We start from the raw sequence: 60,948 nt of genomic DNA on the forward strand, positions 1-60,948 counted from the left end.
AAGAAAAGCTGGAGAGAAAATGTAAAGGAGAAAACAAATTTAGATTCTTTAGACTTTAATAAATTATTAAAGCATGAAATGTCTGGCTATGAAAGTAACGGAGTAAGAGGCAAGTTTCTAGATATAGCGCATAACTACTTGATGACCATACCACCAACAAGTGTAGAAGCCGAGCTAGCTTTTTCAATTGCTGGTTATATATGGAGTCCTTTGAGGAGTAGATTAAGTATGATACTTTAAGTAGGGCCTATTTCTTAAGAGCGCATTTCTTACAGTGATTTTCTCATATTTGATAATTTAAAATATAAATAAGCCTAGACGTTTTACGTAAAGCTAAAAGATGTTCTACGTATTTTGGCTTAACTTTTTGTTCATTGAATGTTAAGAATAACATTGATTTACAAATGAATTGTGTTTTTTGGCTTTATTTACCTCATCTTATCAATTTAATAAGTTGAGTATATTTTTTCTGAAATACTTGAAAGAAAAATAAAATTGTCATTTTGCCTTTTATAATGTGCATAAGAAATCTACCAATCCCGCGCGGGATCCGCATAAAAATTTCCGCGCGGATGCCGCGGGATCGAAAAGTGTGCAGGATCGCAATCCCTTGCTGCTGGTAATCGTCTTGTTCATACATTATTTTTAAATCAAAAAAACGTCTTTATAGGTGCTTAAGTGGTCCAGACGATGCCATATCTCCATCTGGATGGATGGAAGATAAGCAGTTCGTGAAGTGGTTCACTGGCGTGTATTTTTCCGCCATTAAAAAAATTCCAGGTAATTAGTTAAATCTTTACTTTAACCAATTAATTATTTGATTAAATAAATCTAATTATAGGTATCCAGTTATAGGCATTCATATTTTAGTCATAGATAGACATGTGACAAATTGTACCTATCCGGTCGTACTTATTTGCATCGAAAACAATATTTTTTCAATTTATTTACCAGCTCATTCATCACACATTCTGCAGCCATTACATTTCGTTGTAAATTGTCATGTCAAAAGAGTTTGGCGTAAATTACTTCAACAGTTTTATGCAGAGACAAAGTTCAGTAACTTATCAAAAGAATGTTATATATAGGGAAAAGGCGGTTCCAGGACATTGACCCCTTTCCATACTTAAGGAATCCAAGATGGCGTCGTGTTTTGATGCAAAGTGTTGATTCCAGGACATTGACCCCTTCCCATACTTAAGGATGCATAAAAAATGGTGAACACTTCATATCATGTTCTTGGACAAAACCAATACTTAAGAGTCGTCTTTAAAAATCAAGAAGAAGTATAAAAATAATCATGTTATTTCTATACCAGTTCTTCAAGATGCCTGTTCTTCTTTATTGCCTTGTTTTGTAATGTCCGATAGCCAAGGTGTGAATTCCGTCTTCTAAGATGAATCTTTTGTCGTCGTTAGCGCTGAGTGCGACTTTGTTGATTTCTTCGGTGTAGACATCGTGATGACGTGATCGGAAGACGTTCATGGTGGTGAGTTTTTCTTGTTTATCCTTCAAGCAGTCGTAGTAGTCTTGATGAGTGAGGTGATTTTTAACAATACACTTCTTAACACCTTTGCATTTTTTATGTTCTTGATCATCTATTTCTTCAGGGATGTAGTAAGAGTAGAGTTTGGGTCGAAGACCGACAAACTGCGTGATTTGCTTTCCACCGGTTTCATCTTTGAACTTGCCAATGATCTTTTTATTCAAGCCCACTTTGAATCCAGCGTTTTGAATGGCAGGATGGTCTTTAGGAAAGTCGCTCGTGTCAAATTTTTCAAGTACGTCATCAGCAATGTCTTGATAAAAATCATCTGTTTTGATTTCGTAAATGAGCGAGTCAGTGTCGGTCATGAGTAGTTTTGCACGATCGTCGTATTTAGGCTTGATGTAGTCGTAATGATGCTCAAACACGAGTGTTTTGCTGATGTCAAGGATGCTCATTCCCAAGTAAACGGGTTTGTCGTAAGTGACTTGTGTTTTCTTCATATGAATTGCGATGAGTTTTTCATCAAAAATGGTGTACCGATTATATCGAGGGCTTTTGGATAATTTTAAGGCTTCTTTTTTAGTGGTGAGCAGTTTAATATCGACATGCTTTAGAATATTTTCCATGGTTTTTCCAAACACGGAGTTGTTCATGAGTTTAAAGAATTCTTTTTCAAAGTCGTTTTTAGCGACTTTTCTTTTATTGGTGTTGAGGTCAATGTATTTTTTCATGAAGGGTTCTTCTTCAAAGGTGATTCCTAGATGAATTTTGGTGATGACTAAACCCAATCGTTCATAGAGTTTTAGGTTTTCGTGATGAACGACGTATTTTTCTTTGTTGTTTAAATTGGGAACGAGCTTGGCTACTTTTCCAATAATCATTTTTTCAGGAGCCAAAAGATAGTCATTGTGTTCATCGTGAAGGTGTGTAGGGTAGTCTAAATCAACTTCGAGAATACAAGGCATGGATTTCCAATTGGAGAGTTCATCCTCAGCCATCCATCTGAATCCTCTAACGGGAAGAGGTTTGCTCATGGCCCACCCATAAAGGTTATTAGCGTCTAAGTACTGAATGAATTTGGATGGTTGTGAAGGATCATAGTTTTTCATGTATTTGTTATTGGCAGTTCCATATCGGTTTGAGATCATGCATATTCCACCGCGTATTCCTTTTTGGATCATGTTGATCATGTCATTATCGGTTAACAAATCCAATTTAATTTTAGTTTCCTTTAACATGGCGTCCCAAGCCAAACCAGGAGAGGTGTAATACCAAAGAGGGTCTAGACCGTAATTTTCTATGCAAGTGTCTCTGAAATTTTCAAAGACATCAGCTAAAATGAGCACGTCTGAGATGTTGTACAGCTCGTGATAATCTTTTAAACGTTTTGCATCCAAATACGTTCCAAACGTTTTGCGCATGCGCGTAGTCTTCATCGCTGATGTGTTTATCGTCTAGTTTAGAGTAAAAGGCTTCTTTGGGTGGCAATTGTGTTTCAGAGAATTTTTTAATGGAGTCCACCCATTCGTAAGGGTAAACACCTTTTCTTAATAGCAAATCTCGTTTTGCTCCGCTGTGGAATGAATTTAAGTTTTTGCACATGATGTCTCCTTTTTTAGATTTTCTATGAGCGCAATCTTCACAATTGTCTTTACATTTGCATTTTTTACCTTTCTTAACCATACAGTCCTTTTTACATGTTTTTGGATCTAATTTTGAGCACTCCTCACACAAATCTTTAACAAGGTTGTCAGTTAAATCTTTTAAAGGGCTTGACATGAACCTGTAGCTGTCAACGAACCGTAAATCTCTATACACTATTTCTGGTTTACCTTTCTTATCAATAGAATCTCTCACTTTGATTTTTTTCGAGAAGCTGATGTATTTTTCTTCGTTATTAGGTATACAAGTGATCTTTCCACCTAATCTCTTGATGAACAAATGGCTGTCATAGCCAGACAAGTTATGAAAGACAACGGGAATAAATTTTGGAATTTTATAATCCAAGTTGCATTTGTTATGAGCAGCACCACGGTACTTTCCAGTCAAATGGCAGTGATCCCATACTTTATCACCGTTAAGATTTTTTCTGCAAATGTGACATTGGGTAGCAGCCTCAAAATTCTTTTTATCCTCATCAGTCTTGAGTTTCTTTTCCTTCCATTGTTTTTGTCGTGAATAACTATCGTCACAAATCTTTATAAAGTTAGCTTCAAGCATGGTAACAAATTTTTGAGCCACGTCATCATCATCACTTTCTGCTGTATACGTTTCAAGCTTTCCCTTGTAAATGGTTTCGTCATAGCATTTGATATAATAGACGATGGAGCTTGGAACGTGCTTTTGATATTGTTTGGTGTACGACTCTTTCGAATTCGGTGTGCAAGTGTTAACAGGTTTGATGAAACTTTCAAAGTCGGCATAGACGCATTACGGAACTCTCATACTATTGTTGTAGTTTTTAAACTCAAGGGTCGACCCTTCTTTTGGAAGATCGATTCTCATAGGCGCGTTATCATAGCAGTATTTTCGATGAATTTGAAGCTTTTCTTCTTGGTCATAGCCATACATGCACCTTCTGCAAAAATATTGTTTGTGTTGATTCTTTGATGATGAAGAACGAGCAAACCGACTGAAATTTTTAATGAGGCAATAATGGCTGTTTTCTTCGTTTGAAATATACAACAAATCAACACAGTGCTTTCGATCATGAAATTCAGATATTTGCATAGGTTGAGGTTTATTCATTTCGTAGTGAAAGACGTTCACGCTGATGTCAGGATTATTTTTCTCAAACTTTTCGACTTGAGTCACCTTTAAAGGAAACTCCATTCCTTCCCAATGGAGCTCTTCTGATTTTAGAATCAAGTCATCATCAATTCGTTCGTTATGAGTATTTTTCATGTTAAGCGCTCTGGTGACGCACCACTTGAAACATTGATCGTCATCGTTTTTCATGTTGATGATAGCATTTTTGCCTTTTAGCTTTTTAGACAGCTCCATGTAGGAAGAACCTTTGAAAGGTTCATAATCGATAAATCTGATATCCATTCTTAAAATCTTAGACAAGACACAATTGGATCCCATCTTGTAGTAATTAGCGCTTCGCTCCAAGATTTTTTCTTCCATTTGACTCACAACCGTTCTTACATCTGTACCCTCCAATATAATTTTCAAGTTGGATGAAAAGTGAGCCATCTGAGTAGTCTCTTCAACTGTTAAGATGCTTACGCGAGTCATTTCACAGATTAAAACAATTCTTACTTTTGTATTCCTTTCTCCTTCCATGGTTTGAATAGCAGACTCTCTTACCAAATTAAAAAAAGGAACAATGTCTTGGTATCGAGAAGAAGGCTCGTAAGAAAATAGTCTAGCAGCACGTTCTGCAGAATGTTCAGTTAACTTGAATTTTATTTTATAAGGTTTTGACGTGATAGGTTTATACACTGTTTTTAATACAAGTGATTTGATAGACTTTATCTTTTCATCGATTTGTTCCACTGATTCGCTTACTTGATTCTTGACTACTTCAGGAACGTAGGGTTCTATCCAATCTTTAACATCATTAAACTTAGTTGCAACATATGACGCCACACTTTTTGCAACTGCCGTCAGACTTGAAAAAAATGAAGGTCTAGGTGGAATGACTGGTTTTGGTGTCATGACAGGTGATGAATCTGAAACAAGCTCATCAAGGATGTGTTTTTGCAAATGAATTGGTTTCGGAGCAATAGGAGGTTTTACAACAGCAGGTCTTGGTGGAATGATCGCTGGTTTTGGAGCAATGACTGGTTTTATCACTGTGGAAGGAACAAACCTTACTTTTGTCGGCTTTATTGAAACTTTTGTCGGCTTTACAGAAACTTATACAGCTGGTTGAACAAACCTAACCACGCTTTCATTAACAGGCAACGGTCTTGCCTCAGTCGTTCGTCTACGAGCTACAGGTTGTGGAGCAGGGCCATACCCAATGACAGGTCTTATGACCTCAATGAGCTCGGCTTTTTTCATTTTATAGATACCTTTGATATCACCACGACCTTTAGCCATCTCTCTTAATTCTTTCACAGTCATTTTTGAATAGTTTCGATCTTTTCGATCATTAACAGTTTTACTTTCCATTTTTATTACGGAAAGATTTTTGTTTAAGCCGCTTTCAATTATTCGCTCTTTGGCAACAGTTTTATCACCCATTTTATTAAGGGAAATAAAATTTTTTTCGATGCTTTTAAGTTTTCGCTCTTTGGCAATTAATTTTTTTGAAGAATGGAGACTCATTTTATCTCTGCCGTGATTTTCTTTAAGTCAATTCAATTTTTTTAAATCTTGGCACACTTTCAGCATATTTTCTTCTTCGAAAAGTTTTTACCGTTTTTTAATTCTTTTCGCGGGAGAATTAAAAACTTATGAAACAAGATAATTGGCAAAAATTTCGCTTATTGAGTCGTATACATGTGCTTGACCCATTTCATCAAATCTAATCGTATACTTTCTTCCCCACTCGTCATGTGCAGTAAATTCGCATCCAGCCGCATGAATTTCTTTTTCTTCATCAAACAGATGCGCACGACCCATGGTATCAAATTCAATCACATACTTCCTCTCCATCTTTTTATTTATGCCAAGAATTTTATTTAAGTCAATTTTTTAACATGTTAAAAGTTAAAAAATCAATTTTGCTGCTTTTTACGTTTTTCAAGCTTTTCAGAATTTAAAAATTCAATCTTGATTCCATTATCCACCTTTCCATCTCGACGCTCTAAATATCTCCATCCACGTCCAGTTCCTGCCATCGCTTTGTAAAGAGACTTGTATTCAGTCACCTCACCCGTTTCAATGTTGGTTATTCTCACAGTGATGGGCTTTTTCTTAACAAAACGAAGCCATTCCATTTTGGATCGGTTGGTTTCTTTTCCTTTATTTCACGTATTTTCTTTTCTTTTGCTCATTCTAAAATCTCATCTTTACTGATTAAATTATTTTCAACCGCAAGCATCATCAACGTTATTAAATCGTTTGCTGTTTTACTAACACCGTTTTCATTCAGCAAATTTTTCAAATACGATGTTGTATATCTCATTTTATTATACCAAGATTTTTTTTAAGTCAATTCAATTTTTCCTGAAAAGACATCTTAATAAACTTAATAAACAGCAGTCATGTTGGTTCCATCTGGAACAAATTTAAGCAGTTTGTCAGAAATAACCACTGCAAAAATAACGGTATTTGCAATAGTTGAAGTTCGAAATTTAAGGTTTACCACTAATTCAGCTGTTTCCGACGTCATTCTTCCTTTTTGCTTGCTGATATCCACAAAGAACAACGGATATAATTTTATATATTCAAGCAAGCTTAACCCAGATTGACAAACAAGTTCATTTGTGCCGTAATATTTTTCATCAAAAGAGAACGCATCTGAATGAGCCATAACCACTCTCTTTTCTCCAAAATTCAAGTCGTAATTGTAATTTGGATACTTTATTCCATTAACAGTCACGTAAAAATTGCTAACATCACAATGGTCGAATAGTGACGGATTAACTGTTTGACTGGAATTTCTGTTTGTCTGAAGTCCGAACAAGATAAATCCTGGAATGCTTTTGTCAGTGACTCTTCCAAGCGACCAGGTAAATTCTGTTTGACCGGCTGGAATAAGCTGTCTTTCACATTTGTTTGATTTATAAGCCACTTGAATGGGAATTTTTTGAGCCATTAAATTCATGAATTCAGTCTTTTTCGAAATATCTAATTCAACGCGAGGCATATAAAGTCTGAATTTTTTAAGGTTAATCATTCCTGCACTAACGCTCTCCGCTCTATAAATCGCATCATCACATTCTTTCTTTGTAAAGGTGATGGTATGCCTAAACCCATAAACAACTTTGTCATAGGTTTCGCAAAATCCAAAAATGTGCTTCAACGGAATTTTAAACGAAAAGCTCCAACGGATGTAGTGTCTGCAAACAAGTGGTCTCGTCTAACATTGAATCCTGAATTTCCAACAAGATTTGACGTATCCATATACCACATCTGTTTTAATCCATCAGCAAACTGAAATCCATAAGGATATTTCATCAATCCAAGTATGGTGGTGGCTGGACCTGGATACATCACTCGTTCCACTTGCTCTCCCGACAAGTCATAAGTCACATCATTAAACAAATACAACAAAGCGTTGTTCACCAGTGCAATGTTGTCTTTAGCATCGTAAAAGGTTCCATCGCTCTTTTTCAACACTCCTTCAATAAGAATGTAAGCCTCTGATGGTACTGTTTGAATCGATTGACAGTCAATCTCAAAAGTAATCGTGCCTGAAGAATTTAAATTGAGATTGGTTGGAAGATACTCAAAAAAATCAACTTTTTCAATACCAATATCATACTCTGGGTTCTCAGTAACTCTTAATCGCTCAGTATTTATCATTTTTTATATAATAAAAAATTATTTAATTCATTTAAATGTCTCTAATTGCAAGACATTGCATGTTTATAACAAGTCATCGCAACAGAATGCTATCTTCATACTATTTTCATGCCCTGCCCTATTTTCACCAGGTCTTGAATTCGAATCGCGTTCTTTTTAGACATTTTCTTAATTTGAATAGATGAACCAGTCTTTAATTTCTCAATGGTCTTTTTACCTTTGTCAATAGCCACATCTCTAGCAGTGGAACTGGCTGAAAGGACTAACTCTGTCCCAGCAGATTTTGCAGCTGCAATCGCTTCTTGTCCAATTTTGCTTGTTGCAGCATTTTTAAGCAAATTCACTGTTGCTTTTGTAACACTTGACGCAGCTGCTCTTTTTATGAAATTTTTAATCATGTCTACAATACCACCTCCACCAACAACGTTCTTTTTCACATATCTTCTTTTGTTCACAATGAGCATTTTTTTTAAAATAAAACAATCTTTTTAAATAATTTTATCAATAGTCCTCATTAACGATTTATATTCCTCTTTATTAATCTCCCCTTGTCTCAACAGCTCATCGCAAATAGCAACAGCCATATTTCTTGACTCTTTATTCCCAGCATGCCATGCAGCAATACTCAATTCAAGCTTTTCCACCAACGCATTAGGATCACCTGGAAGAATAATAACACCACGACCTTTTATACCCTTTTCAATACGCATCATTTTTTCCCAAATAGGAGCAATAAGTTGTTAATACTTTGGTCTTCTTGATGATTTCGGTTTATGCGGTTGCGAATCAGATCTTATAGCACCACTGTCCATTAAAATTTTTTTATAATTTTGCAAATCTTCATCGGTATAGCTCTTTGGTATTGTTAATTCAGTCATCAGTTCCCAAAGACCTTTTGTTCCATTATACTTTTCTTCACCGACAATGATATCATTTCCATCTATTTCAACCTCCATTTTTCCAATGTACATTTTATCTCCAACTTTGTTCACTTCGAAAGGTCTTTTCTTTTTTTGATCGACTGACAGGCTTTTAATCATCTTTTCATTGCTTTCAATCAGAGGCTTGTAAAGCTTTCTCAAATCAGTCTGAAGATTAGCATCTGAAATGTTGCCGTTTCTTCTGTCATTAATTTCTTTCACAATTTCATCCCTTTTATTCATGTCTTGTATTTTAAAGAAAAACATCTTTTTAAAATACGTGGAAAAAAACATAAATTGGTTTTACGACTACGTTGATCCTTTCTTAAAAAGGTTATTGAACGTTTGAATCGCATCTTCTCTTCCTTTTTGAATCAAGTTTTCTTTAGTAACTTCATCTATTCCCTTTTTTGTTTTAGTTCTTGTTTCCTCTGTTAAGGATTTAAACTTTTGAAGCTCGTTTAAAATCAATTCATACTCTGAATCGCTTATTTTTCCGTCTATCAACGTTTTGGAAATGTGTTCGCTGATCGTGTTTAATTTAGACTCGGCCAACACTTTGATCTTTTTATGTTTTTCCGCTTTCAATGTCAGTTTTTTGTTAACCTGTCCTCCTACAATGGATAAAAACCCCATTCCAATAGCTACACCTTCACACGCAATTGCTGCAGGACTAGCAATAATGGTTGACAAAAGCCCAATTCCAGTCACACCTAAAGCAATGCATAAGGCTTGCATCGTATTATCCACATTAGAAATGATTCTGAAAGCGCGATGGTACTTTTTGCTTAGATGAACTCGCTTTGCTTTTTCACTCTCTATCTCTTTCTGAATCTCGCTTATTTTCTGAAGCCTATAAACATGCCCTCCTTCATCTGCAGGAGCTGATGGAAGAACTGGATAAAGTTTATCATTCAATATTTCCATTTTTTATTAATAAAAAATTATTTTAAATCAATGTAATTAATCTTACAAAGTTTTTCTCCTTTTTTAACAATCACGTCCTGTTTGCTGTTACTATTCACGTCCATAATAACATCATCTACAGACTCTGAAATAATAACTTCGTTTTTTCTATAATTCAATTGATCAGTAATTTTATTCATTAATGTTATCACTGCAATACCTTTCTCCAAATTCAGCCCAATGGATAAAGCTATCATTGTATGTGAGAGAGCAGCAAATTTAATGTCTTTCTGGGCAAAAATCTCATATTGTTCGTTAACGTTGAAATAAGGTGGATGATCTAACGTTTTCGTAGACACAATAATGTTGTTCGGTCTTCTTTCCTCCAACTCTCTAACCCTCTCTTCCAAAATTTTTAATTGCAAATCCAAACTGTGGACTTCTGCTGAGGTAACATTTCTAAAAAACTTGTGAGGAGCATGCATTTTACATATTAAAAATAAATTTTTAGATCATTTTTGCAAACTTAACAATTCATTATTATCTACCCATGAATTAAACGAGTCTGGATATCCCAACCATTTGACTAACGACTTGCTCTTGGTTTTGCGAATGATTTTTTCAATTCTGAATATGTCTTGATGCGTCTTTTGCATCTCCTGCTCGTAAAAGGTGCCTTGAATTTCTTCACCGTTAGCGTCAGAGATTTTATACGTGGGCGGATTCGTATACTGAACTTTTGACACTGTAAAAACCTCCTCAGTCCATCTCGGCGTATAGCCCTTTTCAAAATGAGACTTCTTTTTTACGATCCGCACTTTGTCACCCATTAAGAATTTTGGATCTTTTCTTTCTTTCTGTTTACCATTCAGACTCCACCAGACCTTATATTTATTCTTTTCATCGCTGGCTTCAACTGGTGTCATTTTGATAGAAGAGTGCTTTGTGTTGTTGTAATTTTTCACCATCTCATCCAATACGTCAATGTATTTATTGGTGTTGTTAGCTGAAAAATATTTAAACATTTTCTCTTTCATTGTTCTATTCCATCGCTCGACAACAGAACTTTTTTCCTCGTTTTCAGTAGAATACAATTGAACACCCAACGCTCTCACATGTCTGTTGTAAAACTCTTTTCCTTTGTCTACCCACAATTTAATGCATTTTCTTTCACCAAAAATCTTTTTCAACGCTTCAGCCACTTCAAGACCTGTTTTGCTTTTTAACGGAACAATCCATCCATACTTTGAAAACACGTCGATCACCATGAGCAAATATTTTACACCGTTGTTGAATTTTGAAAACGATTGCATGTCAACCAAATCAGCAGCCCGTATATCATCAATGTCATTCACAAACACTTTTCTTCTTTTAAAATGATGAATCACCGGTTTATGAAGCTCCTCTGCAAGCTGATCCGTCCATTTCAAATCACTCACACCAAATCCTTTTGTTTCTGAAGATGATCCTTTGAGCGTATGTGATGAAACAAACTTGCATTTGGTTATCCCACAAGAGTCGCATATTCCTTTCAACATATGTCTGTTGTTTTTTGTGATCTCGTTTTTCAAGTGAATGGTTTCAGTCTCTCTTCTACACTTAACGCAGTACATTTTAACATATATAAAACTTTTTTTATATAAAAATGGAAGTGATGAATTTGTCGTGTAAAATTGGGAAAACCAAAAGAAACAACAGCGCGCTTTTACGTAGAAGTATACGAGGAATCATCGTTGGAAAGTCCGGTTGCGGAAAACCAACGTTACTCTTAAATTTACTTTTAAGACCTGGGTGGCTAGATTACAACCGCTTACAAGTCTTTGGCAAATCTCTTTTTCAACCAGAATATAAAATATTAAAAAACTCATTCGAAAATAAACTTCCTAAAAAGGATATTGTTGATTTGTTAACAGATGATGTACAAGACGAAATGGAAAAATTGAATTTAAACCCTGAAGATGTTATTGAGGAAATTTCAAAAAAATATTCCGACAATGATGATATGGAGTGTCAATTCTTTGAAACGGCTGATGATGTGCCTGAACCTGAATCCTTAGACTCGACCAAAAACAATTTGATGATCTTTGACGATTTGCAATTGACCAATCAAAACAAGTGCGAAAAATATTACATCCGAGGAAGACACTCCAACGTTGACTGCTTTTACCTCGCTCAAAACTATTTCGAGATTCCAAGACATACCATCAGAGAAAATGCTAACTTTATTTGTCTCTTTAAACAAGACTAAAAAAGCGTTAATCACATTTATCAAGATCACGTTTCCTGCGATATGAAAATAGAAGAATTTAAAGCCTTTTGCAATCATTGCTGGAATGAACCTCACGGATTTGCCGTCATTGATCTCTCTTCTAAAAAGAACGAGGGAAAGTACCGAAGTGGGTTTGACAATTTTTTATTTTTCTAAAACAATTTAAAAAATAATTCTTATTTAAAAAAATGACAGGTATAATAATCGATGTAGATGGAAAATCAAGTGTTATCACCACTGATTTTTTGGATAAAATCGTTTTTGACGAAGGAAAAAGTTATGAAATGGCTTTTCTCGGTCTTGAGACTTACAACAGCATTCCAAATGTAAGCAGTAAAAACAATTCTTTCAAATACAGCATGAACTATGGAGCTCATTGGGAAAACATTATCATTCCATCAGGAAGCTATGACATTAAAGACATCAATGAGTATTTGCAAAAGTCTATTTTAAACACAATAAAAACAGCTCAACGTGGAAGTTATATTATTGCAAATAAAATTAATTACTCTCCAAACAACCTTCAAATTGGAATCAATCTTAATACTTTAAAATCAACCATTAAACTTGGTTTGAATTATTTGATTGACTTTAACGTGGAGAATAGCATCTCTTCAGTTTTAGGGTTTACTAAAAGAAAATTAAATTCCAATTCCGAATACCAGTCGGATCATATCGTTAGAATTTCAAGCATTAACACCATCAGAATCGTTAACAACGTTATCGGATCATCCTATATTAATGGAACCCAATTAAATTGCATTTACTCCTTTTATCCAAATGTTAGTCCTGGCTATAAAATCATCGAGAGACCAATGCATTTGATTTATCTTCCTGTTAAACTGTTTGAAATTTCAACAATGGTTACTCGCATGATTGATCAGAATGGAGATTTGGTTGATTTTCGTGGAGAGGATATTACAATACGATATCATATTCGAGAAGTGAAACAAATAATTTTTTAATACATAAAAAATGAGCAATTATCAAAACATCAAAATTAACATCTCGCAGAGCCAATCTGATAAAGTTAAAAAAGCCATGCATGATAAAACCGATACTAGCATTAAGCTTTCTCATCAAGACTTGAACGGTAAACATGTTCTCGCTATCACTAATGTGCAATTGAACAAAATTAAAAAAGCGTATGAAGCTAGAAAAGGGGTCACTCTTAAATTGAGTAAAAGACAACTTGCACACAACTCTAAAGTTGAAGGAGGTTTCATCGGAGCTCTTTTACCGTTATTAGGTATGATAGGTAGCACTCTTGCCACAAAGGTAGTTCCTGCTCTTGCCACTGGTTTGCTTTCAGGTGTTGGAGCCTCTGCCGGCTCTGCTATGGTTGACGAAATCGCTGGGCGAGGTCTTTTTTACATGAGCAAAAATGGAAAAGGAATGAAGATAAAAACTTTAGGTGGAGAAGGATTGTTTATCACCCTATGGACTAAAAATGTTCGCGGTGATGGACTCTTCATTAAAACTGGAAAAGGTTATCAATCTGTTGGAGCTGGATTATTACTCGGACCTAACTCACCCTTTAATAGCATACCCTTTTTAGGTGCTATTCTATGAAAATCGCTTGTTAAAAAATTCGGATAAACTTTTTAAGAAATTAAAAAAATGATCGACTTTCAATGGATTGACGTAGAAGGAATTGTTTTACCTAATGAAGCTTTAACTAACTTTCAATTGATAAAGGCTGCTAAACAGTTAAAATTGAAAAACTTTCGAGGTGTTTTTGTGAGGGATGATTTATCAAAAAAGACAATGAAAAAAAGAATGTGGAATTGTCAACACAGGAGATTCAAGCACTGGTGGGTTTCATTGGGTGTGCTGGTATAAAGACGCTGACAAAAAATACAGCTTCGACTCTTATGCTCAGCCTCCTCTTGTTGAGCTGGTCGACTACTTGAAAAGCCCGGTTTATTATAACAGTGAAAGAGTGCAATTTGGTAACACTTCTTATTGAGGCCATTTGTGTCTTTACGTCTTGAAAAAATTGAATGAAGGTCTTGACTTTCAAGAAGTTATCAATACCTTGTGGTGACTGCTTAATGACTAAACAAGAAAAACTCACCACCATGAACGTCTTCCGATCACGTCATCACGATGTCTACACCGAAGAAATCAACAAAGTCGCACTCAGCGCTAACGACGACAAAAGATTCATCTTAGAAGACGGAATTCACACCTTGGCTATCGGACATTACAAAACAAAGCAATAAAGAAGAACAGGCATCTTGAAGAACTGGTATAGAAATAACATGATTATTTTTATACTTCTTCTTGATTTTTAAAGACGACTCTTAAGTATTGGTTTTGTCCAAGAACATGATATGAAGTGTTCACCATTTTTATGCATCCTTAACTATGGGAAGGGTCAATGCGCCAGAACCGCCTTGTCACTGTTTACGTCATTTATTTCCATCACCATCAGCATTATTTATCACAAATTATGTCTATAATCAAAAGATTTATTTAGTAAATACTGATATAAAGAGCAAAAAGTACAGGTTTTAATTTATTTGTTCTGATTTACATCTGTTTTTTATTAAAATAGATTGAAATCAAAGAAAACTTTAATGGCAAAAATGTCTTCTGCTGCAGTAACAACAAGAAAAAAGTCTTCTTGTCCTATCTTCGGTTCACCAGCAGAATTACGTGAAAATGTCTTGCCAACATACAAACATGTCATGCTAAGTTATCTTTTCTCAATGCAGAAAATGAGAGTGGAAAGTGGTGGAAAACAACCTTCTTTGAAAGAAATATCGGAAAATTTGGCGCACAAAATAGAAAATTTGTGGAGAAAAGCATCGATACCTACTGTGTCTCATAAACGCATTGTAAAAATCTTTCTTGATTACAATCAAAATTATAGAAATATTATGAAGTCCGTTAACAAAACAAAACAAACAGACAAGTTGAAGTCCAAAATAATAAAATTTCAAAGCATGCAGAAAATACTTCATTTGACGTTGTAGCATGCAAATGCCTTGATCTTTCTAAATGCATCAGTGAAAAAGTAAAGATGGTACCAAAGAAAGAACATGATTTTCTCAGTGATCAGAGATTTATGAGAATTATGTATATGGAAAGACTCGATATTCAAAGTACTTTAAGATTACGGGGAAAAGAAGCAAGAAAAAACAGAGTAAACAGCCCCTTACTGTCTAACCCATTAACACTGTATTTAGCTATTGCAGGTATTAAAACTCAAGCAATATCATCAAGCCGCATTCAGAATTCAAGTTTTTAATCTATATCTCAAGATTCTGACTCTGATGACACTATGATTTGGAATACTGACTCAGAATCAGATGCTGATTATTTAGACAGCTGAAAACCGCAAGCGAAAATTGAACGGAAAAGATAAAACTGAACAAATGAGATCACCATTACTATCCTTAGCACAAGCCTGCGATAGAGTAGGTGTTTCAAGCAGAGGTGCTGCGTTTACAGCGTGGACTGCGTTGGAAGATATAAACATAATTTCAAAAGGAGACAAATCTAAAGTAAATGATAAAAACAAGACTCAAAGAGAACGAAAGAAAAACAGACTTAAAATGCAACATTTAGACCATGAAAATATTCAAATGTTAGGTTTGAATTTTGATGGAAGAAAAGATACAACATTAGTAATTGATGCAAACAAGGAGAAAAATAGAAAAAAACTATAAAAGAAGAACATGTAGTTTTAGTACAGGAACCAGGTTCAAAGTATCTAGGGGATGTAGAGACTGCATCAGGGCATGGATAAAGCATTAAGACAAGTATAAAAACATTTTTAACTCAAAACAACATTGATACATCTAAGTTAGTTGCCATAGGTTGTGACGGGACAGCTGTCAATACCGGATTTCTTAATGGTGTTATTGCTTTGTTCGAATTAGAACTAAAAAGACCTGTCCATTGGTTTATCTGTCAAATACATGGTCTGGACCAATCGGAAGAGAAATTAAATTGTGTAATATCTTGCCAATAACCAACTACATTCCTGTCAGTGTCACATTGCCAAAACTAGACAAAAAACCTCTTAGTTCTGACCAAAAATACTTACTTGATATTTGCAAAGCAATATCTACAGGTTATTGTCTAAACGCTTTGGCTAACCGAAATCCTGGAAAACTTAAACATGCCAGGTGGGTGACCACTGCAAACAGAATACTGAGGTATTATGTAGGATGCAGCGAACCGTCACACAGGCTGAGAGAAATAGTTTGCTATTAAAGTTTACTGCCAAATGTGGTTCAATATAATATGTAATCCCTCGTGCACGGAAGGTGCTAGACATTTATGGCTAACCATCAGTTTATCCAGGTATGCCGCTAGTGAAATAAAAAGTATCATCGATCCAGTTATACAAATAATTGGTTTTTTTGCGCATCCAGAAAACATGGTTCTTGCCTGATATTGGATACTCGCCCAAATGTGAGGAAATTGGCATTACAACTGATAATGAAAGCAAGATTGATGAAAATAAACAAAGTCCGAAAGTTCTCTATACCAGAAATCAATTTTGAAGCAAAAGACTATGTAGATCTAATTGATTGGAAAAAGTGTGAACTAAATGAACCTCCGATTACCACTCACATTTTAGATGAAAATCTAATTGAAATGTTAACAAATGTTTATCTTCCAGATGTGCAGTATTTTCCATGCCATACTGATGGAGTAGAGAGATGCATAAAACTTGTAATCGAAGCTTCAGATCAAGTTTACGGTTTAGCTAAAAGAGACGGCTTCATTCGTGCAAGACTTGCATCGCAAAAAATAATGCCTTTTTATCAACACAAAAAGACAGTTTGAGACAGATCCAAATGGATCAGATAGTTGAACTTTATTACAGCTAAACTTTAAACATTTTTCAAAAATATTTTCCACATTACTTTAATTGTACATTATGGACTGCAGAGCTTGTTTGCCAGAAACTCATTAAACAGTGTTTTTTCTTAAAAACTCAGCCCTCTAGAGGCAACTGAAGACATTAAAATATTTTCTTAAAAGTTGTAACCATTTCTAACCTGGTCATTGTGTAATGTTTAAGCTCTAAAACAACTCTAGTACATGCATAGAATTTGTTATTTTTATTTTATAAAAAAGGTCAGAAAACGTGATTTTGTAAGAAAAATATAACCCTAGCGCGGACAAAAGACAAAAAATATATACAAAAAATTGTCACAATTACTTTTTATAGCATTATGCAACTTTTCCGCTCTATTACAATTTCAAATTCAAAAAAAGTTGTTTTTCGATACACCGTAGAGTATACTCGTACTTAGGCAATGTAGAAGAAGTTTTTTTCTCCAATGCCGAAGTACAAGTTTACTCGTAATACCGTAATGAGTATAACTTATTGCGGTGACTACACCTTTTCAAGATGTAATTAGGAACTTGAAAGTTGTCATTAAGAAACGTAAGATGAAGTTTTTTGTATTTTTAGTTTTGTTGCCTTAGTTTACCTTGTGATTTTAGGTTGGGTCCTAATTTGGTAAAGATGACCATATGGGTTGGTTTTCAATAAATAATAATATATTATCAATAAAATAAAAAAGTAATGAAAAAGCCATTTGTGGTTTTGGCGGTAACGATACGTCTTCCAATGAAATTTAAATTTCCGCTTTGGACCCAATTGCATGCTGTCTTATGTTTGACACCTAAAGTTTTCGCCAGCATGGCCGTATTAAGGCGGGGGCGGATGGGGCTGCAGCCCCAGGCCCTTATAAAAAAAATAGGCCCTAAGGCCCGTGACTTTTTTTTTTTTGTTTTATTTCTTTTTTTTTTTTTTTTTAGGAAACCAGATAAATATTCCTATGTTTCTCAGTTTTTTTAAATCAATTTATTGGGAGCTGCGGAGGCGTTGTGAATAAATAAATGAATAGAGATATACTATATCTCTATCTTCGTATATTTGGCGGAATTTTGGTATTCGCAAATATTTTTTAAATTATCTTTCCGCATAAAGATGTTTTGAGAACATTCAAGTTATTTATGTTTCCATCTATGTCCGCACAACTATCAGTTTTTAAAAAACACGCTAAAAAAATTAACTTCGTGACATAAATTTTTTAATTAAATAGGTTTTATAAGAGAATGCTTTTAAAACATTCGTTGATGTAAAAACCTTTTAAAGGAAAAACAATTATATTAGTGAATGATTTTAAAGCACTCTCTTATAAAACATATTTGATTAGAAAATTTATGTCACGAAGTTAATTTTTTAGCGTGTATTTAAAAAACTAATAGTTGTGCGGACATAGATGGAAACATAAATAAACTTGAATGTTCTCAAACATTAAAACATCAAAAAAAAATTTATTTTATTTTATTTTATGATCACTTCCGTTACCGCAGAAAATTACAGCATTGCTCATTCGTTTACAAAATTAAAATAAAAAATGAAAAGGAGCGGCCTGAGCGGTTGGAACAAAATGCAAAAAAAGAAGAAGAATGAGATTCAATTAAATGAATTATTGAACAAAAACAAAAAAATGACTGAGTTTTGTAATACTGCAAGTAGTGTCTCGGTATCAGCTACAGCGAGAGCGAGTTCAAATTCACTAACTATGTCAATAATGTCAGCACCAGTTCCAGGTAGTGCTAATAGTGTCCCTGCAGACTCAGCTACAGCAAGTTCAAGCGTCTCAACTATCTCAGCAGTGTTACCCCTGGCTCTGACGACCCACACTGTCAACACCGATGTGGCTGAGTGGATTATAACCGACGACCTGCGTGAGTATTTCAGCAAAAGTGCAGATGGGTTTTTATCATGCCAACATATGGATAGCGATTTTAAATTGTCTACTAAAGTACTGCCTGGTGACACTTTTAAGTTTAAACGACAGTGTACAAAGTCCCTTTTTTTCCGGGAAAAAGTGAATGGTGAGAAAATTAAGAGAGACTGGATTTGCTATTCCCCATCAACTGGTAAAGTTTTCTGCGCCCATTGTAAATTATTTAATTCAAAATGTGGAATTGGAGCATCTGCTTTGATGTCATCAGGATATGATGATTGGAAACACGCTGCAAGAGACTTAGCTCGCCATGAAACAAGTGAAACCCACATTCAATCAATTGAAACCCTTTTAACACGTAGGAAAGCTGGAGAGCACATTAGTAAGAGGCTCACAGAGCAATTTGAATCAGAGAAAAAGTACTGGAATGACATACTGTTGCGTATTCTTACCGTAATCAAAATGTTAGCATCGCGTGGGTTGTCATTCCGTGGCAGTAACGAAATTGTGGGTTCTGTCCACAATGGCAATTATTAAGGTTGCTTAGAGCTAGTGGCTGAGTTTGACTCATTGCTTGCAGAACATATTCAGAAAAGAGCGAACAAAGGCCGAGGTCATGTGTGATATCTGTCATCAACTATATGTGATGAATTTATTCATGTGTTAAGTCGTGACGTTTTGGACCACATTTTAACTGAGATTAAAGAAGCAAAATACTTTGCAGTTAGTGTTGACACAACACCAGATATTTCACATGTAGATCAGCTTACCATTATATTCCGTTAAATGACTTCTACAGGACCAGTTGAACGTTTTGTGACATTTATCCCTATAGAAGAGCACACTGGGGAAGGATTAGCAACAAAGTTACTTGATTTTATGGAAATTACTGGCATTTCAATTAAAGACTGCCGAGGTCAATCCTACGATAATGCTGCAAACATGAGTGGCCGTTTTAATGGCTGCAAGCAAAAATAAAAGAACATAATAACTTAGCTGAATACATACCATGTTGTGCTCATTCGCTTAACCTTGTTGGTCAATGTGCTTTAGGATGTTGTTCTGAGGCTGTAACGTTTTTTGACTTTGTAAATAAGCTGTTTGTATTTTTTTCTGCCTCCACCTCTCGTTGGAATCGTTTGATGGCAGTTTTAAAGCCACTTAATATGCCTACCTTAAAAAGGTTATCTGATACCAGATGGTCAGCACATTATGATGCTGTACACTCCCTCCAGGTTGGCTATACGCAAGTGAAGTCTACACTGGATATCATGTGTCAAGATATGTCCCAAAAGCCAGAAACACGACTTAAAGCCGCAGGATTGAAAGATATAATGAGTCATCATGAAACAGGTATCCTAGTTCAATTGTGGTCAAAAATTCTGAATAGGTTCAATTTCACTAGCAATTACTTACAAGGGGCAGACATGGATCTCAACACCGCTACGGAACTGCTTCGTTCTTTGGGTGATTTTGTTCATTCTCTTCGGAGCCAGTTCACAGCATTTGAAAAGGAAGGAAAGGATCTGGGTACCGATTCGTACAAAGGTGAATCAAGGCGAAAGCGCAAGAGGAACCAAGGATGGGATTATGGTGACTCAGAAGATCTAGAGTTATCGCCTTCTGATAAGTTTAAAGTTCAGTGTTTTTTGCCTATAGTTGATCAATTGTTAGTTGCTCTTAAACAGAGGGCTAATGCATATGATACAGTCAGCAAAAGGTTTGGTTTTCTTAAAAATCTACAATCTTTGTCCAATGATGGTATGAGAGATCATGTTTCATTTGTATGTGAAACATGTTTTGAAGATGTTGAACCTAACTGTCATGGTGAATTTATTCACTTCACTTCTCTGTTTGCCAAATTGTCACCGCCCAATGAAACTGATTGTGTTGAATTGCAAATGTACACCTTTCTAGTTAAGAATAGTTTGACCGATACCTTTGTGAATGTCTGCATTGTGTTGAGAATTTATTTGTCTCTTATGGTCACAAACTGTACTGGAGAAAGATCTTTTTCAGTCCTTAAAAGAGTTAAGAATGAACTTAGATCAACAATGGGACAACCTCGCTTAAATGATTTGGCTTTATTATGCATTGAAAGTGACATAGTTAGATCAAGAGATTTCACAGTAGTGATCAAGAAGTTTGCTTCAAAAAAGGCCAGAAAAGTCAATATATAAAAAACTATTTTAAAGTTAATTGATTAACTAAATAGTACATAAATTATGCTACAATTTATATTTGTTTTTTTTTATACTACCTTACCGCCACATTAGGCCCTCCTATACTTACAGCCACAGGCCTAAAAATGTCCTAATCCGGCCCTGTTCGCCAGAGTTACCCAATCGTCATTTTGCTCAGCAAGTTCAATAAATATTCTTCTATCATTCGATAAAGATAAAAAATGTTTTCTTTCAACTTGTTCAGTTGTATGTATTTCATGTCTACAAATTGGACAAGGCGGTTTTGATTGTTCCAGAAGTGGATGTAAACAAATTTGGTGAAACATATGCTTGCACGCATTCAATTTAATACCAGACTCTCTGTTCATAGTGTATTGGCAAATAACACAACGATCTTTCAATTCTATTACTGTATTATTGTATTGCTGGTGCATAAAAATGCCAAACTTGGTATTATTAACTTAATTAAATGCATGTGCAAGAAGATTTTTTATAATGACTTTTAAGTTTATATTGTGAATTTGCAATAACAAACAATGTATTCTCATTTACATATTACGATTACTTAATTACAACTTTTGTTTTTCAAATTACATATTGCGATTTCTTATTTACATGTTGGGTTTCTCAATTACATTTTAAGATTTCTTAAGTACATGTTGGGTTTCTCACTTACATTTTAAGATTTCTTAAGTACATGTTGTGTTTCTTAATTACATATTGCGACTTCTAAATTACATGTTGTATTTCTCAATTACATCTTACTTTTCTTAATTACATCTTACTTTTCTTAATTACATCTTACTTTTCTTAATTACAATTTTCAAGTTCTCAACTACATCTAGAAAAGTTGTAGTAATGTAGCTTATTTGATGGATTACAATTATAAATAGTGTTTCAATTTTTTTGCACATGCATATTGGCAGGCATCATGAGTAAAAAAGGTAATTTATATTTTGTTTTCTTAATTCTACATTGTTGTTTTTTTTAGACAAGTAGCTAAAATATATTTGATAACTACATTATACTACATGTTACACTGCCCAACAGTGATTTTGTTTCGGAATCAAAATTAGTCATTTCTAATGTATTTCCATCTGCTGAATTCGAAAATGAAATTAAAAATGACATGAGCTCTAGTTTAAGAAATAAAAGCAAAAATTTTCTCTCAAGGCAGGGTTGAATTAAGTGATCGCGAAATGAAAAATCCGGAAAAATGTCTTGTCTTCAAAATTTTAGTTTATGCAAAACCATGTACTTTTTTTTCAAGGGACGAATCAACATAAATTTGTTTGTGAAAAAGTTATAAAATATAATTTAATAAACTTAAGACTACAAAAGTAATAACACTCTATTAACTTACTGCATTATAAAAGTAATAATACTATATTAGTGTAATTACTTTTGTAACGCACTTATAACTTTTATAATTGAGCCCATGAGATGCATACTGGTACAAGTCACTTTTTTCAATATTTTGAGTTATTGTCACCAATGGTTAGCATTTTGTTTATTCTATTACATGGCAGAGTGGTATTAGTCTAATGAAATCGATAATGATGCTGGGTCTGTTTTTTGTTATGCTCCTCACTAAACAGCTACTTTTGTTCACAGCCATAGTGTTATTAGTCGGACTGATACCACTATTGCAGCCAGCAACTTGACTTATACCATTTTGCCATTTCCTAATCTGGCTGTAAACAAGATTGATACGGTTCTGGAATATAGTATGATGTTATTATTTTTGCATAAGCTACAGGATATTGAGTTTTCTTTTTTAAAAATGAATTAAAGTGATGATGAATCATCTAGTGAGCCATCCATACTGGAAGATTCAGTATCTGAATATGTTCCTTCAGATTTGGAAGAAGGTAAGTTTACTTTTTGAGCTTATGTTTTGGAAAATAATTGTTGCAACTAATACTTATATTTTTAAAAAATTTTAAAAATGTTGCAAATTTATTCTTCTTTTGAAATATATATTAACTTTTATATAAGTATTTTAAACTTAGTATTAAAAATGACGTCAAACGAAGAACTCCAGAGAAAACGTGTTTACCAGTTTTATCAAGAAAATTCAGATTAACATAAATCATTCACTGTTTCTCATTTTGAAGCAGAAAACTGATCAAGATCGACTATAAATGGAATTATTTAACGTCTAGAAGAAGATAAACCATTTGAAAGGCAAACTGGTAGAAGTAGAAAGCCGAAAATAAAGACTAAGAGCGCCATCAGTCAACTTACCAAGCTTTTTGACCATAAATGTGGCATTTCTCAGCGTATAGCTTCAAAAAAGTTCAAATGTTCTCAGTCACTTATTTCTAAGACATTGAAAACCAAAACATCAATAAAAAAAAAAGAAAACAAATGAAGATTCCAAGTCGAACTGAGAGCCAGAGAGCAAAAAACCGACGTTTGTGTGGTCAACTCTATAAAAATTATAAAGATTTTATTTGGGTTCTTGATGACGAGTCTTATTTTACTCTCTCGAACAGCCAAATTAATGGTAATGATAATTTCTATTCAAGTAACATCGAATTAACACCAAGCAATGTTAAATTCAAAGAAAAAAAAGAATTTGAAGAAAAAATATTGGTTTACGTGGTCATTTCGCCTTTTGGCCTATCAACTCCATACATTGTACAGTCTGGAACAGCTATTAACCAGCATATTTATGTTGATGAATGTTTGACTAAAAAACTATTACCACACATCAAACAGCTTCCAAAAAATACCAAATACATATTCTGGCCTGATCTAGCAAGTGCCCATTACTCAAACAAAGCTGTTAAGTTTTTGAATGAAAATCGTATAAAGTTTGTAACAAAAAGTGAAAACCCTCCAAATATGCCTGAATGTCGTTGTATTGAGGATTTTTGGTCTTGTATCAAAGGAGATGTTTACAAAAATGGTTGGCAGGCAGAAAATTTGGATCAACTACGCTCTAGAATAATTTACTGTTTTAAGAAATTCGACAAAGAGCTGGTACAATGCTTGGCAGAGTCTACTAGCAGAAGACTCGGCACAATTAGAAGACAAGGTCTTGTTGAATTAAGATAAACGTTTTTATTAAAATTATAATAAATTTGCTATTTTATTCTTTTTAAAACAATAAAATAGGTCTTCTAGATTAAAAGTTATTTTATGTTTAGTTTTGTCCAGATTTTTAGTAATCACCCGTTACAGGCCTAAGAGTGGGAATACTATGAATGCATGTTACATTCAGTTATATTGATTTATTGTTAATAACTTACTAGTTTACTTGCTAGATCCTTTGAAACACAATTCATTAGAAAAATTATACTAGCTTAGCTCTTATCAGTTGAAACGCCAGTTGTAACTGAAAGAGTCTTCTGTTAAATTATTTGAACTTGAAGGAAATTTATGAAATCTTATACCAGACATTACACCAGTATAACTTTTTAAGCTTTATTATTGAGTTGATGGCACCATTACACTATGCAATATGCAATAATAGTAGGCATAATGTTTGATGGGTTGCATATAAGTTGTCAGTACAACAATTTGTTTTTTGTTTTCAGAAAGACCAGAGGATGATGATCACAATAGATGGAAACACTCAGATGGAGGCGGACCTTCAACTTCAACAGCTGGTGTAGGTGATACTCAACTTCTGACTTCAACTTCTGACTCAACAAGGAAAAAAAGACCAGAAAAGATATTTTGTAAAAGAATCAAGGGAGAATCTTGAAAAGTGAAAAACAAAAGGGTAAGAAACTCAGGTGAGCAGAACAACAACATAAAAGGTAAGACAGTTAAAAAAAAAAAGTATTTGAAAACATCCCTTGCAATTGCAAAATGAAATGCAATAAGAAAGTTAAAGAAAGAACGAAGAAATTATTTGAAAGTTTTTATAAGACAGGCTCCTACAGCACACAGAATGCCTTCCTTCTTGGTATTTGTCACCAGAGCAAGCCCTCCACAAATTGTCCGCGAAAGGGTGTATGGCAAAGAAAACAATCAGTAAAGTACTTCTTAAAGTTTAAAGAACATGATGAAGCAATAACACAGAAAGTTTGAAAGCAATTTTTTTGAAAACTTTTGAAGTATCAAATGGTCGTTTACAGCGGCTGCTTGAGAAGGAAGTACAGGGGATTGAACCTGGAAGCGATAAGAGAGGACAACATACTCCAGCTAATAAAACTAGGGAAGATGCAGTGAAACTTGTATGTGACCATATCTCAAGTTTTCCAAGTGTACAATGTCACTACACACGACAACACAAACCCAATAGAAAAAACCTTTCACCAGAATTAAACACAAGGGCAATGTTTCCTTTATACTTGGAACACTGTAAAGTTAATGGCATAGATAACCCAGTGACTGAGTCTATGTATCGTAAAATATTTAACACACTTCAACCTGCACTTTAATCATCCACACAAAGACAAATTATGATTTGTATAAGATAAAAATTGATAGTGAAAATGACCCTGAGCAAAAAAGAGGACTGAAAGTGAACATGAAGTTCATTTAAGAAAGGCTGAAGCTGCAAGGAATGCTTTAAAAGATCTTATGGAAAAATGCAAAGAAAACTCAAATGTCTATGGACTATCTTTTGATCTACAAAAAGCATTACCTTTTCCTAAATTATCTGTGTCCATTGCATACTACAAACGAAATATGTTTGTAATCTCGGTTGTCATGAAATATCTTCTGGCTCTGGTTTTATGTATGCTTGGAATAACACCATAGGATCCCGGGGCACAGAAGAAATATCATCTTGTGTGCTGTACCATATAAAGCAAGTTGTTCCTGCTGAAGCCCAACACATTGTAATGTTCAGTGATTGTTGTGGTAGACAAAACAGGAGCATAAAAACAGCTGTAGCTTTTATGCACTTTTTACAACAGGATCACCACAACATCAAAGTTATTGATCACAAGTTCATGGTGAGCGGACATTCTTTTCTGCCAATTGATGAAGATTTCGGTGTAATAGAAGCATACATCAAGTCAAGACCTATTTATGATCCAGATGACTGGTATGAAGGTATAATAGAGTCTAAGAAGAAATAACCTTTTTACTTGAAAGTTATGTCCTAGTCAGAGTTATTTTCTGTGAAAAGTTTATTGAAAAATATCACAAATAGGATGCAAAAAACCTGAAAAAACCTGTCAATTGGCTTAAAATACAATGGTTACGATACACTAAAGAAAACCTTATCAGGCTCAAAAGATGATGAATGAATAAGTTGCATATTGAAAGTAAAGACTATTGTTTATAAGCAACAAATAGATATAATTTTTTCATGTGTTTATTATTTCCTATGTATTTAATTGTTTTAATGAACAAGTTGCATTGAAAAGTAAAAAATTTTTGTTTGTAAGCTACATACTGACAGATATAATCTTTTCATGTTTTCATTATTTTCTATGTATTAAGTTTTTAATGAATAAGTTGCATTTAAAGTAAAAACTTTTGTTTGTAAGCTAGATACTGACAGATATAAAAATTTTTAAAGTGAATTAATTATTCAGTAAATAAAATATTCAATAGTAGACAACTGTTTACATTTTTTTTTATCATTTCAACACAATATATAAGTTGAAAAATGCACGTTTTGTCCCAGCAAGCAAACGACGTCGTGTCAACGTCGAAGCAAGGTCGAAATTTCAACGTTGGAATTTTACTTTCGCATTCCCCTATTTTTTTTACATATTAAGAAAGATCTTCGTTTAAAAATAAGAAAACGTATAAGAAACAATACTTTTAGACCAACTTAATGTACTCTAAACTCAATCTGAAAAATTTAAAAATGCAAAAGCGCAAATATTCGCCATTTTTTCATCGCGATGACGAATTTAAAAACAATTTAAATGTCATAGTTAAAGACCTGGTTTTTATTTCTTGATTGCTATATCGTAATTTCCGGTATGATCAACATTCAAATGAACAGTTTAAAATTTAAAAATTTAAGCAGCGGTGAAAACCATGTTTAATTTCTAAATAATTACTTTCCACTTTTTCATCTCGTTGAAAAAATGGCGAATATTAGCGCTTTCGTTACGACTAACTTTAACACTAATGCAATGTTAATACTTGTAATGATTATTGAAAAGAATTCATGTTTTTTATGTAGCATTATCTTACACAGCTTTAATTGCAAACATATTTTTTTGGTTTGTAATTAAAGCTAAAAATGCTATAACGATAATAACGATAAATTAGTATTGAGAGAACTCGTATTTATTGACATACATACATACATACATACATACATACATACATACATACATACATACATACATACATACATACATACATACATACATATATATATATATTATATATATATATATATATATATATATATATATATATATATATATATATATATATATATATATATATATATATCTATGTATGTATCTATGTATGTAGGAATAAAAGTATTTAATAATGTCATCACGGATAACACGATGGAGAAAAATTAATAAAGCAGTAATTGATTTAGTTACTGAGCCAGAAAGTATCATAGAAAAAAATTATAGACAAATAAATATTTCAGATTATGGGATTATTTCCAATGAGCAAAATGAGCAAAATATTGAGGATGTTGAAGAAATAGTGGCAGATTATGACTCAGATTCCAGTCATGACTCTGGTAGTTCTGAATCTGATTCTTCTAATCTTGGGAACTTTATAGATGACATAGATGAAACAATAAATAATGGAAATCTATGTGAAGAATTAGCAGAATGGGTTGTCGTAAATCAAACTTCACATTCTGCAACTAATCAACTTCTTTGTCTTTTGAGAAAGAATGGCCATGTGGAACTTTAAAAAGATGTAAGGACATTATTGAAAACTCCAAGTAACATTCTTCTGCAAAAAAAGTGTGGTGGCGATTACATTTATTTTGGTTTAGAAACTAATATTTTGAAACATTTAAGTAAATTTCCAGAACTTAATAAAATTGAATTAGTTGTAAATGTTGATGGGATACCAGTATTTAAAAGCACATCAGTAACTTTATGGCCCATACTTTGCTCATTTTCAAATATCCAACCATTTGCTGTAGCTATTTTCTGTGGTAAGGGCAAACCTTCAACTGAAGAGAGCTTTATGTTTGATTTTGTAAATGAGTTATCAATTTTGTTACAGAATGGAATCAAAACTCAAGAAAAACATTACTTAGTTTCTCTTAAACTATTTTGTTGTGATGCTCCAGCTCGACAATTTTTGAAGTCAATAATAAGCCATAATGGATATGATTCTTGTGAGCGATGTACTATTCATGATGTACAAATTAATCACAGACAAGTTTTTTTGGGGTCAGGATATACTCTGAGAAATGATAGAGAATTCAACCTATACAATTACAAAAAACACCAAAAATCTTTTTGCACCCTAGCTAAATATAATATACCATGTGTTACATCTTTTGTTTTAGATATTATGCATTTAGTTTATTTAGGAGTAACTAAAAGAATTTTAATTTTTTTCAACAAAGGAAAAAGATCCTGCAAAATATCTGAGGTTTAAAAAACAATCATTTCAGAAAAACTTAGAGAATTATCAGGAAAATTGCCTAGTGAGTTTGCAAGACAACCAAGAGGGATTGATGAGTTTAAACGCTGGAAAGCCACTGAGTTCAAAAATTTTCTTTTATATACTGGTATGGTTGTTTTGAAAAATGTGGTATCTCAAGAAATATATGCACATTTCCTAAGCTTATCAATTGCTACAAGCATAATGATTAATAATGATCTTTTGAGTGATAATAAGTTATTTTTGTATGCAAAAGAGCTCTTGGAATGGTTTGTAGATCAGTCATCTTTTCTTTATGGTCAAGAATTTGTTACTTATAATGTTCATAGTTTGACACATCTATATGAAGATGTGGTAAACCATAGCTGTAGCTTGCAAGATATATCTGCTTTTCCATTTGAAAACTATCTAGGTATTCTGAAATCGTATGTGCGTAAGGCACAGAGTCCTTTGTCACAGTTGACAAAAAGAATAGAGGAATTAGAGAATTGTTGTGTAAGACAAAGCAAACAACAAACAAAAACTAAAATTTCAATTAGGAATAAAAATAGATGGTTTTTCATTCGTGGAGAAAAAGTTGCTCGCATAAATAATTTAATTGGTAATGATTTAGAATGCTATATTTTTAAGATATCTGATTTGGATGGGTTTTTTGATCATCCGTGTTGTTCTAAGATGTTACATATATATTTTCTTCATCATAATGTACATTTCAAAAAACGATTTATAAAAAAGGATCTGATTCTTAAGAAAGTATGTGGTATTCCATATAATAATGGGTATGTGTTAGTGCCATTACACCACAATGTAAATGTTTAAAGTATTTATCATTAAATAAAATTTATCTTTATAATAAAAGTTCCATAAATTCTTTGATATAAACTCTTTGATATAAATTCATAAATTCTTTGACATAAATTTTTTGATAAGAAATTCCAGTAATGGTTATAAGTAGTATGTAAATATTGAAATATTTTTTATTTGAGATGAAGAGCTGTTTTATTGCAGCACATTAATAATGGTGGATGTCTGACTTTTCAAATTTTTATTTGGTATGATTAGCTGGTATGCATTTATTTAAATGAGCAATTTGTCTGGAAAAAACTTTAACTATTGGTATTTTAACATTGTCAATATGTCTGACTTCCTTATTTTTGACTGGTATAAATGAGTATTTTTTATTATCCATCCATACCAGAATCCATACGAAAAAGCAATTTTAAGGTTTGGTAAATTTATTTTTTGTTTTAGTGTGTATATATATATATATATATATATATATATATATATATATATATATATATATATATATATATATATATATATATATATATATACACACACTAAAACAAAAAATAAATTTACCAAACCTTAAAATTGCTTTTTCGTATGGATTCTGGTATGGATGGATAATAAAAAATACTCATTTATACCAGTCAAAAATAAGGAAGTCAGACATATTGACAATGTTAAAATACCAATAGTTAAAGTTTTTTCCAGACAAATTGCTCATTTAAATAAATGCATACCAGCTAATCATACCAAATAAAAATTTGAAAAGTCAGACATCCACCATTATTAATGTGCTGCAATAAAACAGCTCTTCATCTCAAATAAAAAATATTTCAATATTTACATACTACTTATAACCATTACTGGAATTTCTTATCAAAAAATTTATGTCAAAGAATTTATGAATTTATATCAAAGAGTTTATATCAAAGAATTTATGGAACTTTTATTATAAAGATAAATTTTATTTAATGATAAATACTTTAAACATTTACATTGTGGTGTAATGGCACTAACACATACCCATTATTATATGGAATACCACATACTTTCTTAAGAATCAGATCCTTTTTTATAAATCGTTTATATATATATATATATATATATATATATATATATATATATATATATATATATATATATGTACATATTATGTTATAACATATGTTGTAGTAATAATTGAAATAATAATAATAATAACAAATAAATATAAAAATGATAGTACTAAATAAATGATAATACTAGTAATATTAGTTAAAAGAAAACAAATAACTTTGAAACCTATAATAATGCATTTTTTACACATTTATTTTGATAGTTTATTTTACCTATTCATTTTACTATTATATTTTCCTAAATTATTTTTTATAGATTTGTGAGTGTGACGAACAAAATGTCTTGGACCAGAGCAGTTTGGTTCGAATATGCAAAGGATGGCTCAATAGAGGAATTTGAGCAGACTCTTCCATCAAACTGGGTAAAGTGTGACAAAGTATTTTGGCCCAATAGAAATGTGGAGTCATCACTGAAAAAAATGTCTAATCCAACGATGATTGGTATCAATTCAAACTGAAATAAAAAAAGCTAATTGGTAATTAAGGATTTATTATTATTAAATGATAGTCTTTTAATATAATGAATTTAACATCTCTCTATTTATTTATATTCACAATATTTACACACATATATTATTTAAGTGTTCTTTCAATTCTACTAAATTATTTGCACTATTTGCCATGAATCAAATAAAAATCCACTATACTCTTAAGGCACTTCACCTATATCTCTTTCTAAAATAAATTTGTTAAAGTTATATGTTCAAAATATTTCTAGGTCTTTTCATACATTTAATGAGTGCTCATTAAAATTATTTGGGATTAAGAAGTCATCCTTTTTTTTTTGTTTCTTAAAATAAGCCTTTCATATTGTAAACATAAATTATTTCCATCCTAGATGATGACAAAGAAGTATGTGAAGAGTATGGAGATAATGTGACAGCTGGAGAATTGGATAACAATGAAATGACAATTAAGAGTTGTACCAGCTCATCTGAAAGAAGATATGGAAATAATAAGTTAGCAGAAAAGTCTATTCCAATGCCAATTCCACCTAAAATGAAAACAAGTAAAAAGAATATATTATTTATAACACCATTCTAATATCTTTCCATATTATCGATAGCATTATTCTTGATGTTATTTAAGTTTTTGTTTTGTTTTGTTTTTTTTTGTTTTGTTTCTTTTTTCAAAAAAAAAAATATAAAATAAACAAGGTTGTTCTTTTTCAATAAAAAAAACAACAAAAAAAACAGCAATTAGTTATTTTCCTTCCTTCTTTCTTAGGAACCTGTATGCCAAATATAGATATTCCACAAAAAGCAACGAGGAATAATTCAAGTCTAAAAATATCATCTGGTACCTTTTTCCTCAGTGCTATTGTTTTAACTTTTATTTTAAATCATTTAAATTAATTTTTAGACCTTCAAAATACCATATTAATGGTGTTCACTATAGTAAGTTTTATGTTAAGCTTTTTTAATGTTTAATTGGTTTTTAAAGGTTATACTGCAACCTCTTCTATAGCTAGTGGTTATTCTGGACTCACTGCTTTATCAGCTAATATACCAATATCCTTTAAATCAATTACTACCTCTTCTATATGTGGAGGTTTTTCCGGACTCAAACAAACATTAAACAATCATTCCACTAATAATATATCAGAAAGCTCATTTACCAATCTTTCTGCTGGTATTCCTCAAACCTACAACAGTTACTATAGAAGAGATTCTGCATGTGCTCGGGATGAGTTAATTAGCTCAAAAAATCTTGAAGATAATGGTAGGTTTATTTAAAATAATTTTTTTTTTAAAGATTTTTATATTATCTCACTTCTTTTTAGACCCAGGTTGGCATACTTTTGAAAATTTAACACTTTAAGTAATTAATTACTTAATACTTTAAGTAATTTATAAATAATGTTTCTTTTCAACTTAGGATTTCAACATAAAGTATTACGGAAGTTAGCCCAAATAACCTTGCAAATGAATGAAATTTCTAAAAAATTAGACACAATTAATGACACTGGAATGAAAGATGCCAAAATAGAGATATTAACACAATTTGATGATGTTAATGCTCTATATTAATTTGATCGAAAACTTGGAGCTAATAAAAAAGTTCTTAAAAAGTTTGTAAGTTATTTTTCATTAAAATGTACTATTGATTAAAGTCATTGGGTGGACGTTATTTATATCTTGGGTATTGGGCGGATGTTACCAAAAATGTCCATTGAAAATTTAGATCTTCTATTGTGCAAGATTGCCACATTGTTCATAGAGATATTATTTTGTATTCTATTTTTATATCAGGTGAGGCAGCTATCTTCCATTGGCGGTAGCAATGGAAAGAAAAGTGTTACAAATATGATAAACAGGTTAAAACATTTCTTTAATCAATAATACTAGTTTTGTAAAGAAAAATAAATCCAACGATTTTTTATTTTTAGAAAGATTTTAAAATGTTGAAAATCTCTTTTGGCATGTTTAATTTTTGTTGCCAACGTTATATATCAATTCTTTTATTTTAAGGCTAATGACAAACAGACTTCAATCTAAGTTTAATTTGGTTGGTTCGAAAGGAAAAGAAACTGTGAAATTACCTATGGAAGGGTTGAATATTTATAAAGCTATAGTTGGTAGGATATTATTTAGATTTTAAATGTTAAAAATTAGGCAAGATGAATATCTATATTGTTTTATTAAAAACTTTTTTGTATACTATTTTTTATTGGCTGCCTGTTGAAAATAAACAAACTTAGTTGAATTCACATAAAATAGATGTAAAACTTTCCATGCACAAGTTCATCAAAAAATAAAATGAATCTGTTTACGACTACATGAAAATTGTAAGCTTCATGAGTTCGTATAAAATAATGTGAATGGAAGATTTTCTTTTTTCCTTTCTCTAAAATTTTATTCACTTCACCAAATTTGAATATTTTTGCATTTATTTTCTAGAATCGATTAAGCGTTGTGATGCAAAAGCTACAGACAAAGAGACTCGGACGTTTATAGCCTCCTGCTTGAAATATGCTCCTTATCGTTTTAATGGAGGTAAACGGAAATCCTGCAACCACAAAGCAGAAGATGAAGAAGTTCTTGAAGTAGGTGATAAAGAAAATCAAAATGACGACGACTGTGAAGTAGAGGGTGACGTGGAGTCAGACGAAAGCGAAGGTAGTGGTGAAAAAGAGAAAGAAATTACCCCCATTTTTTAATACAAATACATTTTAGTAAATGTTTTAAGGTATTATCTTTCGAAAGTTCATAAAACGTAACGTCAGTTCAACGTTGATTTTTTAACGTTGAATCAACGTTGATATTTCAACGTTGAATCAACGTTGATATTTCAACGTCGATATTTTGTTTCCAAATAACGCTTAAATCAACGTCCGTAAATCAACGTTGAATCAACGTCATATCAACGTTGAAATGTTGGCTGGGGTATGACTTATACTAAAAACCATTCCATTTCATCAGAAGCATTATCAAGGCAGAGTGGTATAAGTCCCTTATGGTAATTTTAGGCCCTTATGACATTCAAGTTAATAACAGAAAATACATAAAAGTTCAGTAAATAGTTGGGGGAACTTATTAACAGTTCAATTAGCCAGAGAAACTTCCTCTAAAACAGTTTGATGATTTATGATATGATGTCTACTAAATGCCTCTGTATCTCAAAACTAGATATGAGGGACTTATTTCACTATCCATCTCAGGGGCTCAATTCATTCTTAGTTCAAACAACATAATTAACCCCAAATTTTAATTAAAGTAGAAAAGCACTTTTTTATTGGTTGATTTTTAAATTAGCGCGCGTTTTTACGGACTGTAAGCAACGTTTTTCATAATGCTAAACTTTTTATAAAGTACGTTTTTATAAAGTTGTTTAAGTGTATTTATAGAAGTTCATGAAGTTTTTAATAATATTTGACTATCCACTTTATTTTTTTAGATGTTTTTTTACTTTGATTAAAATTTGGAATTACTAATGTTGTTTGAATAATGAATGAACTTTAAAAGTTACAATTGCTTTATAAAAATATTAATACTGTTATAGTTTTATTACTTATGTAATGCAGTTAGTGACTGGGGTGTTATTAGATTTGTTCAGGGCCGGTCTTAGGCCGATTTGACCGATTGCTCCAAATAGGGCCCGCGCTTGGTAGGGGCCCCGCAATTTATAGCATATCATTATAAATGGCAGTAATTTTTTTTTATAAATTTCTATCAATCTTAATATAATTCGTACAGTTAACGCTGAACGTTTAATGCGCATGGTAACGTCTATTGTTATTTTTAGTTTATCTTAGTTATTGCGGTATATGGTATAAAATATATTATTTTCCAATCTACTTTCGAAAGTTCCAGAAGTACTTATTTCCGAAAATTCACGAGGCAAGCAATGAACATGGCGGCAGCTTTTATATTGTTAAAGATTAAGCTGTATTTACTTTTGAAATGTTTGTAATATATTTTTTGTTTGTTTATGCTATAATTATTTTTCATTTTGTTTACTATTAGTTTTATTTACTTTTGTTTAACGCAAACTTTTCTCGCTTTTCAGTAAATATTTTATATTTAAGACAATATAAATTTTATTGGATAATTTTAAGACTCTTAAAAAAAAAAAAAATAATCTTATAAAATAAAATAGTTTAATTAAACTGTTTAATTAAACTATTTTATTTTATTGTGCAATTTAGTAGTAAAAAAAGAGATAAGTTTTTAGTTTTGAAGAACACAAGCCAAAATATGAGTAAAAGACAAAGGGACGTCGGTAGAAAATATCTAAGTGGTAACATGAAGAGAACCTTAGCTAAGGTAAAGAAAACTGAAGCAGAAAAAGAAAAAGGTGCGTTAGATAAATATTTGAGTAAATCAGTAGATCTGTTTGAAACTGAAAAATCAGACAAACAAGTCGAGTCAGACGACATTGAAACAAATATTTCTAAAGAAATTACATCAGAAGGTAGTAGTAGTTTTCTTTCTGGATGTAATGCTCAACAAAATACATCTGAATTATGTATAAATATATCTGTTAACACACACAAGGATAATGAGGATATTTCAGAATCAAGAGAAGAAAATTCAAACCCAGCACTATGTGATATTTTAAAGATAAAAGATGACCCTGCTACATGGCCAAATAAAATAAATCAAAATGTCAGAGATTATTTAGTGAACGAAGGACCCCCTAAGATCACTGTAGAAAATTTTCCGCAAAATGAAAAAGGGTTACATTTTTCGAAATTTCATTGTAAAAGAAAATTAAAAAATGGGGAAGTTATAGAACGACCATGGCTAATATATTCTGAATCATTTGATAAAGTTTACTGTTACTATTGCAAACTTTTTGACACAAATTCTGATTCTGCACTTGCTACTTCTGGATTTGACAGCTGGTCAAATATTCATACAAGATTAGAGGATCATGAAAAATCAAAAAAACATTTGCAATGTACACTTATTTGCTATGAACTGCAGCAAAGGTTATCTACTGGATTAACTGTTGATACATTAAATGAAAAATTAATAAGACAGGAAACAAAACGCTGGAATCAAGTCTTTGAGCAACTTGTTGCTTCTGTACAGTTTTTGGCAGAGAGGAACTTGGCATTTCGTGGGTCTGAAGAACAAATTGGAAATCCACATAATGGCAATTTTCTAGGCGTCATTGAATTGCTAGGAAAATTTGATCCAGTTATGCAAGATCATATACAGAAAATTATTAACAAAGACATTCATGATCATTATTTAGGCAAGACCATACAAGATGAAATTATTGATACTATAGGCCAAGCTGTTCTACAGGAAATTATTGCTAGAATTAAGTAGGCAAAGTATTTTGCAGTGATTCTTGACTGCACTCCTGATATCAGCCATCAGGAACAGATGTCAATGGTGCTAAGATATGTCGCTGATGGCACACACTCAGATGTCCCAGCAGGAATTTATGAACATTTTATAAAGTTTATTATAGTTGAGAGCAGCACTGGTGAAAATTTATTTAACACTCTTGTGAAAGAAATTGAAATGCTAGGACTAGATGTTGAAAACATCAGAGGACAAGTGTATGACAATGGAGCTAATATGAAAGGGCACAATTCTGGAGTGCAAGCACGACTTTTGGAAAGAAATTCACGAGCTTTCTATACTCCTTGTGTGTGCCATAATTATAATCTTGTTCTAGGAGATATGGCTAAAACGTGTTCAGATGCCATGACATTTTTTGGAACCCTGCAGCGTATTTACACCCTTTTTGCTTCATCTACAAAAAGATGGACTGTTTTTAAAAAGCATGTGAAATGCCTGTCTGTTAAACCATTATCAGAAACAAGATGGGAATGTAGAATGCAAAGTGTTAAAGCTGTACGATTTCAAGCCGCAGATGTGTGTGATGCTTTAGAAGAACTAGCAAAAAGCATAAATGATGCTCAAGGGAAAAGTGAGGCTGAATCATTAGTAAGCCAAATGACAAATTATAGGTTTCTGGTTGCACTATGTTTTTGGCACTCTTTATTGTTTCAAGTAAATTTTACTAGCAAGGAACTTCAAAGCAATACCATAGACATTGTCGCGGGGCTGACATCTTTTGAAAAATTGTTTGATTGGTTGAAGACATACCGAGAGACAGGCTTTGAAGCAGCATTGATTGATGCCAAAGAGATTGCAAATGAGTTAGAAGTTGAACCCATATTTCAACAGAAGCGCTGTTACAAGAAAAAGAAAATGTTTCTTTATGAATCTTCTGACGAACCAATTTTAGACCCCAAGACAGAATTCCGGAAAAATTTTTTCAATCAAGTTGTAGACAAAGCATTGCAATCTCTTCAACCACGGTTTATGTAGCTGAAAGAACACCATAAACTTTTTGGATTTCTATATAATTTTCAAAATATGTCTAAAGTATGCCTGCCGGATTGTAGCAATATTCAAATTGAAAAATATATGCAATATTTTCTAAATATATATTCAATCTTTTTCAAATATATTCAATCTTTTTCAAATATGTTCAATCTTTTTCAAATATATATTCAATCTTTTCCAAATATATATTCAATCTTTTTCAAATATATTCAATCTTTTTCAAATATGTTCAATCTTTTTCAAATATATTCAATCTTTTTCAAATATATTCAATCTTTTTCAAATATATTCAATCTTTTTCAAATATATTCAATCTTTTTCAAATATATATTCAATATTCCTGGGGAGAACGCGGCCAATCGGCTTTTGGTTGAACAAATCATTGTCAACATTTAAAAATACTTTAATAATATTATTAGAAAAAGCGTGTAGTTATAAAAAGCAGTTATACTTATACCGATATGGATAGTTATAGCAAAGTTGCATCTTTGTTAGAGGAAGCTTCTATTCTTCTTCGCACAAATCAAAGCACAAATATCAGCAGGCCACAATCGGAACTCACAATAACCTCCACATTACAAAGAGCTAGAGGAATGCTCAATGAAAGTGGTTCATCGGGTATTTTTAGGCGCCTTAATAGAAACGATAGATTAAGGTCGTCAGCACCATACAGTAGCAATATAGGCAACCACACAGGCAATCAAAATAAATCAAAGAAAATGACAAAAACATTAGAATTTGCACTAATTTCATCTACAGAAAATGATGAAGAACAATTCCTAAAATGGGATTCTGTAATTGCAAATGGAATTTTGATTATCAATGAATTCGATAGTGAACAAATAATAAGAGAGAAAATAAAGGAGTCGTTGCATGAAAAACTTCCTTTGCTGGGTTCAGATGAATTCGATTTTGTTAAATTATCACGAAAAAAAATATCAAAATTAAATAAATGCTCAAATATTGATTACTAATATGATGTTGTAAAAAAACTAGCTGGACAAGGGCTTTTATATTTACAGCTAAAAGAACGATGCAATGATCATCAAATGATCATTCCAACGGAAGTTATTGAAATTCCATCAGCTTCATTTGTATCAAAAAGTTCACAACTAACAGATCAAGAAGATGTTAATGAAGTTGATATACAGGAAATAAAAGAACTTACATCAGCTTCATTTGTAGCAAAAGGTTCAGTTGATAAAAATATATATATTGAAATTGATTTTGAAAACCAAAAAATTAAGGAAATTAAAGAAAATAATCTTCAGGATCCAATAGAAATTTTAAGGTTTCTTCAAAAAACAATGATCAAGGGCAGAGTTCAAGATATAGAAAACATTGATGAAAACACGGATAAAGATTCTGAGACAAACTTTATTTGTATCGATCGACAAAATGTTTTAATGTCAACATTTGCTGAATTAGAATCCTTTGAAAATTTTTTAATTACATTTGAAGTTGACTTTATGGGAGAACTAGCTAAGGATTATGGTGGTCCAAGGAGAGAATGGATACGAGAATGCAATAGAATGATTAAAGAGAGATTATTTGATAGTGGTTTGAGAGAACTCTTTGCTGAGGAATATTACTTTGTAGGTTTGTTAATTGGTATTGCACTCTTTCAAGGAGGGCAGCTACCAACATATTTACCAGACAGCATCATTATTAAGATCACCGAAAATACAGCAGATATTTGTATATCTAATTTACAAAAAGGTTTAAACAAGTTTAATTTGATAAGGTTTTTCAAAGAGTTTCCACAATTACTTGAATTATTAAGACCTTCAAAAGTACAATTCACAGCAAAAATGCTTTTAAAATTATTGAAGCCAAAATTTTCATCAGAAGGGTCGACAGCTTTAGTTAAAGAAAAAGAGATTTATTCTATGTTTGTGAAATATGTCAGAGAGGTAAGTTTTTTTTAAATGTAAAACAGTGATCACTGTGATGTTTTAGATGTTACATATAATATATTATGTAGGTTGCCAGTGGTAGAAGAGAGTGTGTTTCATTGGCAAATATTCTTTCTTTCGTCACTGGAGCTTCAGAAGAGCCTCTACTTGGGTTTGCATTGCAACCGTCTGTTGAATTTATTCCTACTATTGAAGCTGATGAAAAAGTAAAAGATCTATTATATTTAATAAAATAGTAGTATTTAACTGAAAGATTTTGCTCATACTCAAAATAAATATCGGAATAATTTATTTCATTCAAATTTAGTTTGTTATCTGAAACTAAATTATAATTTGAAAGATGTATATTATTAAAATATTATTTTTATAGTCTGTCAAGTCATGTTATCCAGCTACTGGTAATATGTAATCTAGTACAACCTGATTCATGTTAACATCAGGAAGGGCATTTAATTGTAAAAATGTTGCTTTAACTTTTCTATAATGGTTTTTAAGTGTCACTATGAAGTGGTTTGGATGGTTCTTCATAGTTTATGGTTTTTAGATTTCTTCATAATACAAAACTTGCAAAATTAAAAAACGTAAAAAAGGGCAACTTTGGCCCTGCATGTTTCTGCATGACTTTGTTTCACAATATATATTTTGTTTTAAAATAATTATATTCTCTACCATAACAGTGTTCCCACAGTCCTGCAATGTCCGGGACTAGTATCCTAGAAAGTCCTGGGATTTTTCTTTTTTTTTCTCAAAAATCCTGGAAAAGCCCTGGAATTTTTAAAGTGTAGGGGAAGTTCGTGTACCTAGGGCCACGTATTTTCAACGTCAAAGTTTAATGCTCCGCACTTGTCTAAAAATTGTAAAACTGATATGATCAAATGTATATACCAATTACTTTCTATTGATATAAGTATATTGACTTAAATAAAAAAGTTCCGCCATATAGAGGGGTTTGAAAAAAATTGGCCAAAGGTACAGTGAGCTTTTTTTTAATTGTATCCAATTTAATTGTAGACCAATTGTGGCCAATATTTAATTGGCCACCAGCTATTATACCTAGGATAATTTAGGTGCAAAGTGGGACAAAACCACCCCAGTTTACTTTAATTAGTGTGATTTCTATAATAAGCTAAAAACATAAACAAGAATAATTTGCAAGATCTTGAAATTTTTTTAATAAATATGCAAAAATGTGTGTAAAAAAACTCCATGCTTGGATTTATGATGTAATTTTTCAAAAAATATTTGAAGGTTATTTTCATAAAAAATTGTTTTTTTTAAATAAAAATAATAAAGCTAGACATTCTTAAGTGTTGCAAGTTATAATAATATTTTTATTTTTGTTCATTTATAGGATCAGAAGACACATGAAGCATATATGTATATACCAACTGCACATACTTGCTCTAATTGTTTAGTTTTGCCGCGTGGCTCGCTGTTATGCAAGCTTCCAGCTAATAACGACCTTTTTGATGTTTATGACATGGCATTTACTAATAACTTTTTTGGAACAATATGATTTTGCAATATGTTTGATAATATTTTTACATGTTCATATATGAAGTCTTACCAAGTAATATATAATATTTGAGAGAAACGCTAATCTTTTTTTTTCCAAGTCTCTGGTTTACCCTCTAAAAATATTAAGAGACCGTCTAGAACGAATGCAAAAATTTAAAAAGTAACCCTATTATGGATAATTTCCATTTAGTAGCAAATGAATATATTGCTTGATTTGAATATAGGCTCAAAACGAATTACATGGAAGTAAAAAAATATAGTACTCTCGAGTCCTTAATAAACAACCCCCCCCCCCCCATTTCCACTGTGCCGTTTATTCCCACCCCACTTGTATTCTGGACTCGAGAGTATAGATACAAAGGATTCTATTCAGTAGAAACTATTCTGTACACATTAACAAGCAGCTAATACAAAATAAAATAGAACAAGAAGTTAAATTCATCTGAAATTATAAATAAGATTCAAATTTTTCCACCACAAGTGCTAAGGCTTCTATGTAAATGTCGATTGCCATTTCAGTGGATTCTTTAGACATATCTATTGAATTTCTGACGAATGCTTTAATATCAATTCTATTCGGAATACTAACTGAGTTAACAACAAAATTGTTTAAATCGTGAGATAAAGGGCCGTCAACATCTACTCCATAGATATTAAAATCATTTATATCATTTTCAGTTTCATCTCTTGACATAGGATTGTCAATATTTATCATTCCCATAGTCCATATTTGATTGGGAGTCCAATTTTCTTCTGTAGATAAACGATGGTCGTTGTACATAAGTTTAAACTCTTTCAAGGAAAGATTTATTCTTTCTAAATAAACTATATGCAGTGTGAACATGTGAATTGGATTTTCAATATCTAAAATGCCGCTCTGTTCCATAGCATAAAAAGTGTAATAAAAAGGTAACACGACACATCGAAACACATCTCTCAATAACCTCTCTATTCTTTGATTTCTTGTGGAAGATCCAGCTAAAAAACTCCCTCTGCCATGACCTCTTCTTGCAATCATTTTATCACATATAAGAACATTTTCTACCCCAAAGTCTACTCTTATTCTTGAAGGCGTTGAAAACTCGCTTGTCGCATTTAAAAAAAGATTTAACACCGTTTCTGCTAAATTATTTGTATTGGCTTCCAAAAACATTACTTTCCTTGATTTACCATCAATGCACCCATGTATTACGAATTTCCAACGAATTAGAGAGTGATGTCCATCTATATGCCATAAAGAATTTGGTCATGGTACATAATAAGATCGCCTTCTAACCAATGCTCCCCATCGCAATGCAGTATTCCTATGATCCACTCTGTTTAAACTAGAGCGGATTCTTCTTCTTTGTATATGGTAACCTTTTGATCTAAAATAACCAGATAATAATGGTTCCCCTGTTGCTACACCGTAACGAGATATGTATTCAGCTATAATTCTGTCTATTTCGTGGTCATTGATGTTGCTAAAACGACCTGTTTTGTTTAAATTAAGTTCATTTACTCTGCGATGAACTGTCCAACGTGAAACACCTAAAACCTTCGATGCAACATTCCAAGAAAAACCCAAACACTTAAATTCTTTTAGAACATTTTTTGGAATTTCGTACTTTGGCATTCCAGGGGTTTTACTATATAACACATTAATATTGATACTGCAGTATTTTGAAGATTTTTCATGATAATAAAGGGAAAGCATTTTCCGAATCTCCAAAAATATATATAATATACTTTCTATTCTTTCTTTGTTGTTTAAATCACCAATAAACTCTTCATTAAAACTGTTCAATACTGGAATAAGTTGATCGATTAAATCAATATGCTGTAATAATAACGGCAAATAATTACCACAAGTGGTTTTTCCAATAAAAGATTCAACTTCATCTAGAAAAAATATTAAATTTTTATATAGATCTGCACCCATGTCTTTTTCAATGATTTCGGTCGCCATTGTTTTTGTTTGTGTTTAATTTTTTTGTTTGCCATTAATTGTAGTTATTATCCTTCTATTTACGCGCGTAAATTGCTTTATCCCAGGAATATTGAATATATTTGAAAAAGATTGAATATATTTGAAAAAGATTGAATATATTTGAAAAAGATTGAATATATTTGAAAAAGATTGAATATATTTGAAAAAGATTGAATATATTTGAAAAAGATTGAATATATTTGAAAAAGATTGAATATATTTGAAAAAGATTGAATATATTTGAAAAAGATTGAATATATTTGAAAAAGATTGAATATATATTTGAAAAAGATTGAATATATATTTGAAAAAGATTGAACATATTTGAAAAAGATTGAATATATATTTAAAAAAGATTGAACATATTTGAAAAAGATTGAATATATATTTAGAAAATATTGCATATATTTTTCAATTTGAATATTGCTACAATCCGGCAGGCATACTAAAGAAGATCTCAGAAAACATTCAGCCGACCTAGAAATTGCTTTGACAGACATTACAAAAGATATAGAAGGGTTCATGCTTTCCGAAGAAATGGAGGCAATTAAGCCAATACTGCCCGTTCAACAACAAAAACCCAAAGAACTCTTTAAATATTTGGCTTGTAATGATAGGTCGACTGCATTTCCAAATTTGTTCATAGCCCTAAAAATACTGATGACAATTCCAGTTACAGTCGCTTCTGGTGAAAGAAGTTTTTCAAAACTAAAATTAATTAAAACCTACCTTAGGTCAGTAATTAACCAAGAACGACTAAACAATTTGGCACTAGTATTAATTGAATCTCCTATAAGTAGAGAAATTAATTATGAAAAAATTCTAAAAGATTTCGCAAGCAAAAAAGCATGAAAGATCCACTTTGACTTATAGATTATTTGTTTATTATGACAATAACAAGCACTGTTTTGTTTAAATTCATTGTAATATTTTTATTATTGTTTATTGATTCGTTTGTGGAGTTATGTTTTTTTGTATAATAAATGTGTTTCAATAATTTTATTAATAGTAGTTATTGTAAAAAAAAAAATCAGGTGGGCCCCGCAAGCATTCGTTAAATTGGGCCCCGCAATTCGTAAGGCCGGCCCTGGATTTGTTTATTGTTTTTTGTATTTTTTAATAACTTTTTCGCTGACAAACTTAAAAAAATTTGCTCCTTTTTTTTAATTTACTAGTGTAAAATTTTACAAATCAGCATGGCAAGGAAGTGTTTAAATTTAGTGAACAATTTTTGTTACATTTGTGGTGAAACTAAATTTTCCTCACAGAAAAGAACTGACACCTCTTGTGCAGACTGCTTACCAGCATTACTTTGATATGAAGGTAGGGGACCAGAACAAGTCATGGTCTCCACATATATGGTGCAGCTCTTGTTCGGTTACCCTACAAGAATGGTTGAAAAATAAAGAGATCTTTAGCTTTTGCTGTTTCTATGGTATGGAGAGAGCCTAAAAACCATACAGATGATTGCTTTTTCTGTTTAACCCCACCCATTAAGGCAGATTTGTCAATGAAGAAAATAGGAGCAGTTAAATATCCAAATCTTCCATCTGCCATTCTACCTATTCCACATTCAAATAGTTTACCAGTTCCTACTCCACCGCAAAATTGTGAGTTAGAAGCAGAAGTAGAAGAAAACAAGCCTTCCATATGAAATGGTACTGATTTTGTGTTAACAGATGTTGTGCCACACAGATTGAGTCTAGCAGAATTAAGTGATCTTGTTCGAGATCTGGACTTGTCACAGGAAAAGGCAGAGTCTCTAGGGTCAAGACTAAAGCAGTGGAATCTTCTCCAACTTGATGTCAAGGTTTCACATTACAGAAAACGGCAGCGGAATCTGCTTTCTTTTTTTTGAGAACAAAAATAATCGTGTTGTTTGCACTGATGTTTTTGAATTAATGCATTGTCTTAATTTGAACTATGATCCAATTGAATGGAGATTATTCATAGACTCATCTAAGCTAAGCTTGAAAGCTGTATTACTGCACAATGGAAATCGTCTTCCTTCTGTTCCTATTGGCCATGCAGTTCACATAAAAGAGACTTAATAAACATGAAAGTTCTCCTCAACTAAATGAATTACAGTGAACACAAATGAAAAACTTGTGGAGATCAAAAAGTCATTGCTACACTTTTAGGAATGCAATTAGGGTATACTAGATAACACTGCTTTTTGTGTATGTGGAAAGTAGAGTAGAAGTTCACATTATATAAAAGAAGACTGGCAAGCAAGAAGTCTCAACACAAAAAAACGTTATTGCTGAACCACTTGTGAATCCGAAAGATGTTCTTCTTCCACCATTACATATTAAGTTGGGTTTAATGAAAAATTTTGTCGAAGGTATGAACAAAGAAGGACAGGCTTTTAGGTATTTAAAAAAAAAATTTCCAAAAATAAGCGATGCAAAAGTTAAAGAGGATATTTTCGTTGGGCCACAAATACGTCATCTTATGAAGGATCCCTGCATTTGATGAAGCTTTGAAGGGGCCAGGAAAGAAAACTTGGGAAGCTCTTCAGATAGTGATTTGTGGATTTTTAGGCAACAAACGAGATTCAATTGGTAACAGTACTTCTGCAAAAATACTATCAACTTGGATGTAACATGTCCCTCAAGATTCATTTCCTCCACTAACACCTAGACTTCTTCCTCCCCCCCCCCCCCCAATTGTGAAGCTGTTAGTGATGAACATGGGGAATGGTTTCACCAAGTTATTTTTGTAATGGAACAAAGATATGAGGTTCATTAGAATGAGGCTATGCTTGCAGATTACTGTTGCTTTGTGTGTAGGGATGCTCCAGAACTAGCCTACCAAAGAAATGCAAAAAGATCACAATACCGTGACCCCATAATCATTTAAAACCTATTTATTTGATGATCGTGACTTCTTTGTTTAAAACTGCTAAATTATATCTGTAATGAAAAAAAACAAACAAATGTACTTTAAATGTCATTAGAATATGTAAATTATGTCATATTGCTCTGTTGCAAATTAACTGAAATAAAAGTTTATTACTATTTTATATCTCAGAAACTAGAGCTAATAAAAAATTTCGTTGCCATTTTCTTTTTTTCTCAGCCCAAAATTAGTAAAATATGAATGAAATTGCTAGATACAAAAAAAAAAAAAAAATTCTTTGTTGCCCAGTGTTATTAAAAATGTGAAAAAAAGTTTGAAGTTTTTTTATATAATAAAAAAACATTTTAGTGTGTACTTTGAATTTCTTACACAGTATACTAATTAATGTGATTTATAGAAGAAGAATTTCTTTTTTATAAATAGATAATTTATAAATTTATTTATCTCATATCAGCTCAACACAGATATTCCACAATTGGATCAGCACATATGACTGTGGAAGATTGTGAGGATAGTGAAGATGATGATATTGAAAATTCGGATTCATTTTTCGCTTATACTACTAAGTCTTTGAGCTTCTCTGCATTGAAACAAGGTTCCGAAGATAATAACACTGAAGAAAGGGATGACAATCAGTTAACAGACGTTCATCTAGCAGCCACTGCAGAATATTTTTTAATGCCGCCGAAAAGAGCTTGAACAACGGGTGGTCTTGCTTATGGACAAGATTCAAAACTAAGCACAACAAATAGATCTTATAAGTAATATTTTGCCTCACTAAACAACTTCTGAAACAAATCCATCTAGAAATTCAAACCAATGGAAAGATGAGCCGAATATTGTAAAACAAATTCAATTTACTGCCGATCCTGGTTAGAAGATAAACATGGAGAGCAAGAAACCATTAGATTACTTTAGACTATTTGTTACAGAAGAGCTTATAAATACTATGGTTAGTTGAAACTAATCGCTACGCAACGCAAGAAATAAATAAGCAGCGTGCCCTCAGAAGAAGCTCACATTTTAAAGATTGGAAATCAATAAATTCAGAAGATATGCAGCAGTTCCTTGGAGTTCTTCTTCAATTGGGGTGTGTTAAATTGCCATCTTTAAAACACTATTGGTCCAACAGTATATTATAGATTTCCCTTATTTTCTAGTATGTAACGAAATAAAATTCCAACTATTGTTACGGTTTTGGCATTTTATTAACAATGAAGATTCGGGTAGTGGACGCTTGTGTAAAATTATTGGACTTCTCAATCACTTAAATATTACAATGGATAACATCTACTGTCCTAATAAAAATATATCAATCGATGACTCAATGATGCTTTGGAAGGGACGTCTTGTATTCAGACAGTATGTGAAAAATAAAAGACATAAGTATGGTATTAAGCTCAATGAGGTTTGCGAATCATATGGTATTGTACTAAAAGTAAAAATCTAATCTGGCAAGACAATTCTCGATAAAAATTTGTTGGGTCAAACGGGAGCTATTGTTTTAGATTTAATGGAAACATTTCTCGGAAAAGGTTATCACCTGTACACCGATAACTTTTACAATTCCTTTGAACTAACAAAGCACATGATAAATCAAAAAACGCACATTTGTGGTACTTTAAGAACTGACCAAAAGTCAAATCCAAGAGAGTGTACAAAAGCAAAACTGAGAAAGGGAGACGTTATAAGCAGAAGCAGAGAGGGTGTAGCGAAACACTTGGATTGCCAAGTACTCTTTTTTATGATCCTGTAAGTTATCGTGGGTATCTTGACAGGGCTCTGGAAAATGCTAGGAGAAAATGGTTACGTGAGTATTTTATAACATTTGTGTTATTATAAAAATATTGGCTTCTTTTTTTCAATCATGTTTCTCATTTTACTGTCATCATGAAACATTTAAAGTTGTATTGTAAATATTTAAAGGAACTTCTACCCCCACCCAACATTCATAGAGGAATCAGCTCATAGAAAAGTAATTCTACAAATTATAAATAAAATTGTTCCTAATTTATCTTATAATGGTAATAAGAAAGTATTTCCAATGTTCATTTAGCTTCAGCTGAAAAGTAATCATCGTCAAAAAAAAGGTAAGCAGATAAAATCAAAATACCTGATTCTACTGTTTCGGGGTCATTTAAAGAACAAACAGAAGGAGCCTAATGCTCAAAACAATTGAAAGAAGGGTGTCCTCGTGACTTGGCTGATTCCATGATTTGTGGAGGTTTATTTTCATTTTGAGAAACTAAAACATCTTGCCTTGTCGAGAGTTAAGGAAATAAAACAATGTACGCAATCTACCTTTTGTTTGCGACAGACATGGATTGCAGATGAGAAACCAATCTTGTCTACTATTATAACAAATTATTCCATATTTGCCTTAATTCCCAAACTGGAAATATTCGGTAATTGCTTTTATATATTTGATTTTATAAGTTTTATGTTTAAACATACTTTTTATTTCTTTATGTGTGACATATCTATAACAATAACATTAAATATTTTTTTTACTTGTAACACTTTCAGTGTCTAGTTTTAGAAATAACTTTTGCTGTACTACTATACTATACGATTAGATTTGTATTATATTCTATTATGAGCTTTTACACATCGATTGAATTGAATACACTCTGTCACATTTTTTAACACCTTGCTTTTTTTTCAAAAATTATTTTATATTTGATAAGTTTTTTTGAAGAAATATTGACTTTTTTCAATTGATATGGAATTTTAAACTAAATATCCTTTGTATAAGCTGAATGTAATGGATGCGTTTTTGACCAAAATCGTTCAGCCACTGTAACAGTATTGTGTACAAATGAAAGTTCTTTATCTGACAAATCTAGTTAATGCACCTAACCAGGGGAACATTGGTATACTCTTTGTATATTAAATTTTATCAAAAAAAAAATTTTAAGCATACCGTTGAAAATGGTATGCTTTAAAAAACTTTTATAAAAAAATAATTATCTATTACCTAGATTGGAGAGTGTATAATGCATGCAAAATATTATGCTATTTACTGCGACAAGGAAGAAATCAAAAGAAATCTGCTCCTGAGATAATGGAACACATCATGATATGCAATGTAAGTATCATCTCTATAAAAGAAATTTTTGCCTAAAAAGTTTTTATGCAATGTAATAAAAAAGAACAACCCCCAGATACCTGACTTTTTAAGAGAAGAGAAACGGCAGTGAGGTGAAATGAAAAAGTCTTTACATTATTTCCAATAAACTTTGTTGTTTAGGATTAAAAATAGTATTTTATTATTTAGGTAGGTGATACAATTTCATATTTTGTAGAAAATCTTGATAGCCCATATCCTGTACTGTTAGTACAAGGACAAGAAGGCGAAAGAATTCTATGAATAAGAATTGCATACAAAAAAAAAAAAATCAATGCGGGCCAATCTATAATGGAAGGAATAGATCGAATGCTCAAACTTTACTGGTGTTTTAACATTCAATACAATCCGATTTCCAATTATTTTTGGCAGTTCATTCAAGCTTACTATGATCTTGACTATGGAAAAAAGCCTAAATGTGTCATTGAACTGCTGGCTAATTTAATAAAATATACCACATAGTCATGTGGCAGTTTTTTTTTATCACATCCCATGACCTATATTAGTTGGTTGTCTTGAAAATTAAAATTTTTTGAAAATGTTATTCAGATTGTAAATTTGTTCTAACTTTATAGCTTTACTCTATCTTGATTTTCCAAATATTTGAGACTTAATATTATTTTTATTCTTGTCCATATGGCTATAGGAAAAAGGTCCTACAAAATCATCAATGATTTTAATAAATTTTTAGATGACAAAACATTTATAAATATTTTAAAAACTTTTACACTTCATTTTTAACCTGGTAACTAACTTGTTTTCACTGTTAACTAAGTCAAACTATGACTAATAAATTGATGGCCATAGTTATAGTTTTAAAAGTGTGTGATGACACGCAGCTGGTGTTATTGAGAAAGATATTCTTTTAATAAATTATTTTAAAAATCTTGTTTGTTACAGTTTTACTTGTTAGCATATTGTAGTTACTTGCATAAAAAATAAAGTTTTAAATTGTTTTTTCTATAATCATATAACAATAAAAAAATATATAGATGTGTTTTTTATATTTGTATTATAATCTTATATGTTTTTAGCTTTTCTATAAGTTTAATTTGCCAGCTTTTTTGTAGTTACACAGTTTTAGTATAAACTAAATGGTCATTTTCATAATTATCTTTATATGGCTTGTTAATATTCTTATAATTTGCTATTTTAGACACATGGCATGCAATATCACGCTGTAAGTTTAAATTAGTTGTTAAGTTAAAATTTAGATTTTGATTTGTATCTTTTTTATGGGGATATTTATTTAGGTTAGGTACAACTAAGTTTATGTATGCCTTATTTATATTCGTTTAGAATTTACTACTTAGACACGAGGGATGTGGTATCAAAATGAAATTCTGATATTGTTATTTGCATCTCTTTTGGTGAACTTACTTATTCTTGTTTTAATTTATTGTTATTTAAGTTTTTTTTTATTTTGTTCCTGACAGTTTTTGAAGTATGTGGAAATAGAACCTTTTAGTTATCAGATAAGATTATCTTTTGTTACACATTTTTATTAAAGATTTTATTTAGTTGTTGAATTGAACTTTATCTTTAGAAAATGGTATCAGAAATAAATAAAATAACAAAATTTCTATTATCAATTTACAAATAAAGAATTAGCAATAACAATACTTCTTAAAGGGTAATTAATAAAATTTTATTTTCATGTCATACTATTTATATCATTTAGGTTCAATATTTTCTTTATTGTATTTTATGTTATATTTAACTTTAAGGAATTGACAAAATGTTGCTGGAATTGAAGCGTGAAATATGTACTAAGAACAATTGCGTTAAAACCTAAAACGTAATTTGATAACAATAGGTTTAGTTTAAACATCTATTGTGTATATGGGTGTGTGTTTTATACAAATGTTTTATAACCTCATACAGTGAGAGAAATAAGTATCCGAACAAAAGATTTTTTTATGGAAAATAAACTTTGTCAGGTTTTTTTCGAAAAAAAAAACTTTACAGAAATAAAAGAAATGATTATTCTGAAAGAAAATTTTATTACGAATTCAATATGCAAAAAAAAAAAATATTAATAATAATATTTAATTGATAAAAAATTAAGATACATTTAAACTATGCAATTTTTTAGCATTAAATAAGTATCCGAACAAAATTTTAAAGATTAAGGCTTAAAGATTAACGTTTCTCCGAGTAATTATTTTTTTGACTTTTTAATATCGAGTTGGACCGCCTTTAGCTTTTATGACTTCTCCAAGTCGACATGGCATCGATTCAACTAATTTCTTTGTCGTATCTGAGTCGATATCAGCCCAAGCTTCTTGGAGCATGATTTTTAAATCTTCTTTTCTTTTTAGACATCGTGTGCCACATTTTTTATCCAGAATTGCCCAGAGATGTTCAATTGGATTGAGATCTGGACTTTGCGCAGGCCATTCAAGTAACTCAATTTGCTTTTGGATGAAAAACTCTTTTGCTTTCTTTGACGTATGTTTAGGGTCATTGTCTTGTTGGAAGATAAAATGCTCTCCTAATCGCAGTTTTTTAGTTGAAGCCAGAAGATTTTTATTGAGAATTTTAAAATAAACCTCAGAGTCCATAATTCCATCAATAAACTCCAGTTTTCCTGTTCCGTTCCAAGCCATCGATCCCCATACCATAACATTGCCTCCACTAAATTTTACTGTGCCTAGAATACAACTGAGTGTGAATGCTTCTCCTTTTTTTCTCCAAACTTTTTGAGCTCCATCGGACTTCACAAGATTAAATTTTGACTCGTCCGTCCACAAAACTTTCCTCCAGATTGATGCCGGCATATTTACATATTTTTTAGCAAATGCAAGTCTTCGCTTTCGATGGATTTTTGAAAGGGATGGTTTCTTGCGTGGAACTCTTGCTTTGAATCCACTTTCTTTCAATCGATTTCGAATAGTACATGAGCTCACTTTTAACCCAAAATCTTTCTCAAGGAGGCTTGACACTTTTGGTGCTGATAAAAAACGGTTTTTTTGCACCATCTTTACAATTTGTCGATCTATTCTTGATGTTGTTTTACGCTTTGCTCCGCATCTGGGCTGATTTTGCACATATCCAAACATATTATACTTTTTAACCAGATCGCTGATGGTTCCTAATGCCATTCCAGTCGCTTTATTTATCGACCTAAACGTTTTACCTTGCTTGAACAAGTCAATAACCAAATTGCGCTGAGCTTGGGACCATTCCTTGGTTTTAACTCCCATACTTGATGATATCAATGGTAAATCGAATGAATTTAAAAAAATATCAGTCAATTATTATAAATTACTCGTTGTAAAACAACAATATTTCTAAAACCATTGGTTTAAAAACTTTTTTTAATAATCAATTTCAAAACTTCGTTTACAAAACAACATGTTCGGATAATTATTTTTCATTGAAGTTTTAACACTCCTTCGGGAATCGTTAAATTTTAGCAACGCAAGTTAATTACCTTTGATTAATTTTTTGCAACATAAAATCGCAATTAAATTTGCTTTTAGAATAATTATAAAAGTATTTATCAAAAACATATGTTTTTCGAAAAAAACCTGACAAAGTTTATTTTCCAAAAAAAAAATCTTTTGTTCGGATACTTATTTCTCTCACTGTATATAACGACTATTAAAAATATATTTAAAAACTATTTTGATTGTAATTAAAAGTTTGTGTACTGAATTACATTATTATAAATATTTGGTTAGTTTTCAATGTCCAGTTAAAGAGTTTTTGAAGCTTTCTAATAAATTGAGCACTATATTTCTCCCAACCATGTTAGTTTGTATAACTAGTACTGGTTGTATCAGATGGGTGGTAATTATTACATTTATAGTGGTAATAACCAATGTGTATTAAGAATATCATAATAAATATTCCATATATTTAAAAATGTAAGGATTATTATCAAATTACAATAGTATGTGGCTTAATTCATCGCTAATTATAATGGAGTGATTTTAACTGATTATTCCCTAAAATAACATATTTTAACTGAATAAAAACAACAGATAATTTAATACACTAACGTAATAACTCCTTTATTTAAAAACATTGTTTTGTCGGAAAATACTAACGGACTTCAGTCCGTTAAATATTTAATCCATTAACTAAACGGAAAAGCCGTTGGTGCAATGGCGACGGATTTTTTTTTTTTAGAGTTTAGCAACAGTATAAGGATATGGTTTTTATTTAGAATAAACTTCTCATGCGATTTTTGTGAAAATAGACCTACGTTATGTAATGGCGAATGTTTCAGAATGTATCATTCAAAAGAATAGGTTTACACTTAAATTTTCATGAAATAAAATTAAATCAATATCAATATTTTACTTTTATCTGTTTTAAGCTACTTCTGTCTTGATCCGCATTTAAATTAGGTTTCCTTGATTTTTAAGACAAAAACTTTAACGTGATATTTTCAGAAATCAAATGTTACTCTATTAAATTATGTAAACATAATTCTTAAAAAATATGTGCACTCAGTTCACATTAAGCTTTTAAACATTTAAACTAGTTCGGCTAGTTGAAAAAACTAAAAATAAAACTTTTTTGAAGTTTATCAAAAATGAATCCGTCAACTAAATCATAATGGAAAAACTTTGACAAAACAAAGACTCCTGACAAAACACTTCCTGGTGAAAGAGATCCTTCTTAAAGATGGCGTAAGAGAAGATAGGAAATATATTTGTTTAAATATAGTTATAAAGGTAATTATATTTAAACAAATATATTTCCTATCTTTACCTTTGAATTACCTTCGAACTAAACTTATGTTTACCCAAGTTTAAAAGATTGAATTGTCTTTTAAAAGGCAATCGAGGAATTTTGAAAAAATATTTTTAAGTAAACAGCGGTCAAGTAGTAAAAACTTTGAATTGCTGATATAAGACTTAATGAAAGGTTGTAAAATGTCGATTATAAAGGTTTGATTTGATTTTTTATTGTTGTCAAAATCTGCTCTATAAATTGTAGAACAGGTTTTTTTTATGTTAGAGAATGTTTTATTATGATATTGAACAATTTTTTATTCTTAAATTATTATGCTACAACAATTTCTGAATCTACTAGTTTTCAGATAAATTATAATTACTCGATATAATTAAATTTGTTCAAATTTTAATTTTTTGAGTTTCCACAATAAAAGTTTGTATCCAATTATTTGAAATGTTCAAACAATGATGTATTATTTGTATTTGGGTATTTATTATTTCAATTTTTCTTCTTTTAATCTCATTTTAAATTTTAAAGAGTTGTGCTACTATTTTATATTCCTTTAGTTGAATCCAAATTTATAGCTGAGTTTAGATTTTTTATAATAAATGTGAGAAACATGTCTAGTATTTTACTTTGGATGCAAGGAAATTACAAACAAATATCAATTTGGTAAGAGCGTAATGCTTATCCAATTAAATCTGCTATGATGTAATTTTGAATCTAATATTTACTCACTCTGAGCAATATAGTATAATATTTTAAAATCAAGTTAGCTCTGGAAAATCAATTTCAATAAACTGCTTGCATTGCTTATATTTTGACAAACAACGTAAGTATATTATTTATACGAAACATGAAGATATTTTTCATACATCTTCACCGAGCAACAGCTATGAATTAAGTGTTAAAAAGAAATCAAGTTATAAAGTAAGTAGAATAAAATTTATTTCAAAATTTTCATTTGTAAAAAGCATAGAGAATCTTGAACAAAAGCTCAAATAAACGATCAGATTGCAAATATTGGAAAGGTCTCTCCATCGGTATAAATAAATGCCAGCAAAAAGAGAATGCAAGCAATTGTACACATTTATAATTGTTTAGATTCTTCTTGTATATCTATAGTATATACTATTGCTGTAATAATCTTGTATTTTCAAATTTTTAGTGTTAATTTGTTTATTCATTTAGTTGTGTTTTAGTTAAGATAACTTACTAATTGAACTGAAAAAAACAATTAAAATTATTTTCCAAACTAAAGTTTAACCTTAACATTTCATTCTTGGAAAACCTGTAATACCTCATTTTTATTTTTAGATTTTATTTTAAGCTAGTTTTTATTTCATCCTAAATAACCATAGCTAATAAACACAAGCAAGTGTTTTTACAATCTTTCCTAAATTGTTTTCAGCGCAATTATTACTATTAATTATTACTATATAGTAAAAATTATTAGTTATAATTGCGCTGAAAACAAATTTTGGAAAGATAGGAGAAACACTTACTTGTGTTTATTTGATATGGTTATTTAGGATAAAAAAAAAAAAAACTAGCTTAAAATAAAATCAAATCAAATCAAATACTTGATTAGACTTTTAACTGTATGATTTTAAATATGATACAAACATTAAACTGAATGATTTTAATTATTATACATGTATTTAGCTGTATGATTTTAATTATGATAGAAACATTTAACTGTATGAGATTAATGAGCTAGCAAGTAAAAAACTGACTTTGAATAAATGAAGTTACCTTTTTATTATTATTAAAAATGTAGGTTTTCTCATTTTTTATTTTTTTATTATTATGTTCAGTTTTTATTTTCATCTAGTTATTGTCAAAACTACTAAAATTTAGGTTTATTTTAGAATAATAAAAATGAATAAGCAAGAGAAAAATCAATGCTTGAGGGAATGGCGGCAAAGTCTTAAACAACCTTCTTGTAAATGAAGAAATTGACAACTCATTGCATGTCAAATCCAATATTAATGACGTGGAAAGTGAGATTGATTTCCAGAACATTGAAGTTGAGAACTATAACGATTTTTTTTGTGTGTCTGATCATAAAGATACTTCTGGAACTGAGTGCTGATCTAGACTCTGAGGTTCTTTTGAGTGATGATAATGAAGATCTAAATGGAATACTTGTTACAGAGATTGCCAAATGGATTTTAAAACACAGATTAACTAGAAATGCAAGTGGTGAACTGTAAACCATTTTACACCAGTATGGTCATCATGTTGATTTACCAAAATGCACAAGGACAATTTTGGATACTCCTAGGAATGTCCCAAGTGAGTTAAAATGTGAAGGTGAATATGTTTACCTTGGTATTTCAAACGGCATATCAAGAACTTTAGTAGTCAACCAGCATTATAGATTTGAGTCAAATACAATTTCTCTAGTTGTCAATTTAGATGGACTTCCCTTACTCAAATCATCAAATACACAGGTTTGGCCTATATTATGTATGTTTCATAAAGTGACACCTTTTATTGAAGCATTATTTATTGGTGATCACAGGCCAAATAATGGTGAAGATTTTTTATACGATTTTTGCATGAGTATGAGTTATTATTGACATATGGTTTTCAGTACGATGGCGAAGTGCTGGATATAAAAATTTCAGCGTTTGTGTGTGATATCCCTGCAGGTGAGTTCTTAAAGAGTATTAAATCTCATAGTAGTTACCACGGTTGCGAGCGCTGTGAAGTTAAAGGGACTTACGAACATTTTAGAATTCTCTTTTATGATGTTGATTGTATTTCGAGAGATGATGATTTATTCAAAAATGATATGTATATTGATACTCATCAAACTGAAAGATCAATTAAGCTGACAAATTTTCCCTTAGACTACATGCATCTTGCCTGTCTAGGTGTCACTAAACAAATTTTGTTAGCAAACAAGGAAGGTCCACAAAACCAGAAATTGTGTCCAGCACAGCTGAGGCAAATATCCACAAAGCTCGAAGAATACAGTGGGAAAGTGCCTTCTGTTTTTGTATGACAACCTCGTGGCTTAGGAGATATAAGAAAATGGAAAGCAACAGAGTATCGACAATTTCTGTTGAACACTGGTTGTTTAGCGTTGAAAGACATAGTGCCCTCTGAAAGCTATAAGCATTTTCTCTCTTTTTCTCTTGCAATGCGAATATTTCTTGATGATAGTTTTGAAATTCGCAATAATTTTTCTGGCTATGCAAAAGATCTTTTACAGTATTTTGTTTCCACTTGCGTTGATATGTTTCGTCCTACATCAACCGTTTAAAATGTTCACTGTCTAACACATCTTTGGGAAGATAGCAAAAAATTCTTAACTTGGATAATATTTCCAGCTTTCCGTTTGAAAACTACTTACAAGTTGTGAAAAAATATGTATAAAAGGCTCAAAGTCCTTTATCGCAGATTTTTAAGCGTACATGAGAGTTAGAAAGCTTAGCAATGAGTGGGATAAGTTAAATCAACCTCCGCAATCTCCTTTACTGTATTGTAAAAAAATTGGTTCCGCCAAGATGAATGTGCTATTAATGGGAATTAATAGCACATTCATCTAAGCGGAAACAATTTTTTTGTTTTAATGGAGAAGTGCATCGTAGTGCGAGAGTTAATGGTTAGCAAACAATATTTAAAATATAAATTATCAACTTTTAAATTACCCAATTCATTTAGGTTCTCCCATACAGGTTTCAGCTTCAACTCAATTAAAAAACATTTATAAAAAAAAAGAACCTTTCAAAATTATACTTTGTGAATTTTAATTCACAAAGTATAATTTTGAAAGATTCTTTTATGAATATATTACACGGCGATCTGTTTTCTGATATTTAAAACAGTAGTTAGTGGAAGAGCAATTCCGATTTTTTGCACTTTTTTTTCAGTTCTGTTTACTAAAAAAAAATTAACTCAATGGTTTTTTATTTTTTTTAAATTTGGTTTTCTGTTTTATTTTCTGTCTATTAGTCTACGTTTTTGTTTAAAAAAGAATGTCAATATCATATTTTTACTTTGAATTACAGAATATTAAAGTTGTGCATGCGTTCAGGATATTTCTTGTATCCGTTCGGGATATTTCATTTTCATGCTTTATATTTGATGGTACGTCAGAACATATTGTGCGATTTCTATCCGAAAAAAATTAATTTAAACTCCTTACCTTAAGATAAAATCAAAATATTTTTAAGAATTACATTACTAATCTCTTATATTTATAACTTATCATTATATTCATATTTTTGTATTTTTTATTCTAAAATAATTATTTTTGTCATGTCTGTTCTGTGTTATACATCCTTGTCAGCGAGAAATGTTTCGAATGTAAAATAAAAAATAATTACTGTAATAGAAAAAAGGCTTGTTTTGAACTCTTGATTTTAAAGTTATTTCGCTATTAAATAGAGTGGAGTGGATAGGAATATTAAACTTTGGTGAAAAAGTTGATTGCAATGCATGGAATACAGAAGCATTTAATGGGTATTCAGCGAAAAAAAAGTTTGTTTCGAATTCAGGAGAAGAATCATTTATAATTTTAAATGTTATCAAACCTTTAAATGGAAAATTTTTATATGAAGGAATAGTTATGCGTGATAATAATATACTAAAAAGATATATCTGCACTAATCCAACATCAACATATCGTAAAGTTTTTTTTTTTTTTGGTTTAGAAGCAAAAGGTAGACTCAATGGAAAACGATTTTATGGATTAGACTCTAGCGATTTTAAGTTTCGTATAAGTTTATCCGGATCTGAAAATTGTAGAAAACAATATTAATCCCTTGTATCTAATTTAACTCCCCACACAAGATTGTGCTCATGGTTAGGTGTTGTAAGTTATGGTACTACAATAAATTGTGACAGTTTGTTGTACATAAAAACAATTGGATCAGTTAAATGTCGTATTCAACCAGGGTATGAAGCACAAAGGTTGTTAAAGCTAAATCAAGTTAAGGTGGTTATAACAAAGAAGATTGAGAAATCAGATAATGGTCCTGTTTACCAAATTGTTGTTTCTGACTTATTAATTGATTGCAAGTCATCAGTCCTTTTCGGTTGTTTAAGATGTTTTTAGCAAATTAAACTACATTTTTTCTAAAAACTGGTCTGGTTTTCAGTTTTTTGGCATAGATAGAAGTGAAGTAATCAATATGACATCTTGTCCAATAATATTTCAAACACCATCTTTTGATAACATCAAACAAAACAACAACAGTGTAATAGTTGATTTACTGAATTTAAGAAAACGTGGTGCTGGAAAAACTAGTTCTCTTCTTAGTAAAAAAGATATAAAATTTCGGAATGAGACAATTCATTTATTAGTAGAGTTAGCAAGCTATGGTGATGTAAAAAGTAAGTAGTTCTAATGTTTTATATTTCGTTTTAATTAATTTATTGAATCTATAAGATTTAAATCACTTTTTTAGGTTTTGTGAGCTACATAATGAATGAGTGCTCAGAAATTGTTGAATAAGTTATAGATGAAAACACTGATTTCTTAGTTCATATTGTTGAAAGGCTTAGGTTTGTAACATCTGTTAAAAATCTTGATTGTCATCAAACTGCTTCAATAATGATGGATAAAATTGAAATTTCACAAAGAACTTCTAAAGTTTTAAAAGGTATTCTTAAGAAAAATAATGTAAACATTCCTACATATGGCAACCTTAGAAAATACTACCTTAATATAGATGTAGGCCTAATTCAACATGTTCATAATGATGCTAGCGTTGACTGAGAGTGTTTTGGGTACTCTTGTAATATTGAAGATACACTACAAAGAGTCCTATCAACCCCTTCTTTTTATGAAAAATTTGAGTTTTTCTCTTTTGAACAACAACAAGTGATAAGAGATTTCTTAATTCTAAAGAATAAAACTCTTTATGAAAAATTTCACATAAATAGCAAAACTTTAATTCTGCGTGATACTGGAGATAATTTTCGTGCTGCTAGTCATTATCCAACTCAGCAAACTTCTTTTGCTATATTGAATTTAACCCTTTGCACTCCGTTGTCGCCGTATTTGCGACATTAAAAAGCTAACAGTAAATCCGCTGTCGCCTCTACGGCGACATAGTTGTGTGCACTTAACAGTTAGGTAATCAAAGTAGTCTGTGCTTATCTTATAGTGTTTATCATACGTTTATTATGCTTACATTGTAGTAAGAGTAAAAAGTGCTCTATTTAAGTATATTTCGTTACATTCATAACGTTATAACCCTTCGTGTAATGAAGATGGACGGCGAAAATTTTGACGATAGTTGTGAAATAAGTGATGTGGAAGATGAACTCGATTGTGCGTTTGCAAGCGCCGATTTCAGTGAAATCGAATTAGAAAATCATTTAGAGACAGATAGTGACGTAATAGTAGTTAGAAAAAAAAGAATTGCAATTATTGAATCTGATTTAGAGGACGAAGATACACCATTAAGATACGACATTCCTTTGGAAAAAATCAATTTTTCAACAGGAAATAAAATACCAGGGCCACAAGTTTTCAACATCGAGGAACAGTTACAATTTTTTAAACTGTATTTCACGGAAGAGTTAGTGGACGAAATAATGTTAGAAACAAATAGTTACGCCAAGACCAAACTGAAAAATAAAACTCTTTCCAAAGATTCTATATGGCATACATGGCGCGACACAAATAAGGAGGAGTTTTGGGCCTTTATCGGTGTAATTTTGAATATGGGAACTGTGGTTTTGCCAAATGTTCAAGATTATTGGTGTACTAGTGCAAATACCAAAATACCATTTTTTTCTATGTTTACTAGAAGCAGATTTAACCAATTAGTTTGGATGTTACATTTAAAAACAGTTAATCAGCAACAAACAGACATCAGAACACAGATTCAACGGGTCAGTAATTTTATGGAATATATCAATTCAAAATTTGCGGAATATTTTGTACCAGGACAAGATATATGTCGACGAATCGGTAATAAAATTCAAAGGTAAAATTAGTTTTATAACCTACAATCCAAATAAGCTTACAAAATGGGGCATACGCATATACGTTTTGGCTGACTCAGACACTGGATATGTGTACAATATTCTCCCATATTATGTTTGTAGTAACTCCGATAATCTTATAAAACCTCAATTGCCTGTCAGTACTAGAATTCCATTGCACCTGTATAACAATTTATTGTCGAACGTACCAGACGCACAAGGTTACCATATGTTTACAGATAGGTATTACACTAGCATTGTCCTGGCGCAAGAATTATTACAAATTAAATCCCATCTAACAGGTACAATAAAAATCAATCGCAAGGGCATACCTGATCCAATAAAGAAACCTAAATTCGGTGAAAATAAGTCGATCGCTTACAAAAAGGGAAGAACGATGATATTGTCTTGGAAAGATAAAAGGGTGGTTACGCTGATAAGCACCAGTGATAGCGCTGAATTCATTACAAAAACCAGATTTGTAAGAGGAGGTGAACAACAAAATGTGGAAAAGCCAAAAATTGTTGTTAACTTCACGGCTTCAATGGGTGGTGTTGATTGCGCTGATCAATACGCATCATCATATTGTTTTCTAAGAAAATCTCTTAAGTGGTGGAGGAAGATGTTCTTTTGGGGAATGGAGATATCTGCAATAAATGCATACATTTTATATAAGTGTGTAAAAAAAAACAAACACGAAAAACCACTACCCCATTTGAAGTTCGTCAAGAGATTAGCCGATCAACTTGTATGCG

At 31.5% G+C, this 60,948-nt stretch overlaps 4 protein-coding genes, 1 long non-coding RNA gene and 4 pseudogenes across 6 annotated transcripts; 7 read left to right on the forward strand and 2 right to left on the reverse strand.

Moving 5' to 3' along the window:
• Positions 1 to 19,524: 19,524 nt before the first annotated feature.
• Positions 19,525 to 23,007, forward strand: LOC145193466 (zinc finger MYM-type protein 1-like). The gene is made up of 4 exons (XM_090101037.1): positions 19,525 to 19,690; positions 19,792 to 20,881; positions 22,716 to 22,792; positions 22,934 to 23,007. The coding sequence occupies exons 1-4, from the start codon at positions 19,525 to 19,527 to the stop codon at positions 23,005 to 23,007; spliced, it is 1,407 nt and encodes a 468-aa protein (XP_089957163.1).
• A 4,316-nt stretch (positions 23,008 to 27,323) lies between these two features.
• LOC145184690 (uncharacterized) lies at positions 27,324 to 33,528 on the forward strand (annotated as a pseudogene). The gene is made up of 10 exons (XR_016456665.1): positions 27,324 to 29,040; positions 29,654 to 29,663; positions 30,612 to 30,822; positions 31,185 to 31,355; positions 31,574 to 31,645; positions 31,790 to 32,068; positions 32,225 to 32,421; positions 32,599 to 32,663; positions 32,818 to 32,924; positions 33,247 to 33,528. The product of XR_016456665.1 is annotated as an uncharacterized LOC145184690 (transcript).
• A 1,563-nt stretch (positions 33,529 to 35,091) lies between these two features.
• Positions 35,092 to 36,126, forward strand: LOC149883261 (uncharacterized). The gene has a single exon (XM_090101038.1). The coding sequence runs from the start codon at positions 35,092 to 35,094 to the stop codon at positions 36,124 to 36,126; it is 1,035 nt and encodes a 344-aa protein (XP_089957164.1).
• A 63-nt stretch (positions 36,127 to 36,189) lies between these two features.
• Positions 36,190 to 37,140, forward strand: LOC149883262 (zinc finger MYM-type protein 1-like). Its single transcript, XM_090101039.1, has one exon. It carries the CDS (start codon positions 36,190 to 36,192, stop codon positions 37,138 to 37,140), a length of 951 nt encoding a protein of 316 aa, XP_089957165.1.
• A 976-nt stretch (positions 37,141 to 38,116) lies between these two features.
• Positions 38,117 to 40,600, forward strand: LOC149883263 (uncharacterized). Its single transcript, XM_090065475.1, has 3 exons — positions 38,117 to 39,071; positions 39,143 to 39,280; positions 40,426 to 40,600. Exons 1-3 carry the CDS (start codon positions 38,208 to 38,210, stop codon positions 40,588 to 40,590), a joined length of 1,167 nt encoding a protein of 388 aa, XP_089921601.1. The 5' UTR covers positions 38,117 to 38,207; the 3' UTR covers positions 40,591 to 40,600.
• A 304-nt stretch (positions 40,601 to 40,904) lies between these two features.
• On the reverse strand, positions 40,905 to 42,540 carry LOC149883264 (uncharacterized; annotated as a pseudogene).
• Positions 42,541 to 43,103: 563 nt separating this feature from the next.
• Positions 43,104 to 43,329, reverse strand: LOC149883265 (uncharacterized). The gene is made up of 2 exons (XR_016444690.1): positions 43,291 to 43,329; positions 43,104 to 43,209 (listed from the first exon to the last, which is right to left on the reverse strand). It is a non-coding gene; the product is annotated as an uncharacterized LOC149883265 (long non-coding RNA).
• A 3,373-nt stretch (positions 43,330 to 46,702) lies between these two features.
• LOC149883266 (uncharacterized) lies at positions 46,703 to 49,012 on the forward strand (annotated as a pseudogene).
• An 8,812-nt stretch (positions 49,013 to 57,824) lies between these two features.
• On the forward strand, positions 57,825 to 59,273 carry LOC149883267 (uncharacterized; annotated as a pseudogene).
• Positions 59,274 to 60,948: the final 1,675 nt, after the last annotated feature.

This window comes from Hydra viridissima, unplaced genomic scaffold (genome assembly GCF_058129835.1).
Source record: "Hydra viridissima isolate aposymbiotic clone 2 unplaced genomic scaffold, HvirCarnegie_v1 scaffold_10, whole genome shotgun sequence".
Taxonomy (NCBI): Eukaryota; Metazoa; Cnidaria; class Hydrozoa; order Anthoathecata; family Hydridae; genus Hydra; species Hydra viridissima.

Bases quoted from the DNA above. Each gene is read 5' to 3' on its own strand.
- LOC145193466 (XM_090101037.1), top strand. From the start codon at position 19,525: ATGACTTCTACAGGACCAGTTGAACGTTTTGTGACATTTATCCCTATA. The intron at 19,691-19,791 runs GTTTTAATGGCT...AATGTGCTTTAG, and splicing joins TGCTGCAAACATGAGTGGCC to GATGTTGTTCTGAGGCTGTA. The intron at 20,882-22,715 runs GTTTGCTTCAAA...AATGAATTAAAG, and splicing joins TTCACAGTAGTGATCAAGAA to TGATGATGAATCATCTAGTG.
- LOC149883263 (XM_090065475.1), top strand. From the start codon at position 38,208: ATGATCATTCCAACGGAAGTTATTGAAATTCCATCAGCTTCATTTGTA. The intron at 39,072-39,142 runs GTAAGTTTTTTT...TATATTATGTAG, and splicing joins TTGTGAAATATGTCAGAGAG to GTTGCCAGTGGTAGAAGAGA. The intron at 39,281-40,425 runs GTAAAAGATCTA...GTTCATTTATAG, and splicing joins CTATTGAAGCTGATGAAAAA to GATCAGAAGACACATGAAGC.
- LOC149883261 (XM_090101038.1), top strand. From the start codon at position 35,092: ATGAAGAGAACCTTAGCTAAGGTAAAGAAAACTGAAGCAGAAAAAGAA.
- LOC149883262 (XM_090101039.1), top strand. From the start codon at position 36,190: ATGGTGCTAAGATATGTCGCTGATGGCACACACTCAGATGTCCCAGCA.